Here is a 71,768-nt window from a genome sequence, read left to right on the forward strand (position 1 = left end):
GAAGAGGCATGAGATGAGCCTGCTGATGATCTTGGTCGGGCCATTGCCGATGCAAAGAGAAACTGTGCAACTAAAAAGGAGAGGCTGAAGACGTAGCACATGTTAGAGGATCACAAAAAATTGTTGTACCCAAATTGCGAAGCTGACAAGAAAAAGCAAGGCACCACACTGGAATTGCTGCAATAGAAGGCAAAGAATGGTGTATCTGACAAGGGATTTGAAAAGTTGCTGGTAATGATAAAGAATATGCTTCCAAAGGACAACGAATTGCCCGAGAGTACGTACGAAGCAAAGAAGGTTGTCTGCCCTCTAGGGTTAGAGGTGCAGAAGATACATACATGCCCTAATGACTGCATCCTCTACTGCGATGAGTACGAGGATTTGAACGCGTGCCCGGTATGCGGTACATTGCGGTATAAGATCAGCCGCGATGACCCTGGTGATGTCGAGGGCGAGCGTCCCAGGAAGAAGATTCCTGCCAAGGTGATGTGGTATGCTCCTATAATACCGTGGTTGAAATGTTTGTTCCAAAACAAATAGCATGCCAAGGCAATGCGATGGCATAGAGAAGACCGTAAGAAAGACGTAATGTTGAGAGTACCCGCTGACGGGTCGTTGTGGAGAAAAATCAAGAGAAAGTACAGGGAGGAGTTTGCAGGTGACGCAAGGAACATATGGTTTGGTCTAAGCGCAGATGGCATTAATCCTTTTGGGGAGCAGAGCAGCAACCATAGCACCTGGCATGTGACTCTATGTTTGTATAACCTTCCTCCTTGGTTGTCCATGAAGCGGGAGTTCATAATGATGCAAGTGCTCATCCAAGGCCCTAAGCAACCCGGCAACGACATTGATGTGCACCTAAGGCCATTAGTTGAAGAACTCTTATAGATGTGGAATGAAAAAGGTGTACGTGCAAGGGATGAGTGCTACCTCTTGAGCTTGCGTTGGTTTTTCCCTTGAAGAGGAAAGGGTGATGCAGCAAAGTAGTGTAAGTATTTCTCTCAGTTTGAGAACCAAGGTATCAATCCAGTAGGAGATAACGCACAAGTCACCGAATACCTGCACAAACAATCAACAACTTGCACCCAACGCGATATAAAGGGGTTGTTAATCCCTTCACGGTTACTTGCAAAAGTGAGATCTGATAGAGATAGATAAATGGTAAAGTACATATTTTTGGCATTTTTGGTTTATAGATTGAAAAGTAAAAATTGCAAAATAAGGAACGGCGACAGAAATTGGCAAGTTGATGGGAAACTAATATGATGTAAAATAGACCCTGGGGCCATAGGTATCAGTAGTGGCTTCTCTCAAGATAGAAAATATTAAGATGAGTGAACAAATTACTGCCGAGCAATTGATAGAAAAGCGCAAAGTTATGACGATATCTAAGGCAATGATCATGAATATAGGCATTACATCCGTGTCAAGTAGACCGAAACGATTTTGCATCTACTACTATTACTCCACACATCAACCGACTCCTGCCTGCATCTAAAGCATTAAGTTCATAAAGAACAGAGTAACGCATTAAGTAGGATGACATGATGTAGAGGAATTAACTCAAGCAATATGATGCAAACCACATCTTTTTATCCTCGATGGCAACAATACAATACGTTCATTGCTGCCCGTACTATCACTTGGAGCGTTCGTCATTTGTCGTTTGTAGTTTTTGTTCCATTCAGTTGTTCTGCTCCCTACAATCTTATAGTACTTAAAACATGACAAATTACAAATTAAAAGCTTACGAATTACAGAAGTTGGAAAAAGATCATGAATTTAAAAAAAGGTTCATTAATTTGAAAAAGAAATCATCAAAATTGAAAAAGTTTGCAAAAGTTCAAGAATTTGAAAAAAATCATGAGTTTCAAAAAAATCACGATTTTAATAAAAAAATCGCTAATTAGAAAAATTTCACGTCTTGGAAGAGTTCCCAATTTGGAAAAAGTTCGCAAAAATGGAAAAAGTATCCACAAAAAGATTTGAAAAAAGGTAATTAATTTTAAAAAGTTCATGAACAAATCAAAAAAAAATTCACAGATTTGATAAAAATTCAAGAATTTGAGAAAAGTTCACATATTTGAAACAATATCACGAAAATTTGGGGAAAATAAAAAAGTTGAGAAGGTTCACGCATTTGCAAAAAAAAACTCACACACTTCACAAAAAACTTAACAAAATTGATAAAAATGAAAAGAAAGGAAAAATATAAAAGAAAAATAAAACTTAAAAAGTTAAAAGAAAACAGTAATGCAAACGAAAAATAAAAAACCCAGCAAAAACCCATGCTCCGGGAAACCAGATGAAAAACAAAAGGAAAAAATGACCAGAAAACCCTGAAGAAACTGAATCGGTGTAGAAAAAAACTACTTTGACCGGCCCATATGGGAACTAGGGAAGTGGGGAGTGTGCGTCACTTTGCCGGATAAAAGCCGGCGCATAAGGTGCCAAATATGATCCAGGATTGGTGCTTGGGTAAATTGTCACACTAAAAACTGTCCAGACAACCAATATTGGCACATAATAACCCAAGATGAATCTTTTAGCAAATAATAATAGTCAAAATTCTTTTTGCGAGAATAAAACATGTGGCCAAAGTGAGTCTGATAAACAAGTTCGATAACTCTTTTCGCGTAACACTCACTGCCAAGCCTAACCTTTTATTTTTCGAATTTGCAGTTGTCAAGTAGCTCATTTTCTCTTCAGTCAACAACATATCCTCTCTATTAATCTCCATCAATCAATTAGTTTGCTGCTGGCTCTATCGATCGATCATGTCTTTGGACCTCTGGCCACCTATATGCATGTGGCTGGTTCAGATCGAAGTGACCTTATGGGTGTGTTTGGCAGCTGTTCCCACCCTAGCATAGTTGTTTCTCTTTGAGACATGCTAAGTCTAGACATGCTGGGTACATGCATGTGGAGTTGTTTGGTTGTGATGTATGTGTTGAGACATGCTCTATCAGGACTGTGTTTGGTAGCCTGTATCTGAGGTAGGCTGTATCAATAAAGTTTTGGTGCTAATACAATTTTGAACAACATTTCTACATTTCACTAATAATTCAAGCAATAAAACTTCACCGTTTTGACATAATCTGGACGATGAAAGATTATTTCAGCTATATATAAATATGAAGAAACAATTACTAGATTCATATCTCAGCATATTGGAACAATAAACATAATCTCAGCAATATAACATCACTAGATTCATATTACATAGCTTTATTGGATTCCAGTTAGACAATAACAATTGCATAACACTGCAGAAGTCGATTTCTTCTTGTGCTTCAGTAGTGCTGCAACTACTACTGAACCTACTGAACCTGAACGTGACGAACGCATCATGCAGCAGAACTATTACCAATTCCAATCAAAATCAAGAGGAAGGAACAAGTAAAACAGAGTGAGGAATGGATCAACAGGGAGTGTGTGAGGTGCAGCGGCGGTAGCATCTCCAGATCGGGGAGCACTGTCAGATCGAGGAGCACTGTCAGGCACTCCAGATCGCGATCGACCTCCTCCCGTTGACCAACAGCAGCAGCTCGTTGGCAAACTCCAGCGTCTACTGCGGTCCCGCGTCACGCCCGCGTCGCCGTAAGCGCAGCCCCGCGAGGACTCGCGCGCCGCCAGTCGCCGTCGCCACGGGGGTGGACGAACTGGACGGAGCTCAGGCGTGGCAGCTGGAGGGGAAGGGGGAGGGGGTTAGTGGAAGGAAGTAAGGAAGGGAGGAGGGAGAAGGAGGTGAAAGAAGGGAGGAAGGGTGGAGGCGCTACCTCCCACGGCGGCGGCGACGAGGTTGAAGAGGGGCGGCTAGGTCAAAAATGGAGTCACGAGGGAGAGGTGGGGTTCGGGAGGGGTGGTCGTTCGAGGGGGCCGTGGGTCTAACGCAGCCTAGCTGACCCCGGCTCGCCTGGCTGGGGGTGCTCGAGCGAGCATAGCTGAGGGCCCTTTTTGCATCGGTTGAGCATAGCCCACAAGAGCCCATGCACTCTACCAAACAGCAAAAAGTGGGTTTGATGGAGAACTTTTAGGCTCATGCACCCTCCGTGCAGGCTACCAAACACACCCTATATGCATGCACGCATGCATGCGCCGTCCGCCAGGACAAATCGATCAACATTTTTTCTTCTGTTTCTTTCTTGATTGGTACTTCCATCCTAACTCTTTTTTTTTACCAGACTTGACAGATGAATTTTGTCCACACCCGATTTGATTTACCAATATATCATACTATTAGTTTACGACAATGTATAGTGAACCAACCTGTGTTGTATGATTAGAGGGACAGTGGTATCCCAGCCCACCAGGGTTCAAGTCCTGGTGCTCTCATTATTCCTGAATTTATTTCATAATTTTCGGCGATGCACTTTCAGTGGGAGGAAACGTTTCAATGGTGACTTCGTAAATCTCAAGATGATATTGCGGCTCAGTCTCTCGAAGGTGCTCATAGGGGTAGGGTGTGTAGGTGCGCCTTCATAAGGGTGTGTGCATGCATGCATCTTGTCCATAACCAACACGACTGAATTCTAGGACGTTGGATCGTTTCATGGGTCATACATGCATGACATCTTGATATTATCATTGCGGGAAAATAGGATAGCTTACATGGCCAGATTAATTCCTGAACATATTTGAATATCAAATCTTATTGATTATTTAGCTATGTTTTGGGACAAAAAATCCTTTTATCTCATGGATGGATCTATGAAATGTCATAGTTTTATGGGTTTAAGAAAAATTAGTGAGTGTCTTATGGATGCCCCAACGGTTACACACCATTTTTGTGTGTGCAGAGGATGTACATGTGGACCGGGAAATTATTTGTTTGTGGTGTGCAAATCGGTCCAATTGGATGCTCAAATGGTCAACATCATGCTGAATAATATTGATCAATCACCCATAGTTTTCTTATTATTAATTGAGGTAGGATTTATTGGTGTGTATGTAAGCATGTCACCTTGCTTGTACACATGAGTTAGAGTAGAACTAGCCAAACATCTGGCCTGCCAGGTATGCATAGGATGATACTATTTTGGACAGAAAGTACACTCATGTATAGAATTTTACAAAAACAATTCATAAAAAACTATGAAAGGAAATCACACATTATATTTTTTACAAATCAATATTAATAATAATAACCATAGTTTTTTCAACACGAGTTAAAGTTGTATTTTAGCTTTTTGTATGGTAACCTATATTTTGAGATTTTCATATAGAGCATGACTGGTTAATATGTTTTTTCGTGAAAATTTCAAGAGTAGTAAATTTCTATTTTTCCATGCCTATGTGTGTGATATCACCAAATACACTCTAAGTGTATGTACATCCGGCCCGTGGACAGAGATTCTCTGATTTAAGTCACCTCACATGTGGGTCTACATGCCATCCACTTCAAAGTTAGGTGACTTGGCTGACTCACATGCCAGCCACTACAAAGTTAGGTGACTTAGCTGATCTCAGTCGCCGGCCTGCACACCTATACACCTTGCTTTTTTCGTGAAAACTTCTGGTCTATCCATCTTCAATCATGGCAGTACAACGAACAACAGAAATAATAAAAATTACATTCAAACCTATAGACCACCTAGCGACGACTACAATCATGTGAGACATTGGTAAGCAGGAGGGGAAGTACAACAGTGACCATCACCGACAATCGAAATACCCGTGGGGGAGATCTCACGCTATATATACACCACCATCTGAGGGATGGCAGTTGTTGAAGGATACCGACTGTTGTCGTAGGGGGTCAATGTTGTAGTTCTACTCCTGTGAGCATTGGTAAGCAGGAGGGGAAGTACAACAGTGAACATCACCGAAATTGAAATAACCGTGAGGGAGAGTCCACGATATATATACACCACCATCTTAGGGATGAGATTTGTTGAAGAATTTGGTATTGTTCTATGGTTGTTAATAATCGAATTACTTTAATTGTGTCATGCTAGTACTATAATTAAGGTCCTTTGCCAATTTTCAGGACATCCGTCGTTGACTCCATGCCTCCTCATCATGCCTTGTACCGCACCATCATCACCCACTCCTTCGCGAGAGGAGTTGGGAGTGCCTCCTCAATGGTTCATGGCACCGACAGCAAGGATTTTGGATGCGGTACAGAGATGGTGGAAGTGCATGGAGGAGCTAAAGAAGATGCAGACTCTCACACGCGAGAGCCCAGACCTGGTAGAGGACTTGCAACTTTGCAAAAATGATATGATCAGTGAATTGGGAAATACAGCGGAAGTTGTCAGATAGGAGGCCTGGGATGCAGAGCGTGCTCGGATATTGATTCGGAGTAGGCTAGAATTGGTCCTAAAATGGGCGATGCAGGAGATGAAATCTTTGAATCAGGTTCAGAAAGCCTGATGTGGATGTATGCTAGGGCTAATGCCGCCAAGAACGCCCCACCACCACCGTGGAGGATAGTGAGAATGCCCCCACCTTCACCGGATTTGGAGGACTAGTAGGTGTTTCGAGAGTGCATCTCTTAGAACATTGCTAAGTAGTATGCATGTTAGTTAAGTGCGTTGAACTTATGCTAGTAAATGCTATATTAGATTTTGCTAGCACAAAAAGGTGTCATGAAAGCATATTTAATATTTTGGCTAAAAGTAGTTTTGGATCACCAAAAAGGTTAGTTTTGCATCACTTGGAATTTTTTTTCTCTACGGTAATCCTGTTCTGGAAGTCATGTTACTAAGCCATGATGAACCTACGAACTATGAGGAAGCGATGATGAGCCCAGATTCCACGAAATGGCTTGAGGCCATGAAATCTGAGATGGGATCCATGTATGAGAACAAAGTGTGGACTTTGATGGACTTTTCCGATGATCGGCAAGCCATAGAAAATAAATGGATCTTTAAGAAGAAGACCGACGCAGACGGTAATGTTACTATTTACAGAGCTCGACTTGTTGCGAAAGGTTTTCGACAAGTTCAAGGAGTTGACTACGATGAGACTTTCTCACCCGTAGGCGATGCTTAAGTCTGTCCGAATCATGTTAGCAATTGCTGCATTTTATGATTATGAAATTTGGCAAATGGATGTCAAAACTGCATTCCTGAATGGATTTCTGGAAGAAGAGTTGTATATGATGGAACCGGAAGGTTTTGTCGATCCAAAAGGTGGTAGAAAAGTGTGCAAGCTCTAGCGATACATTTATGTACTGGTGCAAGCCTCTCGGAGTTGGAATAAACGCTTTGATAGTGTGATCAAAGCATATGGTTTTATACATACTTTTGAAGAAGCCTGTATTTACAAGAAAGTGAGTGGAAGCTCTGTAGCATTTCTAATCTTATATGTAGATGACATATTGTTGATTGGAAATGATATAGAATTTTTGGATAGCATAAAGGGATACCTAAATAAGAGTTTTTCTATGAAAGACCTGGAGAAGCTGCTTACATATTGGGCATCAAGATCTATAGAGATAGATAAAGAGGCTTAATTGGACTTTCACAAAGCACATACCTTGATAAAGTTTTGAAGAAGTTCAAAATGGATCAGTCAAAGAAAGGGTTCTTGCCTGTGTTACAAGGTGTGAAGTTGAGTCAGACTCAAAGCCCGACCACCGTAGAAGATAGAGAGAAAATGAAAGTCATTTCATATGCATCAGCCATAGGTTCTATCATGTATGCAATGCTGTGGACCAGACCTGATGTATGTCTTGCTATAAGCATAGCAGGGAGGTACCAAAGTAATCCCGGGGTGGAGCACTGGACAGCGGTCAAGAACATCCTGAAATACCTGAAAAGGACTAAGGATATGTTTCTCGTTTATGAGGTGAAAAAGAGCTCGTCGTAAACGGTTACGTTGATCCAAGCTTTGACACTGATCCGGATGACTCTAAGTCGCAAACCGGATACGTATTTTTATTGAATGGAGGAGCTATCAGTTGGTGCAGTTCCAAGCAAAGCGTCATGGCGGGATCTACGTGTGAAGCGGAGTACATTGCTGCTTCGGAAGCAGCAAATGAAGGAGTTTGGATGAAGGAGTTCATATCCGATCTAGGTGTCATACCTAGTGCATCGGGTCCAATGAAAATCTTTTGTTGACAATACTGGTGCAATTGCCTTGTCAAAGAAATCCAGATTTCACAAGAGAACCAAGCACATCAAGAGACGCTTCAATTCCATCCGTCATCAAGTGTCGGAAGGGGACATAGAGATTTGCAGGATACACACGGATCTGAATGTTGCAGACCCATTGACTAAGCCTCTTCCACGAGCAAAACATGATTAGCACAAAAGCTCCATGGGTGTTAGAATCACTACTATGTAATCTAGATTATTGACTCTAGTGCAAGTGGGAGACCGAAGAAAATATGCCCTAGAGGCAATAATAAAGTTATTATTTATTTCCTTAGTTCATGATAAATGTTTATTATTCATGCTAGAATTGTATTAGCCGGAAACTTAGTACATGTGTGAATACATAGACAAAACATATAATCCCTAGTATGCCTCTACTTGACTAGCTCGTTAATCAAAGATGGTTATGTTTCCTAACCATAGACATGTGTTGTCATTTGATGAACGGGATCACATCATTAGGAGAATGATGTGATGGACATGACCCATCCGTTAGCTTAGCATTATAGGTGTGTTAGTTTCATTGCTACTGCTTTCTTCATGACTTATACAAGTTCCTCAAACTATGAGATTTTGCAACTCCCGAATACTGGAGGAACACTTTATGTGCTACCAAACGTCACAACGTAAAAGGGTGATTATAAAGGTGCTCTACAGGTATCTCCGAAGGTGTTTTATTGGGTTGGCATAGATCAAGATTAGGATTTGTCACTCTGTGTTTCAGAGACGTATCTCTGGGCCCTCTCGGTAATACTCATCACTATAAGCCTTGCAAGCATTGTGACTAATGAGTTAGTTGCAGGATAAAGTATTACGGAATGAGTAAAGAGACTTGCAGGTAACGAGATTGAACTAGGTATTGAGATACCGACGATCGAATCTCGGGCCAGTAACATACGATGACAAAGGGAACAACATATGTTGTTATGCGGTTTGACCGATAAAGATCTTTGTAGAATATGTAGGAACCAATATAAGCATCCAGGTTCCACTAATGGTTAATGTCCGGAGACTTGTCTTGGTCATGTCTACATAGTTCTCGAACCCGTAGGGTCCGCACGCTTAGCGTTCGATGACGATTGGTATTATGAGTTTATGTGATATGTTGTACCAAAGATTGTTTGGAGTGCCGGATGTGATCACCGACATGACTAGGAGTCTCTAAATGATTGAGACATAAAGATTGATATATTGGATGACTATATTCGGACACCGGAAATGTTCCGGAGAAGTTTCGGATAAAACCGGAGTGCTGGAGGGTTACCGGAACCCCCCGGGGAACTAATGGGCCTCGATGGGCCCTAGTGGAGAGAGAGAGGGGCCGGCCAGGGCAGGCCCCGCGCCCCCTCCCCCTGAGCCCGAATAGGACAAGGAAGGGGGGCGGCGCCCCCTTGCCTTCCCTCTCTCTCCCTCTCCTTCCTTCCCCCTCTCTTCCCCTTGTTGGAAACCTACTAGGAATAGGATTCCTAGTAGGAATCCTACTTGGGGCGCGCCCTACAGGGGCCGGCCGGCCTCCCCCCTTGCTCCTTCATATATGGGGGCAAGGGGGCACCCTAAAAGACACAAGTTGACAATTGTTTTAGCCATGTGCGGTGCCCCCCTCCATAGTTACACACCTCGGTCATATTGTTGTAGTGCTTAGGCGAAGCCCTGCGCCGATAACTTCATCATCACCGTCACCACGCCGCCGTGCTGACGAAACTCTCCATCGGCCTCAACTGGATCAAGAGTACGAGGGACGTCATCGAACTAAACATGTGCTGAACGCGGAGGTGCCGTACGTTCGGTGCTTGGATCGGTTGGATCGCAAAGACGTTCAACTACATCAACCGCGTTAACTAAACGCTTCCGCTTTCGGTCTACGAGGGTACATGGACACACTCTCCCTTCTCGTTGCTATGCATCACCTAGATAGATCTTGCGTGATTGTAGGAAAAAATTCCAAATTACCGTGTTCCCAACAATAATAGGGCACAATTTTTCTCCAACAGCATCCCAAGATAGGGCACCAACCACATCATTTCCACAACAATTGCATACATATGGGAACACAAATATGGACTTGCACATAAATTTGAACTTTGCAACACATAAGTGCACATATCAAATTTAAATTCAAATCCACATTAAATTGAACTTCAATCAATGCATCATCAAGGTCAAAGCAATGTCCTCCTTTTCAGTCAAGTCATATTCTTCTTCGGATGAGGAATCATCCAGCGGAGAACCCGAACCACTTAAACTCATCTACAATGCAATAGTTTTAGTTACCATCTACTCATTTGTCCACAAGAAAAATGAAAAAAAAAATTACCTTGCACATAATTCGTTAAACACCTAGAGTGCGAGGAGGAGGAAACTGGCAAGCGGCGCGCCGGATCTCAATAGTTGGCCTACACACCTCTACACCTGCTTCACTGGAAAATAATTCCTACTCACTAAGATGAAGCGCCACCTCGAAATGTAATTCATTGGACAAAAATAAATCAGAAAACGACAAGCACTCTTATCTACGAGTGGAACGAGTGTAGAGTTTTCATTTAGTCACAAATGTTTATATTGTTTTACAAAGGGAAAAATCAATGGTTGCCGTTCTCCGAAAAAGAGGATATTCCCTAGCCTCTATGTGATCAAACAGTGAAAGCAGTCATCTTTATTGCATAAACCATTTTTTGTGTGGTGTCTCTATCTTTAATGCACAGGATTCATTAGGAACACAAAACAGGTGCAAACCGAGTACAATGATGTCCCATCTAGAAAAAAAAATTGATGGTATGGTTTGTTAAACCAGAGAAATACTAGTATGGTTTTTTAAAAGTTGTGCTGCCAAACTAGGCTTAGATTACCTGGGAAAAAAACTAGCCTTAAGTTTTATTATGATTTTTGAAACAATTTATGATCTCTTTTTTGTACTATTCTCAAGGATATGACCCGCCAGAAGGCCAAGTACAACGCCAGGAAGGCTACAACCACACCAATATAGGATGGCGATGCCTAAATAGCTAAACGTACTATTCGTCAGTCCCTACCGGCAATCCACAAGGAAATATCTTGAACAAAGACCATCCTGACGCTCCTTTCACTTTTTTTGTAGCACTAACTGCCAAGCCTACCCTTCTATTTTTCGAATTTGCAGTTGTCAAGTAGCTCATTTTCTCTTCAGTCAACAACATGCACATTCTATTAATCTCCATCAATCAATTAGTTTGCTGTCAGATGGATCGATCGATCATGTCTATGGACCTGTGGCCGCCTATCAGCAGAGTATGTGGCTGGTTCAGATCGAAACGACCTCACATGGATGGATGCATGCACCGTCCGCTAGGCCAATCGATCAACATTTCTTCTTTTGTTTCATTCGTGATTGGTCCATCTATCCTACATGGAAGATGAATTTACCCACACCCGATCTGATTTACTGATATTTCATATTAGTTACCTCCACCATAACGATCCACTAATCGACCGGCCACATCAAATTTACCACCTTGCATGTGTACGTACTCCCTCGTTCTAAAATAGATGACTCAACTTTGTATAGCTTTAGTATAAAGTTGGGTCATCTATTTTGGAACGAAGGGAGTACAATCTTGTCTCATATCAAATTTTGTACTATGTGCATTTAAGACGATGTTATAGCTTAAAATTTGCGGGTCTAAGAAATCTCATGCTCTCCAACGTTTCACACCATTTTTTTTCTTTATGGAGAGGATGTACATGTGGAGAGGGGAAATTATTTGTTTGTGGCGTGGAGATCGGTCCAATTGGATGCTCAAATGGTCAACACCATGTCCAATAATATTGATCAATCACCCATAGTTATCGTATTATTAACTGAGGTAGTAATTATTGGTGTATATCTAATCATGTCATCTTGGATGTACACATGAGCTAGAGTGTAGCTAGCCTGACATCTGGCCTGCCAAGTACACATAGGGTGATAGTATTCTAGACACCAGTACTGCTCATGTGTAGAACGTTTGCAAAAATAATTCATCAAAGAAACTATGAAAGGAAATCATGCATTTATAATTTTGTACAAATCAGTATTAACAATAATCACCACACCTTTTTTTTTTTGCAACTCAAGGATATGACCCGCCAGAAGGCCAACTATAACGCCAGGAAGACTACAACCCAAACCAATATACAAGGATGTCGCCGCCTAAACAGCTAAATGTACTAGTCGTCAGTGTCTACCGGAAAGAGGCCGGTGTCACTATTTATCAACTCCTAGATCTCGAGCCCATAAAAGGGATTAAAGAGGATGAAGTAAAACGAAAATATGCCCGCGGCCAACCTATGGTCAAGCCTGAGGAGGTCAAGAAGCTCTCAACCAGAATGTATGAATTGCATCAATGGTACATGAATGAAACCAAGACTACTGTTCGAGAGTCCCTCGTGGTGAAAGTGAGGTCAGAGTATTACTATCATGAAATGATATGTATGTCGACTTTACATAACTGTTTCAGTTATTCAATCAAGACGCACTTGACAAATCTATCGTCAGTTGCTATTGTCTGTAAGTGATTTCTTTTTGCAATATAATTAAGTCTCTAACTAGCTGTAGTGCTTGTTGATCATTACCTATAATTATCCTTAATATATTCTTATCTGTGGTATTATGCAGAATGAAGATGTATGAAATGAAAAAAGCTGGATGCTATGGCATTGGATTTATTGACCCAAATACCATTAATGAAGAGACATGGTTACAAGAATGGTCGAGAAGAGACACAGAGAAAAGCTTGCTAGAGTTCTTGAAGCGCCTAAATACCTGTCCAGAAATACTACTTCCTTACAACTTCGGATGAGTCACACTGTCTTGTACTACAAAATCTGTTTTTGCTTATTAGCTAGATGTTAATAAGTGTATAGGGTTTTGGGTAGTTGATGACTTATGCACATGCCTGCTTAATTATACATGCAAACATGTGCGTATGCAGTTTCTATTGGATCTTGTTAATCATTGAAGTTGACGAGGGAAAGGTTGAAGTACTGGACTCACTACTTGAAGAAACTAGTGACTACGAAATCATGAAGGGGATGGTCGACAGGTAATTTCAATCATTATCGAACTATATGTCGGCCTCTTTAAGTTCGTCATTTCCTGATATCAACTAATTAATAATTCCTTTATTCATTTTCTTTGCCGGCGGGTGATACGTCTCCAATGTATCTATAATTTTTTATTGTTTCATGCTATTATATTACCCCTTTTGGATGTTTATGGGCTTTATTTTACAAATTTATATCATTTTGGGGACTAACCTACTAACCGGAGGCCCAGCCTGTATTGCTGTTTTTTTGCCTATTTCAGTATTTCGAAGAAAAGGAATATTAAACGGAGTCCAAACGGAATGAAACCTTCGGGGGTGTGATTTTTGGAACGAACGTGATCCGGAGAACTTGGAGTGCAAATCAAGAAGCAAACGAGGCAGACAGGAGATAGGAGGGCGCGCCCACCCCTCCTGGGCGCGCCCCTGTCTCCTAGGCCCCACGAGCGGCCACCGACGTACTTCTTCCTCCTATATATACCTACGTACCCCGAAAACATCCAGGGAGCCAAAAAAACAATTTCCACCGCCGTAACCTTCTGTATCCGTGAGATCCCATCTTGGAGCCTTCGTCGGCGCTCTGCCGGAGGGGGAATCGACCACGGAGGGCTTCTATATCAACACCATAGCCCCTCCGATGAGTTGTGAGTAGTTTATCACAGACCTTCGGGTCCATAGTTATTAGCTAGATGGTTTCTTCTCTCTTTTTGGATCTCAATACCATGTTCTCCCCCTCTCTTGTGGAGATCTATTTGATGTAACTCTTTTTGCGGTGTGTTTGTCGAGATCGGATGAATTGTGGGTTTATGATCAAGTTTATGTATGAGAAATATTTGAATCTTCTCTGAATTCTTTTATGTATGATTGAGCTATCTTTGCAAGTCTCTTCGAATTATCAGTTTGGTTTGGCCTACTAGATTGATCTTTCTTGCCATGGGAGAAGTGCTTAGCTTTGAGTTCAATCTTGCGGTGTCCTTACCCAGTGACAGAAAGGGTTCCAAAGCATGTATTGCATTGTTGCCATCGAGGATAAAATGATGGGGTTTATATCATATTGCTTGAGTTTATCCCTCTACATCATGTCATCTTTCTTAATGCATTACTCTGTTCTTATGAACTTAATACTCTAGATGCATGCTGGATAGCGGTCGATGTGTGGAGTAATAATAGTAGATGCAGGCAGGAGTCGTTCTACTTGTCGCGAACGTGATGCCTATATACATGATCATTCCTAGATAATCTCATAATTATTCGCTTTTCTATCAATTTCTCAACAGTAATTTGTTCATCCACCGTAATACTTATGCTATCTTGAGAGAAGCCACTAGTGAAACCTATGGCCCCCGGGTCTATCCTTTACCATAAAAGCTTTCAATCTACTTTTATTTGCATCTTTACTTTTTGCATCTATATTATAAAATACCAAAAATATATTTATCTTATCATATTATCTCTATCAGATCTCATTTTCGCAAGTGGTCGTGAAGGGATTGACAACCCCGTTGGTTGCGAGTTCTTTGTTTGTTTGTGTAGGTGCGTGGGACTTTTGAGGAGCCTCCTACTGGATTGATACCTTAGTTCTCAAAAACTGAGGAAAATACCTATGCTACTTTGCTGCATCACCCTTTCCTCTTCAAGGAAAACCAATGCAAGCTCAAACGTAGCAGTGAGCAGGGCTTGGGAAAAGTTGATCAAACAGGTTGATGGCGTATGGAAACAAAAGCTGAGATGGAAGCGACCCAAGGTAATTAATAAAGTAGTACTAGCTAGCTAGCTACCATCTCTTTAATTCTAGTTTCAATATATACCATTAACATGCTTGATTAATTATTTTCTGATTTAATTCTATTTAATTAAAGGCCCTGAAGCAGGCAGCGGAGACTGATTTATGTTCGTACTATGTTTGCCAGAACATTCGCATGATGACGTCCGAAAGGAGCAGAGATGATAGAAACCAATGGGTACGTTTGCCAAAATACTATTCACAATTTTTACATCATTATCAAATATATACACACACAACTAATACATGCATATTGGTCTCCTTCTTTAAAGATGAGGGACATGTGGGATAAGCTCCTACCAACGAATCGCGTACGAGCGATTCATATATATATATTCATATATATATAGTACTATTCATCACCCAGGGTGCAGAATAAGTTATTCTTCACCTGAGTAATCTTACGATCATTTCATAATTAAATTACGTTTGGGATTCAAATAGTTACATTCCTATCGATTCACGACGTAAAATTTGACATAAGAAAATAAAAATATAGGTCATAAGACAAGAAAATTTACAGTTTATGTGTATTTTACACTATGTTTTTAAATTTGTAATTTTACATAACATAAAATATTTTTTCCGATGATTATATATTTTCTTACGGTCTCTTTTTACTTCAGAAATAAGGCAAAATTTACGGAACGTAAAATTACGGTCCATTGATAGTAAAATAGAGGGGGGTGAAGAATAACTATTCCTCACCCAGGGTGACGAATAGTCAATCCCTATATATATATATATATATATATTCATATATATATATATATATATATATGCATGTGTGCATGGTCGTGTGAGAAATTCGATGATATATATATGATTGGTTCTACAAAAAATTCTATTTATATATATGTATAACGTGTACAAGATGTAGTAGCATAAAATATGTTTCATATGAAAAACAATTAAATGAAAAACATAAAATTAAAAGGAAAAATAAATCATAAAAGCCAAAACCCCTAAACCTTTTAGTCCCGGTTGGTGTTACCAACCGGGACTAAAGGTCTCCCAACCCCCGGCACGGACTCGTGCCACGTGGTCGGCCCTTAGTGCCGGTTCATGGTGAACCGGGACTGGGGGGGCCTTTAGTCCCCCACCCTTTAGTGCCGGTTCCAGAACCGGCACTAAAGGGCCTTACGAACTGGGACTATAGCCCATTTCTGCACTAGTGTGCCTATGCCGATAAAAAGACATCGCCAACTGACAATAAGCGTGCCCCTCCTCTTTGGGTAACTGGAATTCATGATGATTTGTGCATTCAGGACAATCTTTTCAAAGACTGGCTTCCATAGAGTCCAACCTTAGAGCATATTGACAATCTGTATGGCCAACTCAATCAACATGCATTTGATGTATGTTCTTATACCATGATGAGCTCTAGAGTTGTCAATGTGGCTCCTAAGGGTAAGCTAAAAGGCATTGAGGAGATTGTGTTAAAAGGCACCCCTGTTAGGTCGGCCTGTGATGAACTAATCAAAGTGAGAGTGCTTTTGGAGTTGTCTTTTCTATTCTGCCCTCTTAATTGCATATCTACTGACCAATGGGTTCTTATTTACAGTAAATGTACCATATCATACATTTGAAAGATACCACGGAACTTGGGGGCTTCTTAGATTTTCTCCATGCGAACTCTAATGGTTACATTGGTGCTTCGCGGTGGTTGAAAGATCTTTCTCAGGCCAAGATAGCGGTGTGGTGCTATTTTTGGGATGAGACTAGAATCATTAATATTCTGAACTTTCTAAAATTTGTGCCTACCAATTATACATCTACTTATACCTTTGTGTAAGTGTGTTGTCTTGTCATCCTGTAATGTATCTTTAAAGTAGCTGTATTGTAATCTAACAACTAAACGTGCAAAATGTGTCTTTGTAGGGAAAATGCTAAGTTTGGAATTGATACCTTGGAGTTTGGAATTGATGCCCTTAAACATGTCTATTTAACCCTGACGGTGATAAGAGTAAGGGAGCTGAGCTGTTCTTTCAAATTTATCTCGCCCTTTTGGGCGAGGGCCCCATATCGAATATTTTGAAGAGAATTATCAAAAAGTAGTATCAGGTCTAAGGGGTTATCACAAACTGGGGTTTTTTGTCTAAGACTGCCTGCTTCCTTAGACTGATGATACTAGAGTTGGCGCTAGCAAATATCTAATCAAGGTAATAACATAGTGAAATAAAACCAATATGTTTATACAAAACATTTATACTTTTTAATATTATTTGTTATTATACTACTCCCATAATGAATGTCCTTTTCAATTACATAGTTGGCATAATAAACAAGGTAATAACATTGATGAATAGTATTTACTATTATTTTTAATATAGTTCTGATGTATATATTGATAAATTTGTTTCCGCAAAATTAAAAAAAATTTGTTGTAATAAAAAAGTTGTTTGAATTGAATTTTGACGATTGCCTAAATCATGTAGTGTATATATGAATGTATTCGTGTGTATATACATGTTTCTCAATGTATTTAAATATCAATACAGTTTATAGCTCTAGATCATATCGTCCATCAAATATCTTATTAGTGGTTTCCAGTGTACTACTATTAGGTAATTATTTTTGCATAAAATTTTGGGGTATAAGTTGTGCCATTGGTAAATAGGTCTTGGAATTTGGGTTCAGTGAAATATTATGCATGCTTTTACTGGGAATTAAATACATTGCATATAATAATTCACAATTACCATAAAAATGATCTCAGTTTGACTTTCACATATATTAAATTGAAGACCTCAATAAGTCCCGAACGTTTGGAATTTAAGCAGTCGCCCTGAACGTTTTTTTATGGCAACTTTAGTTGCTGCGAGGTGGCAACTTTAGTTGTTAACACATGGCAACTTCATTCCAGTTCAATTTTTGTTGGAAAGTTGCCATGTTTGTCAACATCGCCCTAACTAAAGTTGCCATGAAAACAGTTTGGATTAGCATGCTTAAAAATCGAACGTTCGGGATTTATCTATTCTGTAAATTGTTATTGATAGGCTCCATATAAAAGCTCCTTTTAGTCTCTCACAACCATACTATCGCAGTCAAATTGTTTGTTTTTCATTAATACATGCTATTGGTCTGTGTGTAGACTTGCGCTTATAAATAGAATTTTTTTAACACCTTCAATATTTTTTCAATGAGAAGTAATTATATAGTGATTACTAGTATATATTTTGTACTTTGTACCCTCCTTTTGATGGGGCCCAAGGCATTTTTCAATTTTCCTAACTTATAGGAGGGCCCTGGTTGCTCAGCCGTGATTTTTTGCCGTGGAATACGCCTTCTGGAAACGTCAATAGGGCAGCAAGATTGATAGTGCACGGCCTTCTGAGATAGAAGTAAATATGCATGTCGCTTGCCTTACTAAACTTAAATTATGTTATATGTTGCTCCGTTTTCTTGCTCAATCTATGCTTGTCTCTAGAAATTTTAGCAGATCACTAACTTCATTTCTCCTCATATAAGTAAGGGAATGGAAGACAAAGGACATGTTTGATATTCATAATTTACTTATATTCTATATCTTAATACCTAGTCCCCTACTAGCCTATTTCTCTCAACAAGCAAGTGCATCACCTCAGCATGCGATGTGCATGGAAAAAGACCACCTCAACATGCAAACATGCATGATGATTTCCCCTCTATTATCACTAGTATAAAAACTACTTTACGTGAGACACATTAGTCCCGGTTTGTAAACGAACCGGCACTAATGTCACAAGGAAAGAGGTCGGTCTTGAACAAACCAGCCCGACGCCATGCCGCAAACTCCTATCACTCGTTTTTTTTTTTTTGCAAGGTGTCTATCATGTAAACTTAATGCTCACGATTCGTTAGGAACAGAAAACAGCCGCAAGCAGAGTCTAAAATGATGTACCATCTAGAATAAAATTGCTAGTATGGTTTGTTAAACCCGAAAAAAGTAGTATGGTTTTTTAAAAGTTGTGCTACCAATTATCAAACTAGGCTTAAATATTAGTATCAACTTTTAAACAATTTATGATCTTTTTTTTGTGTGCTAGTCGGATCTTTCTCAAGGATATGACCCGCAAGAAGGCCAACTATAACGCCAGGAAAACTACAACCCAAACCAATATACAAGGATGTCGCCGTCTAAACAGCTAAACGTACTAGTCGTCAGTCTCTACCGGCAACACAAAAGGAAAGAGGTTGGTCTTGAACAGACCAGCCTGACGCCACTCCGCAAACTCCTTTCACTTTTTTTGTAGCACTTCTATTTTTCGAATTTGCAGTTGTCAAGTAGCTCATTTTCTCTTCAGTCAACAACATGCACATTCTATTAATCTCCATCAATCAAGTAGTTTGCTGTCATATGGATCGATCGATCATGTCTATGGACCTCTGGCCGCCTATCAGCAGAGTGTGTGGCCAATTCAGATCGAAGTGACCTTACATGGACGGATGCATGCACCGTGCTAGGCCAAATCGATCAATATTTGGCCTTTTGTTTCATTCGTGATTGGTACATCCATCCTACATGAAAGATGAATTTTATCCACACCCGACGTGATTTACCGATATTTATTCTAGTTACCACAATATATCGATCCACTAACAATTAATCTCATTGGATCGACCGGCCACATCAAATTTACCACCTTGCATGTGTACGTACAATCTTGTCTCATATCGAATTTTGGACTATGTGTCTCTGCATGCACCTTGTCCATATCTAACCAATAAATTCTAGCTGGATATTCATGGATCATACACGCATGATATCTTGATAAGATAGCATTTTCTCCCGAAAATATCTTCATGGGATATCTTACATTTTTTTTTTGCGGGTTATGGGATATCTTACATGGTCGGCTTGATTCCTCAACTAATTAATGTTCTATCCAATCTTTATCTGGCTATTTTTTCAGACATCAAAATTCATTTTACCTCATGAAGGGGTTTGCAGAATGTAATCGTGAGTGCATTTAAGACATGTTATAGCTTAATCTCCTGGTGCAAGAGCATCACAACCAGACCATGTAAATAATATTGATAATTAATTCCAAATTGTTGACATGCAAGTTCCAACAGGCTGACATGTGGGGCTAGTCCCGTAAGAGCATACCAAATTGTTGCACCTAAACGCCAGCGGGCGCATTCGGGCACGCCCGCTGGCAAAACATAGATCAAAACATAGAGGACAGCCGGAGTCCACCATTCTCTCGCCGGACGCTTCCCCTTGGGGTCTCGGCGGCTCCCTGCGGTGTAAGCATCCATGACCGCCGGCTAGTCGCCGTCCGTCCTTAAGTTGCTCTCATCGTTAGAGGACAAGGTGAGAAAACCTGCGAAGCGCCCGACGGCTTTCTCCGCCACCACCTCCTTCGACCTCGCCACTTGCACTGACTCCTCGAGCGCACAACTGAAAGCCGCCACGTTCTTGCGATGGAGGCGGTGGGCATCCATCTCCCCGTGGTGACGACCGGTGGATTGCAAGGCAAAGCATGGTGTCCTCGTCATCGGTGGGCGGCAGCGGCTTCGGCGCGGATCTGGGCGCCTCGCCGCCCTCCACGCCATGCGCTAGGCGCGACCCACCGTCTCCGGCTAGAGATTACATGCCGGCGGGCTGGGTTGTATGGCACCAGCACCTAGCAGCTCCCCGCAGGTACCAGCGCTCGCGCTGCGGCCTCGCCGCCAATGTTAGAGAGCAGGCAAGGTGGTATCCGGCTGCCGCGTAGGAAAGGCTCACGACCGTCTAGGAGGAGCTCACGCCCCGGTCCATCCGCGAGTGTCGAAGCGCAATGCACGCGAGCTCCTCCTCATCCGGGTCGGATGCGCTGGACGAGTCCCCAGTGACGAGCCCCACCCTGTTGATGTTGTTGGATTTGGATCCAGAGCCATCCACGGTGGAGACTGCGGAGGCGATCAGAATGGGAGGGGACGGAGGGGAGCGGAGAGAGCGAGAGAAGTGAGCATATAGTGGGGTTTGAGACTAGGGTTTTGTTCGGAATTGTGGGACAGTTGTGGGGCCGGCACGAGTCATACCGGGCCGAAGGAACGTGACGGCGAAATCCGGGCGTGTCTGGGAGTCCTCATATCCGCTCTAGATTTGAGCCGGATATGGGGAGTGACGACCAGTCAGGGCGTTTGGGCCGGAAATGAGGCGCCCAGTTGGGCGGCGTTTTTTCATCCGGACACTGACCGGGAAGCCCGTCCGAACATTTGGAGTGGGGTTTGGGGTGGTGGGTGTAGATGCTCTATAGTATCTCAATAGTCGGCCTACACACCTGTACACCTGCTTCACTGAAATAAATAATTCCAACTCACTAAGATTAAATGCCTAAATCTTAAAAAAAAACTAAGATTAAATGCCACATCGAAATGTAATTCATTGGACCAATATAAATCTGAAAGCGACAATCGCTTTTATCCAGGAGTGGAATGAATGTAGATTTTTCATTTAGTCACAAATGTTCATATTGTTTTACAAAGGGAAAACCCAATGCTCATCGTTTCCGCAAAGGATGATATCCCCTAGCCTCTGCGTGATCAAACGGTGAAAGTAGTCATCTTTATTGTATAAACCTTTTATTTCCTAGGTATCTCTATAGTGTAAACTTAATGCACAGCATTGGTTAGGAACACAAAACAGCCGCAACCCGAATCTAAGATGAGTCCCATCTGTAAAAAAATGCTACTGTAGTATGGTTTGTTAACCCAGAAGAAATACTAGTATGGTTTTTAAAAAATTGTACTACCAAACTTGGCCTAAATTTTAGTATGATTTTTTAAACAATTTCTGAACTCTTTCTTGTGCTAGTGGGATCTTTGCCGAGGACCCGCCAGAAGGCCAAGTACTCCTACTACGCCAGCAAGGCTACTACCCACACCAATACACAATGACGCCGCTGGCTAAAGAGCTAACAGCATCTACAATCGGAATTGCCTAATACGGCGCGGTCCGTGCACGGATGCCTCCTTGGACAGTGACCGGGCAGGCCTTAAATTTTTCATTTGCAGCCATAATCTCTATTTTCAAAACATCAAATACATGTAAACATATGCACGTCGATCATCTTGGCAAACATAGTTTAGTGCACACAAATACAAATTGTTCATACATAGAATACATAATCCAAACATAGTTCAAATATAAATATTTTTAATAGTGCATAATTGATAAATTAAATTTGCAGCCATAATCTCTATTTTCAAAACATCAAATACATGTAAACATATGCACGTCGATCATCTTGGCAAACATAGTTTAGTGCACACAAATACAAATTGTTCATACATAGAATACATAATCCAAACATAGTTCAAATATAAATATTTTTAATAGTGCATAATTGATAAATTAAAAAGCAAAGCTTGCCGACTTCTAGTGTGGACCCATACATGCTCCACAAGATTATTTAGAAGTTGCATATGCACTTGTTCGGTCTCGTTGTTATCGATGCCTCTCCAAAAAGTTGGCACCACTACTCTACTCTTTTTCTGAGAGGCAGACATGAGTTTCGGGCTTCTCAAAATCATGCGTGCGTGCTACCTCTTCACTCTCATCCTCGACAATCACGTTATGCAAGATTACACAACATGCCATGAGCTGCAAAGTGTCTCCGCTTCCCACACAATCGCAACTCCACGAACCATACCCCAACAAACTTGGAGCACTCCAAATGCCCTTTCCACATCCTTCATAACTGCCTCTTGAATTGTTGCAAAGCGGCTTTGTTTGTTGCCTTGGAGATCAGATATGGTCTTAGCAAACGCCACCCACTAAGAATAGATACCGTCGGCAAGGTAGGACCCCATGGTGTAGTTCTGTACGTTGACGGTGCAGTTACACGGTGGAGCTTCCCATCCTTAAGTCTCTTGAACAAATAAGATCGTTGGAGCACATTGATGTCATTGCACAAACCGGGCATGCCAAATCTGGAATTCCTTCTATGCCACTGCTTCAAGTATGATGGTGGCTTCTTTGACGTGACCTTGTTATTGCCCGTGCAAACCTTTTGGGATGTTCTTCCATTGCCAGTGCATGAAATCAAATGGACCTAACATACCTGGGCATCCTCTTGTTGCTCAGTTGCCAACAATTTTTCTGTGTCCTCCACAGTTGGCTCCCTTAGGTACTCTGCTCCAAAGTCCTTCACCATAGTGTGTGCAAATTGCACCGTGATCTGAAGGACCGTGCTCTCTTGCATCTGCGGCCTTTCCCTCAGCAAGCATCCAGAGAGCAGTTCTGCATTTCTGCAGAGGAGAGATGGAAAGTTGGCCACAAAAATACTTCCTCAGCTTGAAGTTGTCATTAGCCTTCTCCATGGCCGTCACTACATTCAAGAACAAATTTCCGTTCATTAGGTAGCGACGTAGAAAGGTAGCGACGTAGAAAGAAACTTTCAGGGAATGTTGGGTCTGCCGTGAAGTAGTCCGTGTATAGAAGCCTTGCACCTGCAATCCTATCCCGTGGAATTATTCTCCGGCCCTTTATGAAACCATTGAAGTTCAAGACGTGCTCCTCTGCCTTCTTTAGCTCCTCTTGGATGCTCATCATCATTTCAGCTTCCTCATTGTCCGAATCTAGCGAGGCGATGAATTCGTTGAATATGGATTCATTAAGGTTGGGGTTCCCATAGCCATCATTCCACGACGAATCCATTGGTGGCCTATAAATAGTGACCGAAAGAATAAAAATCTGGCTCTAACACTTCATTGAACACATAGAGCATGAGGTGTATATATGGGGGAGTTGGACGTACCGGGCCGGCCTGGTCGATAGCGGTGTGGGTTGCGGTCTCCGGTGGCGAAGGCTTAGGTTGGGGGTGACGACGGAAGTCCAGTGGTGCATGTGCGGACGAGGGCCAACGGAGATGAGGAGAGGACTGGTTAGACAAGGAGGAGCGGATATGGGCGAATAGGCATGGGCCCTAGTTGTCAGTCCGACGTGGCAGACACGTCCGGATATCTCATATCCACCCTAGATATGGGTCAGATATGAAAAGTGTCGGTCAGTCCAGACATTTGGGCTGGATATGGGACGTGCGGTTGGGTGTTGTTTTTTTTTTTGTCGAGGCAGTCACCGGGCAACCCGCCCACACATTTGGTCGCGTATGGGGTCCAGTTGTAGATTCTCTTGAATAGACTAGCCTGATGCCACGCCGCAAACTCTTTTCACTCCTATCATTTTATCTTGGCTACCCTTTTTTTGAATTTACAGTTGCCAAGTAGCTCATTTTCTCTTCAGTCAACAACATACCCTCTCTACTAATTTTCATCTGTCAATTAGTTCTTCTTTTTGCGGGCATCTGTCAATTAGTTTGCTGCTGGCTCGATCGATCGATCATGTCTATGGACCTGTGGCCACCTACCAGCAGAGGATGTCGCTGGTTCAGATCGAAGTGACCTTACCTGGATGCGCCGTCCGCCAGGCCAAATCGGTCAGCATTTTGCCATTTGTTTCTTTTGTGATTGGTACACCATCCTACCTGTTTTTTTTACCTGAGTTGAAAGATGAATTTTATCCACACCTGATGTGATATACCGACATTTCATATTATAGTTACCACAATATATCGATCCACTGACAGTTAATCCAAATGGATTGGCCGGCCACATCAAATTTACCACCTTGCATGTGTACGTACAATCCTGTCCCATGTCGAATTTGGACTATGCATGGATCTTGTCCATGTCTAACCACCAAATTCTAGCCGGATGTTCATGGATCGTACATGCATGATTCTTTTCAAGGGATCGTCCATGCATGATATCTTGATATGATCGCATTTTTTTTCAAAAAGATTTTGATAGGATAGATTGCATGGTCGGGTTTTTTTACAGCGGATTGCATGGTCGGCTTTTTTTACAGCAGATTGCATGTCCGGCTTGATTTCTCAACTAAATAATTTTCTAGCTTATCTTTATCTGGCTACTTTTTTTTTGCGTGAAAACTTCCGATCTATTAATCAACTGTCAAGGTAGTACAAAGAACACTAGAAGTAAAAACTACATCCAGGTCTGTAGACCACCTAGCGACGACTACAATCTCTGGAGCGAGCCGAAGGCGCGCCGCCGTCATCGCCCCTCCCTCGTCGGAGCCGGGCAAACATTGTTGTAGTAGACAGTCGGGAAGTCGTCGTGCTAAGGCCCCATAGGACCAGCGCACCAGAACAGCAACCGCCGCCGATGAAGAGAAGTATAGACTAGAAGGATCCAACCTGCAGACACACAGACGTAGACGAGCGAAGACCGGATCCAGTCGGATCCACCGAAGACAAACGCCGACCGGATCCCATGAGATCCGCCGGAGACAAACCTCCACACGCCTTCCGACGATGCTTGAAACATCACCGGGACGGGGGCTAGGCGGGGAGGACCTTATTCCATCTTCAAGAAGCCGCCACCGTCTCATCTTCTTGAGCATGACACAAAACCTAACAAAACTCAGAAAAGCATCTAAAAACGGAGCCCTCCCGCCGGCAAGGGCCGGGATCCACCGTGCCTCCATGATCCGAGGACCAAAGGCGGACCGGCGGCGCCGGCAAGAGGCAAGGAAACCCTAGATGGGAGTTGGGCGTGGGCTGGAGGAGCGAAGGGTTCTTCCGGTAACTGGCCCAAGCCAAGGATATTTCGTATCGGACAAAGTCAAATCTGATATGCTAGACACACAAGTGTGTTGTCTTGTTTGGCTGGCTACTTTTTTTAGACACGAAAATTCATTTTATCTCATGGAGGGGTTTGCGAAATGTTATGACGCGCATTTAAGACGATGTTATAGCTTAATTTGCAGGTTTAAGGATGTTTCTCATGTTCACGAACGGGTTCACGCCATTTATTTATGAATGGAGAGGATTAGATGTGGAGAGGGGAAATTATTTGTTTGTGGCGTGGAGATCGGTCCAATTGGATGCTCAAATGGTCAACACCATACCACTCGACATGAGTGGTGAGCTATCTCAGAAACAAAAACAAAAAACAAATGGTCAACACCATGTTCAATAATATTGCTCAATCACCCGTAGTTTTCTTATTATAAATTGAGGTAGGAATTATTGGTGTATCTAATCATGTCACCTTGCTTGCACACATGAGCTAGAGTAGAGCTAGCCAGACATCTGGCCTGCCAAGTACGCATTTATATTTATTTATTACAAATCAATATTAATAATAATAGCCATATTTTTTTGCCCTACGAGTTAAAATTACATTGTAGCTTTCCGTATGGTAACCTATTTTTTGCGATTTTCATATAGAGCATGACTGGCACCACCGGCGGAGCTACGTTGTGGCCGAATAGGCCATCGACCACCCAGACTTTTAGCAAAATTACAAAACTATACATAGGATCAGCCCGTGAATACAAAGCACTACAAGATTGCAGCCTAGACTTAAGGTCAGTTTCAGTCTGGCCCGCCCAACTTTGTATTTGTAGCCCCGCCACTGATGACTGGTTAATATGTTTTTTCATGAAAATTTCAAGAGTAAATTTCTATTTTCCATAATTATGTGTGTGATATCAACAAACGCACTCTCTGTGTGTGTGCATCCACCGGCCTGTGGACAGAGATTCTCTAGCTTACATCACCTGGTTTTTGAAGTGCCTAGCATGTGGACCTACATGTCAGCCACTGCAAATTTAGGTGACTCGATGGACTCGCATGCCAGTCACTACAAATTTAGGTGACTCGGAGGATCTCAGTCTCCAACCTGCACACCTTATTCCATTTTCATGGAGCTGATACTGCCTCGCCTGCTTATAGGAAACCCTAGCCATCGAGGGGAAGGAGAAAAAAAAACCTGAAGGGAAATTTTGAATTTTGTTGTGTAAACTTGATGCACCACATTAAGTTAAGATCACAGAACAACCACAAAACGAGTCTAAAATGGCGTCCCATCTAGAGAGGAAAAAAACAACTACAATAATTGAGTGATTGGACCGAAATGGATCTGAGAGTCACTAGTATCACTTTTAATTTAATACAGACGCTTTGTGGGCTAATTAGTTATTTACCTGGTGTAATCAACCATGCATGTAAATGGAATACTAATTTCGATAGTTGAAAGAATCGTCAACTATGTAAAATGGTTTTTTAACAGAATCTGGGATATTAAGAAGATGATAAGGCATCTCAAACACAATAAAATTTACATCGAGATTTCTAGGCCACTAAAAGAGCATCGTCGCTGCTAGAACAAGAGCAAGAGGTAGCCGTCGCTCCTACATGGGAGCCGTCTGACATTGACGATGACAGGTTGGAATCCTTGTGTGGATGTGTCCCTTAGGACCGATAAATAGGAGCCGTAGTCGTCGCAGATAGACGCTTGATTTGGTCCAAAGATCTGGCACCAAATCTTACCATACGTACGTACGCATAACAAAAGATTGTAATAAATAATTAATATAATCGATTAGTGAATGTGGGAAGAAAACGGCGTCAATAATTGCGCTTGGTGCGGCCTCCTCACAGGATGCGTTGCGGGCACAATCAATAATTTCTGGCCAAGCAGCAGCGGAACAAGTTTGATTTGATTCATCCATGGAGGATGGAATCATGGGATCGTGGCGTGGCTGGCTAAGCGGGACACGTACGCATGTTTACTGTCTGACAAGAGAAGACGATCGGCCATGTGTCAGCGTGCATGTCATGCGACGTACGTCTACTCATACTGGGCCTGGCCACGCGGCGTACCTACACTACACTGGACAGAAACGCAGTAACGTGCTGGAATCATCTCAACGACAAATACGTACGTACTATATAAACTGGTTTATTAGTGTGTGGCTTATCTGTCTACACACCAAAGAAAATCATTTCCCCCGCAAAAAAAAAAAGAAAATCATTTCAAGAAAGAGAGGCACACAAGAAAGAAAGATTGATTTTTGTAGTACAAAATCGATCGATCGATCGATCAATCAATGGTTTGAGTTTCCGGCGCCGGGGTGGTCAAATCCTCATCTCCTATCTCCTCAATCCTTGGCTTTGCTTGGTTTGGGTGGTTGCCTGGTTTGGGTTGGGTGATTGTCAGCTGAGGGGGAGGTGACGAGACACCGACACGATCGAGTAGCTACCGGCCAGCCTCCGCTCGCTCTCTTGGATTGGACGGGTTATTCGTCGTCTTCTTCTTCTCCTGCTCCTATTTCTTCCCTGCTCTGCTCCGTTGCTCCATTGCTGCTGCTTCTGCCGGTTCCATCTCCGTCTTCTTCTCCCTCGCCGGCGACAATCCTAGCAGACCAGATCTGTTGCTCCATCGGCTGCTGCTTGTTCCAACTCCGGCTCCGGCCACAGCCATCGGCGGCGACGACGATCCCATTTCGTTTCGTTTCCCCTTGTGATTTTTGGTCCTCCCAGGCGACCAAGCTGCAAAGGTGAGTAAGTTCATCTCCGCGCCAGCACTTCCATTCTTTCTTCTTTACAATCTACTACTACTACTACTACTTTGTTAATTTGTAGACTGAATCAATTGAATCTCTCGCTGTATCAAGGAAAAATGATGACATCCATTTCCTCCCTCTTAATTTCCATACATACACTCTGAAACTTTTACTCTGAATGAATATGATGAACATTCCTCCAATTCAGATGCAGTAATCCCTCGACCCCATCAACTGCATCAATCACCACTGCTCCTCTAGTCGATTCGTTCATCCGTATCGATAACTACTCTTTTAATATATCTTCCACTTCCTTCCAGTTTACACAAGCAAGCAAGGGGAGCAATCAGTCAGGCAGGCAGGAAATTCTTCAGCCTGCTGACTGACTAACTGACATACATGCACAACAAGGGGGCCATCTGAGCTTAATTTCAGTAATTTCGCCATGAACAACAATACACTCATCATCACCACCAGCACCAGCACCAGCAGTATCACTAGGTATGTGTGTCTGTCATCTCCTTTTCCCTCCTCCTAATCCTGCATCCCATCCCTAGTAGCTACTCTATATATGTTTGGTTCTGAGGTGATAATATACATGTATCTGTATCTGTATCTGCTGTTGCAGGGAGGGCAGCGTCGACGGTAAACACAACCGTGTCCATTTCCTGCTGCCGGCGTACCAAGCAACCGCCAAGCATGCCGACGACTCTGACGGTGCCGCTGAATTCACCGGCGCCGAGGAGGGTGATGCCGTCTGGGTGCCGCCAGAGGCGGCCAGCAACGATGATGATACCAAACATTTGGATGTGCACACAAATGATGATGATGACGACGACGACGATGATGATGAATGGCATGATGGTATCAGTTGGGGGCAGCCGAGCTCCAGTGACTCTGAACCCAGCCCGAGTCCTAGCCCCAGGGAGGAGCGGCACACGGGGATGCTCAAGGCCATGGACAGGCAGCTCAAGATGCTCACCACCCGGTTCCTAGCGTCCGCCGGCATCTCCTTGCCACGGGAAGACGACAGCGGCGAGGGCTGGCTCGACATCGTCACCGCCCTGTCCTGGGAGGCTGCTCTGCTCATCAAGCCTGACGGCAAGGCCGGAAATGAAATGGACCCTGGGTCTTATATCAAGGTCAAGCGCATCGCCTCCGGCACCCGGCGACAGTGGTAACAAACATATACCAGTCTCCTAATTACAAGCCATATATGTATGCTGATCGACACCGGATCATCGTTGCGGCAATAGAGTGCTCTGATGGAGCTGTTTATGTCATGTTTGCAGTGAGGTTATCAACGGGTTGGTCTTCAGGAAGTATGCAGCTCACAAGCACATGCCCACCAAGTGCCACAACCCCAAGCTGCTGCTGCTCGGAGGCACCCTCGGGGACTCCGATGTCGGCCTCTCATCATTTGATTCCATGGGACAGGTTTGAACTACATATATATGATTTTTCTTCAAATACTGAATCCGTATTTTTTTGTATGTCAGAGATGATTTATGCTCTTTCCTGAAACACAACTTGAGAGGGTCTTTTTGTATCTTCTTTACCAGGAAAAGGACCATTTGGAAAAGGCTATCAGCCTAGTGATGGAGAAATGTGCTCCAGATGTCATCCTGGTGGAGAAAACAGTTTCGCGGGACATACAGGAGCTTCTACTGAACCAGGGTGTCACTCTGGTGCTCGATATGAAGCTTGACCGGTTGCAGAGAATTGCACGCTGCTCTGGATCTCCTATAGTCTCTGTTTTAGACATCATGACCACGACGAAGCTGAAGCAGTGCGATTACTTCCACATTGAAAAGGTCACGGAGGAGCATAATGGTGGTGAGGGCGGGAAGCGGCCGTTGAAAACGTTGATGTTCTTGGAAGGCTTTCCCAGGCCGTTGGGATGCACGGTATATACAGGATTCATTCAGTGTCAAAAGATATATATAAGATTCATTCATGTTGAATCTATTTCATGAAGCCATTATAAATTTTGCTTTCTGCAGATATTATTGCGAGGAGCAAATAGCGACGAACTGAAGAAAGTCAAGCAAGTCATACTCCACACAGTGTTTGCCGCGTACCACCTGGTTCTTGAGGCATCCTTCTTTGAAGATCAGAGGGTATTCTTGACTGATACAAATGCTCCAAACTCTGTTGGTATGAACGAAGGGCCATCATTTCCTGTCAGTCATCCAGAGAATGATGTCAGCTGTAACAAATCACTGGAGCGTAGTTCTGATGCAGAGACAAGTACTGCTCATTCTGCAAATTCAGATGCCTTACACTCACCGACGGATGGCTGCTCGAGTGAGCTCATGGAGGGTGCAAGTAGAACCGTCCATTCAAATCATGCACTTCCTTCTGAAAAAATGCTAGTGTCATCGGTCTCGGGGTCACTGAGAGGATTCATCGATAAATTCCGCCGTCAGAATATTTATCTACCTGTCACTTCTCAAGAGACAGCTGATAACCAGAAAGAAGGAACACCTGAGCTCAATCAACAAGTACCAAGTGAAGGTCTTCATGCCGTGGTAACGACAGATGGACCAGTTGATTCCGGTGAGTACACGGACAGTTTAAAAGATTTCCAGAAACAAACAGATCAACAAATGATACATGAGCAATTGTCAGTTGCATTTGAAAATGAGGAGGAACACAGCACCCCTTACTGTGAAGAGAAAACCTTACACAATGACGAGGCTGACGACGTGTTGGATTCTCAGAGCATACTGATTTTGATGTCTAGCCAATGCATCGCAAAACAGGTCATTTGTGAGCAGAGTCATCTGTCCCGGATAAATTATTATGGAAATTTTGATGTCTCCTTAGGACGATATTTGCAAGACATTTTGCAGAATCAGGTAACGCTGTTGTTATACTATCCCTCTTATGTTGAGCAATCTAGATAATATTTTTCATGGATAATTTATTTTCACTGGTAATCTCCTTCTACTTTTGTTTTCTTTTTGTACATGTCTCTTTTAATGAAAAGAATCAGTAGGGATCCTTTCTTACTGTTTGCTCAAAAAAAAAAGATGATTTATTGTTTTACATTATGCTCTCTGGGCTATCCCTGTCAGCTGCACAAATTTGGTACTTACAACTGCTCATGATTCCTGAATATTTATTTGTGGCAGAACCTAAGCTGTTTCTCATGTGGAGAACCTCCAGAGGCTCACATGTATTCTTACACCCACCGTGACGGTAATCTGACCGTTCTTGTGAAGCGTTTGCTGCCTGAGCATCGCTTGTCTGGTGAATCCAAAGGGAAAATTTGGATGTGGACTAGATGCCTAAGATGTGAGCAGGAAAGCGGAATATCCAAATCATCTCGAAGAGTGATGATGTCGGCCGAGGCACGGAATCTCTCATTCGGGAAGTTCCTTGAACTCAGCTTTTCAAGCCACTCTGCTGATAGAAGGCTATCAGTATGTGGACACTCGGTAAACAGGGACTGCTTGCGCTTTTTTGGGTATACACACGCACCCGTTAGCATTTTATTTGAAATGATTCAAGAAGTTGTTTTCTATTTGTCTAAAAATTTTGTTGTCAAACTTTTTTCTTGCAAAAATAATATTGATAAAATTTTCTTCCTTTTGGTATGGGATCTGTCAACTTCAGGCTGGGCTCCAAAGTTGCAATGTTTCAGTATTCATCGGTCGAAATATACAACGCCTGCAAGCCACAACAAACCCTCCAGTTCCATAATCCCAGTACACATGAGTTGTTCGAGCAACAGGGGAGAAATGTATGTACAGTTTTTATTTGCTTCTTTTATTTTATTTCATGGTCACCTTATATACCAACCTTCTGAGTTCACTCTAATGCCTCTGTCGTGTTCCTTTAGGTTCTTGCCAGAGGAGTTACCATTTTCACTGAAGTTGAAAACATAATAGAGCACATGAAGAATCAGTTTCCTGAGGTGGTGATCAACTGCGGCGCCTTCCTTCCCGTTAAAGAGTTTTCTCAACTCGAAGAGATGTTGGTTAAAGAGAAGGCCGAGTTTGTGGTAAGCTGCATGCCCCTTTTATTGTTACTTTTATTTAATGAAGTTACTCATGATTTCTGGTAATCGTTATTTTTCTGATTGTCCATTGATAATTTGATACCATCATGCAGGATTTTCTCATGAAGGCTTTTGATCGGCATGGGATGTCTAGGTCCTCGGTGCATGAGATTCTTGATGTAAATTGGCTCTATCAGGACCTTCTGCTTGGACAGTACGTCTGGGACCGTCGGTTGCATGGACTTCTACTTTGTAAATCTGCTGGAAAAGAAAGAATGAGTAACAGCATGAAGAAGGTGACTATTGAACTTACTCATGACCGAATGGTAACTGGAGCCGAGGCCGATGATATCGCCGAGGGCACCAGCAGCCAACTATCATTGGAGAATGGATCTATTGAGCCAGTTCAGTTTGGTGAACTGGGGGTGAACAGACATTCATCAGCACTGACTGATGAAGCCCATCAGGATAGGCATTACGAAAAGCAAGATAGCGGAAAGATGTCACCTTCCGGAACATCAGATAGATTGGATGCTCAGGGGCAGAGAAATGGTCCAATTTTACAACGTACGATGTCCTTTAAGCAAGGTATTCAACAATTCAGAGTTTCAGAATGGGAGGACAGGGAGAGATGGGTCTGGAGTCCCCTTAGTGAGTTAAGATTGGCTTACAGGAAGGAGCTTCAGGCTGGATGCTTGGACAAATTTGAGCTTGTTAACCGCTATTCGCCATCTCATTTACCACCCTTGCACAAACAATCTGCTGAAGAGGCGCCCTCTCCGCGGTTCGTCGTTGGTCCGGGTGGCAATGTCTTGTCTGTATCAGAGGATGAGATATCCAGCATAGTCTCCCGTGCTCTCGCCATATCCGAGGACCGTCGCCACCTACTGGATTCTATTGTCGAGAGTCATGCATCGGACACTCCTAGCATGTTATCCGAATGTTCCTCTTCCGCCTCTTCATCATCCTGGTCATCTGAATCTTCAGATTCTGAAGCAGGCTTTTTGTCCGACGAACTGTACAACTACGACAGCTCGCTCCTATCATCCTCTCTCCATCCGGAGATATCTGTCAATGGGAAAGCAAATCTCAAAGGAAAATATTCAGTTATATGTGTGCACGCTAATCAGTTTTACACTCTTAGACAGAAATGCTGTCCATCCGAGCTTGCATATGTCGCTTCCATAAGCCGGTGCAAGAAATGGAACGCGCAAGGCGGAAAGAGCAAGGCTTTCTTTGCGAAAACAATGGATGGCAGGTTCATCGTCAAGCAAATACAGAAGACGGAGTTCGAGTCTTTCATAGAATTTGCCCCTGATTACTTTAAGCATGTTTACCACTCTCTCGACACCGGGAGCCAAACCTGCCTTGCCAAAATTCTAGGCATCTATCAGGTATTTTACATCAATATATGGAGCATAATTTCCATTTTTCTTCTTCTGATGTGCATGTGTTTTTACAGTGTGAGTGTCCCTGTTTCAGGTTAAGCAGATAAGGCATGGCAAGGAAGTGAAGATTGATCTGATGGTGATGGAAAATCTCCTCTTTGGACATAATGTATCACGGATATACGATCTTAAAGGTGCGGTTTTCTCTCGATACATAGCCGACTCGAGTGACCCTCACACTGTCTACTTGGATCAAAACTTTGTCGAGGACATGCGTGTTTCTCCAATCTATATTGGCGGGAGAACGAAACATCTCTTGCAGCGGGCAATCTGGAACGATACATCTTTCCTCACGGTATGCATCTACTTCACTTTTTAACCCACAGGTAAATTAGCCATGTTTCTATCAGAATATGGTTTAACAAAACAAAATTATTACGCTCGCTTGCAGTCAGTTAATGTTATGGACTACTCTCTACTTGTGGGAGTCGACGAACAAAACCATGAGTTTGTACTTGGCATCATCGACTACCTGAGGCAGTACACATGGGACAAGCAACTGGAGACATGGGCGAAGACTTCTCTCGTGGTGCCAAAGAATGAGTCGCCGACAGTAATTTCACCCAGGGAGTACAAGAAAAGGTTCAGGAAGTTCATGGCCAAGTATTTCCTGACGGTCCCAGATGATTGGACCACCGCAAAGAAGAGTTCAGGGACCTGTAAATATTGCGCTCGCGGCAACTGTAACTTGACAAAGATTGACAGCCAGAAGCCTCATCATCAAACCGAGACATGCTCAATTCAGTGATGAACTGCCCTCGCCATTATGAGTTCATCTTCCAGCCTATTTTTAGCCATTTTGCAAGCAGTGTACATAGGAGGGGTGTATGTAATTCACTTGTAAAGTTATCCAAAATTTGCACCTTTTAGGCAAACTTTTGGGGGAAGTGAGGTCCAAAATACATGTACCACTAAGTTTTATTGTTGTAAAATTCACAATCAGTAAAGTGAAATCACATAATTTGTAGATAATTCGTTTAATTCTTTACATTCCTGCATAACTAAACATGGGAAGTGGCTTAACCTTTATGTTCCTAGTTCTTTTTTCCAATCAGAGACAATATGCAACAGAAAGACAATGTGCAACAGAATTTCGATGCAAAGATGACTCGTATCATAATGCCATTAATTTTCATACCAGCAGTTTAAGGTCTAAACATATGGCAGCAAAACAAGAAAACAGAAGCACCATCCTAATCGCACGAATTGTCCGGGGGGATTTGATTAAGTAGATAACTAGTAACCCTATGAGAACTAGTAACTGAACAAACCCTCGCAGTTTGCCCGAGTACAACATAATGTAGCTTCACAAAAAAGTGTTGCCCCCCTACCAATTTACTGGCCTCCCTCAACTCAGCATCTGTGTGCCAAACTGTAATGTACCGTCAACCGCTGAAATGAACGGCTCTTGAATATGGGAGTATTGCCTTGCTAGACCTTATCTTCCTTGTCGCCTACAAGGGGGAGCATCTCCACCCGACTTCTCGGCGAGTTCGTTCCTTGGCTCCCTAGGGGCGCAGCAGCCTGCTGTTGGGAGATGAGATGCCTCACATACCCATAGAAAGTACAGCCGACGAGCGTGATTGCGCATCCAATTGCATTCATGGGGGAGATTGGGTTCCGGAAGATCAACCACGAGACCAACACGGCGACAGCAACCTACAGTGGAATGTTCAGTTGTGGAAACAGAGGAGAAGCTTGTGGGAAAAAAGCATAGATAGTCCAGAATGGTCTTACTTTAAGGTTGCCAGCAACATTGAAGGTCACAGCGGTGGTTGAATGGATCACGTAGAAGATGGAGAAGTTGAGGCAAAACGCAAGCACCCCTGAGCCTAGGATGATAATCAGCGAAGAAAAGACAGAGTCGTGCGTGTAGAACCAGTCGATTACGCCACCTCCTTCAAGCAACATTGCTGGTAGAGCCAGTATCATGGTGGCAAAGGGTGCCATGTAGTACACTGTGTTAATGCTGTAGAAACAGAGAATACTTGATAAATCATCTGACCGAGGCAAGAACTTACAGGACTGAACCTGACCGGTAGCACTACAGTAAGAACTAGATCTTTTGATCCTCGAACTCAAAAAACAACTTATCCTTTTAGGAAGAAAGAAGATAAAATGTTTTAAACTTACGGATGCCAGACAACACCAGTTGCTAAAGCATCAGACATTACACAACGAGATGAGCATGTACCTGTCAAATTTGTATCCATGGAGCAGGGACTCTGCCAAGATGGTCTTGGTAGACGTGGCGAGGCAGCCAATCATGGCAGCACAGAAACCAAAAATGTTGAAGCTGAGCTCTGTCATTGAGGTTAGGAGGATCCCCCCGACTATCGGGACCAGCGAAGCCCATATGCGCCACTCGAAGTGCTTGCTCCAAACCAACCACTGCAGAATAACTGCATCACACGGAACCGTCAGAAAAGTTGTTAATAGGCAGCAACACCACAACTCTACTGCTTCTTTGTGAACAGGAATAATGCGGCAGTAAGAGCACAGAATGACTGTGCTGTACCTGTGGTTGCAGGGGTGAACGATTTGATAGTCTGCATGAAGGAGACCGGGATGTAGCGCAGGCTGACGTTCCCGAGCACGATGTTCATGCAGAACACGAAGGACATGGGGAAGATCCTCTTCCAGCGGTCCTCGGGCTCGACCTGAATCAGCGGCTTCGCCTTGAGCACGTGGATCGCGACGTATGCCCCGATGGAAGAGCATATGAAGTGGACGCAGGACACCGTCAGGGGGAACTTGAAATCCAGCTTCTGCAGAAATAAAAAAGGGGGGTTAATGTCATATCACCAAACAAACACATTGCTCTCCGGAAAGGGGGCCATTGTTCTCATGCCATATGGTTTATGCAGCCCAAATGAATCGTATCATTCGGGACTAGTTCATTCCATTTTCGCGGCGAGGATACGACGCTGTGAACCAAGAGCTAATCGGGTTACAGGTGCAAAACATTACTACTACGTACTAAGGATTACATACAGGTGGGTGGGTGGAAGTGGTGAGCAGAACTGGTGAAGGGGACGACATCTCAAAATCAGACTGAACCACTAGGTCCAGTGGATGTGCAGCAGAGGCAGCTCCCAGCCCAACGAATGTGCTCTTCTTGACTTGTTGTACTAGTAGTAGTATGAATCTATGGAAACCGCAGAAAGGGCGGTCCTTTTTTCCCCCATTGGGGGCAAACAGAGCCACGCGTTGCTACCAATTGCTCCTCCTGCTCCTTGTGGGTGTGGCCGCCTCGCATTAGCACCAAATCAGGTCGGAGAGCGGGGTCCCGACTCACAGATCCGAGGAATGGAGACGGCGGCCGGCGGCGAGATGAGATGCGAGAGGGGGAGAAGGGGGGTGGGTACGGGGTACCTGGAAGATCCATTTGTTGATGATGATGACGGTGACGTTGAAGCCCCACCACTGGAGGATGGCGAGCACCGCGCGCATGCTGCCCAGCCCGCCGCCGGCCGCCGACTCCATCCCAATCCGGCTCCCGCGTGGGCTGGGGGCGAGCCGAAAGGTGGCCGGGAAAGACGCGGCCTTTCTCCTTCCCCCGGCCGCAGTTAGTAGCTGAACCAGCCCCGGCGGAGGAAGGCGGCGGCGGGAGGGGGGAGGGGGGAGAGGAAGGCAAGAAGAAGGCCGAGTCCCGTCCGTCAGTGGAGTAGGAAGGGGAAGGAGTAGGAGAGAGTAGGGAGTAGGGAGGAAGCTGCCGCTCTCGTCTGTCTTTGTCTTCGCTCTGAATCCAAATGGATCTCTCCTCTCCTCTCCTCCGTATACCTAAAATCCATTGATTGGTGGGTTGATTGAAAGATACAGTACCAAGGAATACTTTTCTCCTTGTACCTTTTTATTAATTTATTTATTTTCCCGTTATTAAGATATCTTTTTTTATAAATAAAAAATGAAATAATGTTTTTGTTAACTTAAAATGTAGCATCAAGTGGATACACCTCAGCGCCATAAATAATTAGGATGCACAAGGCCGGCAACAACTCACGCGCTTGAGAACAACATAAAACGCTGGTCCATCCACAACAAAGTCGTGTTGAGAGGTAAAATGAATTGCTGGTATTTTTCTGTGCAATCTGTTTGTCAGAGAGAATAAGGGGGGAAAACATGTGTTTGATGATCTTCGGTTGGCCAAAACCTTTGGCGTTTCGGAGACGACATTGGAACCGAGCCAGAGATGCGATGTCATGGTTGGCCGCGCAGTAACCGTAGAAGAGGAGCGGGACCAGCAAGTGTCATAAGTGAGGGGTTGCCGGTGTCAAAAAGAGGAGGGAGAGGGTAGAGGGATGGTTGAAGATGTGTCGGCTCGTGCAATACGGAAGTGCAAGGTAGCAACACCGGCCACGGGTGGTGGCCAACGTGTCTGCAGAGGCAGGCGACGGAGAGAGGTGGGAGGTCGATGGTGACGGGTGGCTAAGCTGATTTTCTTTTCTCGGTTAACTAGCTGAATAATAGGCAGTACAAAAATATGCATACTCCCTCTGTTCATAAATATAAGATGTTTTATTTATTTTTATAAATCAAATGTATATAGCCATGTTTTAGTGTGTTTATCCACTCATTTCGATATGTATGTATTTTATACTGAAATTACTAGGTACACTCCTCCCGTGATACCATTTTCTCTTCGTCTCTCATTTGAAAAGGAAAGATGCCAATGTGGAGTTGGTATATTCGTCGGCACCGACGAGTGAGTCAGTCTCACCACGGACAGTGGCAAGCAGAAAAAAGGCCCACTAGCATGGAAGCTTGCTTGTGCATGCAACAGGAAGAAAGAAGCAGACAAACAAACAAAACGTGAGGATAGAAAAACAATGGTACCCTACTCTACTACTACTACTACTACTTAGGTTGCATTCGTTGCACTTAAAAGTGGCCAGGTCAAACTTGGAGAACCATCAAAAGTTGCTTCGAGATCTAGACTTGGAAAAAGGTTGTGTGACCACCACTAGCAAATGTTGCTGGTCAAGCAAAGGTTGCTGCTTTAGCTCTCCTCCCGGCACCCTTTTGCTGACCAATTTTTGACATGATGCAAAATTACATGTTTTTTCTTCAGATAGATAGAGAAGGGAGAGGGAGTCACGACCGACGCGGCGACCGAGAAGCCTACTTCAGCTTTATAGCTGTCCAACCTCCTTCATGCAAAGCTTATCTCACACTCATCATCCTCTACTACACCTTCACCAGACGCCGCACACACCCTAGTTGGCGATGAGCAAGAAGACGGGCGCTAAGAACACCTAGACGTGGTGGCTGCTTGGCAGTAGCCGCCAGGACAGCAGATCCAGCTCTGGATCGAGTTCTCGATGGCAAATCCAACTTTGGATCGAGTTCTCGCCGACGCCATGCTCGTCGGGCCCCTCCTCGTCCATGGCTTCGTCCACCGCTAAAGTGGAGCCGCTCTCCTTAGATGAGGAGGAGCAGAAGCCATCCCTCCTCCCCACGGCGACGGGCGATGAGTTTGCAACATAAATGCACGAGGCATTGCTTTGGTCCCTAACCGGCTGACGTTTGATGCCGCCTCTCCGTGCCACACCGCAGCATCCAAATCAAACGCTTCCACGTGAAGGAGGAGGCACGGTCCCCATGAGCATCTAGATGAGACACCACGTGAAGGAGAAGCCATCGATGCAGCCATTGGTAGTTCTCTATTCTCCCCACCATCAAGAAGGAGGAGACAGCCTGTCTAAGTTGTCCCCCATGCTTCCACTAGTACCTCAAAAGGCGCAATGGCTACTCCTCGTCCAAGTGCAAACCAGGGAACGAAGCAATACGACGCGCAGGGCGGCGGTCACGAAGAGCCAGGCTACGCTGCCCTAGGTGCTCGCGAAGACTTGGGCCAATCGGATGCCTGCCATTGGCGCCAACTCAATGGTCAGCTCCTCAATGTGGGGCTGGTAGAGTCTAAGCACACCCGCTTCACCCTAGCCGCCGAAGATAAGTAGCTCAAGGCGCTAGAAGATGCGGCGGAGTGTCTGCGCCGCAATCGCACCACATCAGCCATACATAGATGCAGCGACGCCTGGCAGGCCTTCCTTCCCTAGCACGACGGCGATGGCGATGGTGTGGGCTACGGACCAAACGACGACATGGACACCGACCGATGTGTCGATGGCCTCATAGGCCATGCCTACGAGGTCACCTATCGGTACATCGTCCGGTTTTATTTAATTTAGTTTTAAGTTTATATTGAACTTGTTTAAATGTTGTCCATTCGGCGATTGTATGTTTTCGGAACTTGCTTAGGGCATGTACAATGGTTCTATCTTAAGAGTGCCACGTAGGATAAATGATGAGGTGCAGGAGAGAGAAATCCTAAGATAAGGCTTGTCTTCTCTTATTTAAGAGAAGACAAGAGATGATCTCTTAGCACAATTTGTCTCACCATGTTTCTAGGAACAACTAATTATTGAGGATAAGGCTAAGAAATGATCCATTGTAGACATGTTTTTTTGTCATCTCTAATTTACATGCAAGACTTAAGATAAGACTATCTTATCAACCATTGTACATGCCCTTAAAACTCATGTTGGGTTGCATGTTTTCGGAGATTGTCCAAACTGTTCGGCGGAGAAATGGAAAAAGGGTTAGATTAAATTCAATAGGAAAAGTGTGCCCGACTATTCATACCCGAATCTTGCAAACATAGTCGGATCGTCTAAAATTTGAATGTTGACATATAGTCAACTAGTTGTAGCAAAAATGTTATTCTAATAGTGCCAACAGAAGGTAAAAATGTTGTATTGCAAATATTAGACAAATGATTGATCAAAAAATTTGAACAACCGATACAATCAAAGTGCTGGATTCACTATGATATTTTAATAAATGTAAAACATTTATTTGTCTCCGGTTATTTGACTTTTTCAAAAAAATAGAAAAATGCATGGTCGGACTATATATTTTTGAAACGTGTACATGTTTCTAACAATTTATACTTAACATTTTTACTTCATGATAACTCGTGCTGTTGTAAAATATATTTGATTTTATTAATATACACTATTTGATATACTATCCCAAATACTATATTTGGTATGTTAAGTGGAATGAGCGATGTAGCACAATCATTCATATTAGGTAAATATTTGTCATCTTATTTAAACAATTATTATTATAAATACATTTTTAACAGTAAATTGTAAAATTATTTATCAAATATCATTTTTCATCTAATTTGGGGTGTTCAGGAAACTATGTTGTTAGGATGTATTTCAATACAAATCAAAATAAACAAATATAATCACAATATGTGCTTGTATGTCTCCTTGTAAATAAGACGTTAAGCTTAGTGGTGGATCAATAGATACAAGATTGCACGAAATGCAAACTAGTGTTCTATCTCCGATCTTCCACACTTTTTTTTGTATCAAAATCATGCAGTTTGTAGTATGCATGATTATTCAGAATTCAATGAATATCAGTGGTGTTCACTAGTCTTTTATATTGACTATTTCTTAAAAAAGGCAACTTGCCAGAAATGTCTATCTATTCTGGAGCACAAGCAATTTGGTATCTCCTCAACTCATTCGATACCAATGTTGGATGCTGCCAAAAACAACCTCTAACCAACTGAGATTAGTGACTTCACTAACTAATTTAAAAAATCACATTGTGCACAAAATATTATAGTTATTTGAGAAAAAGATCCAACTTTATTAACTAAGGAAGCAGAATACATTAGATTAAAGGAAACTGGCACACAATGAACAATAATGGGTTAGGATAAAACTAAAAGTTAAATAGAGGCTATTTGGAATAGCATCTTATGCTTTAATTATTTGCAGCTCGACGTCTCACCATGACTCCGGTGAAGACACTGCAGGAGACCAAACATACACAAGCTTGACTAACCTCAATGGTTTTGAATGCCGCATGAGTCTCCTATCCCCAATAGGCGAGAGCCTAGTATCATTGAATGTGTTGTACAGGCCGGGGGAGGGGGGGGGGCAATTGCCCCCTTCCAGACCATGTTTCTTGGTAACCACTCATCATGAGCCGCCTCCTCACCAGTGCCGCACGCATGGCCAAGGAGACTCTCCTCGACTGGCGCATTAGGTGGTCCTCCTTGCTGTCATCGAGGCCTAGCTCGTCCTTGCTAATGGATTGGAGCAGGGTGTTTGATGAATTTTTATACGCAATAAACTCAGTTTATTTGTGTGAGCTGTGGTAGACTGGCATGGAAATAAATACGAGATATATGCGGAAAAAAATAACTTCTATTTAGCAAAGTGTTACCATACGACGGACGTGTGGGTCCCACGCATAGCTAAAAGTTATGAAAGAAATACTGTAGTCAACATTGGACTCTATTTGTAGAGTTCATCGTGAAGAATAGAGTGGTGCAAAAAGGATTTAAGTTTAACACTTTTTTGAGAGAAATAATTAATAAAAGAGAGAAATGCGTGCATGCATAAGCTTGTTTAGGTTACGTAATTGTACATGCATTCGTCAACTAAGGCATGCATGTAAGCTATATAGATAGATAGTAGATAGATAGATAGATAGGTTTAGGTTTTATTTTTCTTCTTCTTTCTTATTTTATTTCTATTCCCACTAAACCTCATGTACTCTCTCAACATATTGTAATTGTAATGTTATAATTAATAAAGTTTCTTTTATTCACTTTGTAATATCACTTGGTATTATCAAATTATTCATAATAAAGCTTGGATTCGTATTTATCTTATCTCAGTTACTTGAAGGAATTTCCAATTCATAATGAACTGTACTTTTTCACTTAAGTCCTTGACTGTAATTCTTATTTTTATTTGAATGGTGATCCAAAAGTCCAAAAACGAGCAAAGGTCGTGCCCAAATTTTGAATTGCTTCATGCCCTTGACCCTGCAACGTCCAACAAATCACAGAAATTTTTTCAAAGTCTGAAATCATGTTGCATCTTGAAATGTAAAATCTGGCCCAGGAATAAATCGACATATGTAAAAGCAGAGGTGACTGAGACTGAGAAGGCTGGGGCTCTAACATCAATAGATTAGCTGGTAATATTCCATTTCATTCCATAGTGTGTACAGAGCGTCCTCCTGTAGCAGCGGCGTGAGCAGTATGTTTTCCGTGGAGGCCGAAGGGGTATGAAAGAGATTAGGTCAACGTGAGACATTAGGGGTGGCAGCGCGAGTAATTTCGTGTGGTTAGACGACTGTGATATTTTGTGTCTGCCCCCAGTGGTGCTATTATAGGGGTTTACGGGTAGTAGAAGTTGGGGTTTGTAGTTTTTGACGCACTACAAAATAACAAAAATAATAATTCTTCATGATCAAAAAGAGAGAAAGGGAAACCCATCAGAGGACAACAGTTAACAGATACAACTATAACAGACACAACTATTGTAATAAAAGCATATTTCAACCATCTCACACCACCCTCAACATCAATGAATTTTACAGTGTTCCTTTTGCAATGCAGCACACCACCAGCGTCACAATTACAAGTTAATAAGGCACACCAAAGCATGAGCACTTCTGCAGCCTTGCCTGCATATATCTCGTCGTCGTCTTCGTCGAAGGGGTCTCTCTCTGGGAAGTCACCGACCAACAGACAGAGAAGCTTCTACTGAGTGACATTCCCAGGTTTTAGCTACATGTGCAAGAAAGAACCTATTGAAAAATAGACTTGACAAATGCTAGGCATATTGTAATGTACGCCAAAGCGAGGAAAACCAAATGCTCTGGCTTAACAATTGCTTTCATGACATATGTTTTTATCATTCCAAAAATCAACTTAGCAGGCTAAACTATGATAAAATCTTGCCCAGGAACTAAAATCTTACCTATGGAAGGAAGGCAACTGAGATGGCTGGGGCTCTAACACCAGGGACGAGACTTGCCTGCTCCCTCCCCGTGCTCCCATCTGTGCTCCCGCGTACGTGGCTTGATTTGATTGGAAGAAAATAAGGTCCGGCCCCACCCCCTGAAAATCAGGGGGGGAGATGATTAGATTAGAAAAGAAAAAGAGAAAATAACAGCCGTAGGATGAAGTGGGAGCACGGATGGGAGCATGGGAAGGGAGCAGGCAAGCCGGATCCTAACACCAGCAGATTAGCTGTCCATATTCCGTTCCATTCCATAATGTGTGCACAAACTTGACACAACATTCCATCTTTTCTTGAATTGCTTGCGAGGTAAGCTGATTGATAGGACTAAATGTTTGAGTTCCAACCAATATCCGATTTTAGAACCCTCCCACACCCAAGACACAACAAAAAAACCTCTTCCCGTCCTCACCTCACGCAATGAGGACAAAGGTGCGCACGCAGAGTGAACCCCGAGTGGCTTCCATCTGGTCCTCTCTTCTTCACGCACGTATGTTTTTTTTGGTACGCATGGTGATTCTTTGGCATCTGGCCCGTTGCGACGGATAGCCTTTCTAGCTTTACTGTGAAATCAGTTAAATCTATCCAAGGAGGGGAAGCCTGCGCTGGACAGATATGCATCCAGTTGTGTGCTTTCTTGAGTCCCTTCTGTAACCATCATGATTCCTGAGATACCTATGATTTCATTGGCTTTTCTGACTAAGAGGGTTTTCAATCTTGGCCCATATCAAATTTTTGTAGAGCTGATTGCGCCACATGAACATAAAGTCCATACGAACCTTGATTTTCTCTACATCCAATTTATTGCCGTTCCCTGTAACATCATTGGAATTTTTCAAGGTTTGAAATAACATGCCAGATCTTTAACTAGCATGGCATCAGGATATCGCACTAGTCAATGTCACAAGTCATTTTCTCCAACCCTGACAAGAGATATTTATCACTACAAAGAAAACTAAAAGTTTATTTTACTTAGCACGTGCCCTTTTAGAAGTTACAAGAGAGAATTTATGTATGAACATCTCTCGTAAAAATTATTAGGTCCATGTTCAATATGAAATCATGATCAGCCTTTTGAAAGGTAAATACCTCCGGCCATCTATTAATAGTAGAAACTGGGTGCACCCAATGGAAAAATACAGCTTGCGCCCAATTCTGCAACAACCTTTTGTGGTGGAACTGGAGCCGTATCAGTTTTCAGTATCTGGTGACCTTTCATCCATCTGATCACTCCATATGAACATAAACATCCATGGGACCCCGTTTTTCTCCAAAATAATTATTGCCATTGCGATGTAACATCATCGGGACACTTCAGTTTGTGGAATTGTATGTGGTGTCTTTAACCACATGTCGCGCAAGACGAAACACTGGTCATTGTCACGCTTGTTTTCTTGAAGGTGACATAATTAATCACCAAAACTTGAAATCCATAGGATCACCTCCAGCTTATTTAACGACTTGTACATACACAAACAGATGGGCAAGAACCAAGAAAACAATAATCACCTCCACCTAGCTCCTTGCTCAACCATGAGCACCAAAAGGACATGGAAGCAGCTCCTGATGCTCCATCTTCTCACTCATATCCTATTCCTTTTCGTCCCATCCAGCTCTCAACCTACCAACAATGAAACTGCCAGCAGCGGCGATCTTTCGGTCCTGCTGTCGATCAAATCCTTCATCACCAGTGACCCTACGGGGGCACTATCCTCTTGGTCATGGGACCGTGCCGGTGCTGGCGCTGGCAATGGTACCAGCAGCAGGAAGACGAAGGTGCCTGGTTTCTGCAAATGGATGGGCGTGTCCTGCCGCGACCACCAGCACCCCGACCGTGTCACTGCCATACGCCTGCATGGCTTCGGCCTGGTCGGCACCATCTGCCCGCAGCTCGGTAACCTGACCCGCCTCCGCGTCCTCAACCTCTCAGCCAATAGCCTGGGAGGTGAGATCCCAGGCAGCATCGGCCGCTGTGCAGCACTCGGCGCCATGGACCTGGGGGAGAACTCCCTCTCTGGTTCCATGCCTGCTTCTCTGGGTCTCATTTCAAAGCTCACATTTCTCAACCTTACCCATAACAATCTGACTGGTGATATTCCCATGTCGTTCTCTAACCTCACGTCCCTCACAAGCCTTAGCATGAGGAACAACCACTTCCTTGGCCAAATTCCAAGCTGGCTGGGCAACCTGACATCATTGACACATTTGGAACTAGCCCAGAACGGCTTCACTGGCCATATCCCTTCAGATCTGGGTAAGATGTCTAATCTTGATACATTTGATGTCATGGATAACAAACTCGAAGGCCCTTTTCCTCCATCCATGTTCAATATTTCTTCCATCACAAACTTCAACATCGGCTTCAACCAGCTGACAGGATCTCTGCCGCTTGACATTGGCTTTAAGCTTCCCAAGCTAAGTGTTTTGGCCACACATTTGAACCAATTCCAAGGACCAATACCAGCCTCCTTGTCAAATGCATCTGCACTTAAATATGTGCTTCTTGGTGGAAATCGGTATCATGGTCCGATTCCACGGGACATTGGCACCAATGGCCGTCTGATAGTATTTTTGGTAGGGAACAACTTGCTTCAAACCACAGAGCCTAAGGATTGGGATTTCCTAACTTCCTTAACCAACTGTAGTAACTTGGGGTTGCTAAACCTTGAGAAAAACAACCTTGAAGGGGTCATGCCAGTTACTATTGCCAACCTATCTGCAGAGCTCAAATGGATTGAACTAGGTAAGAACAACATAACTGGGACCATACCTGCAGGTTTAAGCAAGTTTCAAAACCTTGCAATCCTCTCCCTGCAGCAGACCCTCTTCACAGGCACCTTGCCTCTGGACATTGGCCAAATTCCTAGCCTCCAGTATCTTGACCTATCCTATAGCAGATTCCATGGGCAGATTCCACAATCGTTAGGCAATATCACAAAGTTGAGCAACCTCTTTCTATCTAATAACTTTCTGGATGGCAGCATCCCAGCAAGCCTCGGTAATCTCACAGGGCTTACATCTCTGGATCTTTCTGGTAACTCCTTAAGGGGGGGAATTCCACCGGAGGTACTTAGCATCCCCTCCCTGACCAAAATTCTCAACCTCTCTAACAATTCTCTGAGTGGCTCCATTCCAACACGGATAGGGCAACTGAACAGCCTAGGCACAATTGACCTATCCATGAACGATCTATCTGGTGAAATCCCAGAAGCTCTTGGCAGTTGCGTCCAACTGGAATTTCTATACTTGCAAGGAAATCTTTTGCAAGGGCAAATCCCGAAAGGTTTGTCTTCTTTGAGAGGCCTTGAAAGGTTGGATCTTTCTAGAAACATGTTAGCAGGGGCCATACCTGAGTTCCTCGAGAACTTCAACCTTCTAACGTATCTTAACCTCTCTTTCAACAACCTATCTGGCCCCGTACCAAATGCAGGGATTTTCCGCAACGCCACTGTATTGTTGCTCCGTGGCAATAGCATGCTATGCGGAGGTCCCTCGTCCTTGCAACTCCCTCCATGCCCAGATAGTGGTTCTAACCATGCTTCACAGAAGCATCGTCTTCGGGTCATACTCTTTTGCATGGTTGGAACTTTGATCTTCATGTGCTCCCTAACTGCATGCTACTTGATGAAGAGGAGAATCAAACCAAATAGTGTCGATCAAGAAACCGGATTTCACAATGAGAAGCATGAGAGGATATCCTATGCCGACATAGATGAAGCAACGCAGTCCTTCTCACCGGCAAATTTGATTGGTTCTGGCAGCTTTGGCGATGTGTACATTGGAACTCTGAATCATGATGACAGTTTATATACTGTAGCAATCAAAGTTCTCAATCTTGCTAAACGAGGAGCTAACAGAAGCTTCTTGAGGGAGTGTGAGGCCCTGAGGAAGATCCGACACCGGAAACTTGTCAAGGTGATCACTGTGTGTAGCAGTTTGGACCGTAATGGCGATGAGTTCAAGGCACTTGTCCTTGAATTTATCTGCAATGGGAACTTAGATGAGTGGCTGCATCCAAACACAGAGAACAGCAGGACCTTCAGAAGGCTAAGTCTGATGGAAAGGCTGTGCATCGCTCTTGATGTTGCAGAGGCACTGGAGTATCTTCACCACCAAATTGAGCCACCCATAGTTCATTGCGATATCAAACCATCCAACATCCTTCTAGATGATGACATTGTTGCGCATGTTGCTGATTTTGGTCTAGCAAAGATAATGCATACTGAAGCCTGCAAGCAAAGTGGCGGTGGAACTGAAAGCAGCTCACTTGTGATTAAAGGAACAATTGGATACATTGCACCAGGTCAGCAAAGATTCTTTTAATTAAAATTATTACATTGTGCAGTAAATTTTCCATCGGTAATTAACATTCACTCGCCAATTTGAACTAAACGGTGAAATCCGTCAAATTTATGTCTACTCATCACCTAGTCAATAAACCTTTGATTTATATTTCTTTTTCAGAGTATGGCTCAGGATCCGAAGCCTCCATGGCTGGTGACGTATATAGCTACGGGGTGTTGCTATTGGAAATGTTTACTGGAAGACGGCCAACTGACAGTTTCAGAGATGGCGCGACAAGTCTTGTCAACTATGTCAAGATGGCCTATCCTGATACTCTGCTGGAAGTATTAGATGCTAGTTCAACCTACAGCGGAAACCCGCAACATATCATAGATATATTCCTATATCCTATGTTTAAGCTTGGTCTAGCTTGCTGCGACGATTCCCCAAGGCACAGAATGAAGATGAACGATGTAGTCAAGGAGCTGAACGCCATAAAGAAGGCGTGCACCGCTCATATGCCCGTTCATGGATTTCGAGCAACCGCCTGATCTGGATGAGCAATGAAGTGGCGATGTGGTTACAAGTACGTCCCGGCATGTTTTGTGACAATTCCTGTTTTCTGTTTTAAGAATATGTCATTGTCCTAGAAGCATAAGTAGTTTATTTTGCAATCCTCGTAGAAATAAATTTGGCTGCAATTTTCCATGGCATCAAGACTGTACCGAGTGGCTCCTACTCCTAGCGGATTTTCAGTTCTCCTTGCCGTTGTATCATCTTTAGAATTTCCTAAATTGCTACACTGGTTCAGATAGCTAAAGTTCAAGATAATGCTTGTCGTAATCAGGTTACTGCTTTGATTCCAGTGGCTAATGAAAAACAGTGCTGCGAGTTTTCAGGTACTTCTGGATACAAATCCAATGGCATCAAGTTTATATACCGATTGCGCCCGCAATCTTGGTCATTGGTTCTTGGGGTATGAGCTTTTTAGTCATCCCGAATACTTGAACCCAAACTAATCTCCATAAAAATATGGATTCTAGATCCCCTTCCTTTGCTGATATAAAGTGCATAACAAATACACTAGCCAGTACATGCATGTTCAATCATCTCACTAGGTACAGATGAGCAGACTCCATAACAAATGAATTTGGCACAAGTTGAAGAGACACCAAAATGATCCACACCAAAGTACATAAACTTGCCTATATCTCATCTTCTTCATCATCAAATGGGTCCCTCTCCGGAAAGTCGCCAACCTGCAAATGAAACTGCTCAATAACACTTCCACTCTCGAATTTTTAACCGGATGCATGAAAGCTGAATGTTATAAGAAGCAATGAAAAATACTCCCTCCGTCCCAAAATAAGTGTCTTAACCTTAGTACAACTTTGCACTAGAGTCAGTACAAAGTTGAGACACTTATTTTGGGATGGAGGGAGTATACTGCTAGGTAAGGTATGTATGTATCTACCTTCACTTTCTCTGGCCTAACAATCGCCCCATGCCCTTGAGGGCACTCGAAGAAGCGGACGCCTTTCACCCTGCAGCAAGCACCCAAAATGTCAAATGAACTGTTTCTCCAAGGGTATGTCAATACTAGTCGCAAGAAACCATAATAACTTGGGCACTGGGTATAAATTTATCACTGCAATAGTTTGAGAATGAACATACATGCCATCGTGCTTTCCAAGTGGCTCATCGTATTGCACTCCAACCCAAAATCCACGCCCAAGGGCTTCAGCTTTGGCAACGAATTTCACTGTGCCCCTCTTGGCACCTGGCTCAACTTCACATCTATCTCCCACCTATGACATAAATGTTCATCTTGGATCATGAAATATTACAAGACAAAACAGGTGTAATTTCCATTCCACGCCACAGAAGAAGAAAGCTTGTACCCAATGTTCCAGACTGTTCTTTTCAATAGCAAAGAATAACCACACCAAGAACCAATATTTACTACATACGCATGTCTCTGAAAGCAGAGTACGCTGTTTATAAGTGACCAGTTATATTGGCACAATTCTGTATTCCTCGCCAACTTAGTCAACTACAGATGGTTGGATGGTCTTTTGTTTGGAACATCACCGCGGGGGTGAGTTTCCCCACCTGAATTTTCATTGAATTGAATGGTCATATTTCATGAGTGGGGATTCCTAGTGTGCTTTACTGAAACTGCTAGTCAAACCAGGAAGCTACTAGAAGGAAATATACACTGCAATTCTCCCAATAGCTGCTCCAGTTAGCAAAAAACAGAAGGGGAAGATGAAGACGCATATTCCTACAAAGTTAGAATAATGCACTGTATGACTGTAGACGGAAGAACAAAATATTCAGCCAATGGTAGCTCCACAAGTGATGGGGTGCTAAACCGTTACTATGCAGCAAGGTAGACAACAAAAATTAGAAAACTTTGCCTTGGAAAAAAAACAGTGTATGCAAGGTAGGCAACTGAGATGACCGGGGCTTTAACATCAGCAGATTAGATGGCAATATTCCATTCCATAGCATGTGCAAAAACTTAATCTAGTATACATGTGTAAAGCAAATGAACTGACCTTGATATTGGCACACAATTCCTCCATCTGATTGTCTGACTGCCAAAGAGGACAAGAAACAGAGTAAACAGGTCTGTTGAAGCCTTGAAAGGAACAAAGAAGTCCAGATCATGGGCAGCTTACTTGCTTATCATCCGATACAGGGGTTTTCGACACCATCTTCTCTTTGAACTTCCGGAAGTTTGCTGTACAATTGCACACAAGTTTAGATGTTATGATCGAGTGAGTCGATTGCAAATGGCAAACTGAACTATCTTTCACTAGAGGTATGCAATTTTTAAGGAATAAGCTGAACTATGTTTCAGACTCTGAGAATTCTACAAGGGGTCCAAGTCCATCTTATAAACTGAAAACAGAATGTGTGCTGAGCTTACTGCCGAGTTTGTTGTACGCTTCGTCCGATATGGTGTACTTCTCGACGAGCGAGGTGTCCTCCAGCCACCCGCCGGAGGTCACCGAGGAGGGGTCGAGGTCGATGATGTGCAGCCGGTACCTTCAGAGCAGACCACCATCAATCTAACATCAGTAGAAGAAAGATAGCAGTAGGTGGTGCAAGAGGAGATGCAGGTGGGGGACGGACCCGTCGTAGGGGGAGTAGGCGGCGAGGGGCGCGGCGTCGCGGTCGAGGTCGGCGACCCTGGCGCCGGCCTCGTCGCGGAGCTCCAGCCGCATGGAGCCCACGGCCGTGCCCGTCTTCTTCCACAGCTTGTCCTTGAGCGCCTCCACCGTGGTCTGCGAGCAGAGCGGAGCAAACCCACCCACGCCGCCATTAGAGATGAGATCCGAGCGAGATCAGGTGGGTTGGTGGCGCGTACCTGCTGGGAGACGCGGATGTCGGAGGCGAAGGAGGCGAGGTTGGAGTGCGTGACGCGCAGCGTCACGCTGTCGTCCGCCGGCAGCTGCAACTTCGACATGTCTCCGGCGGTGACCACGACGACTCTCTGGCCTGCTAGCGTGGCGGCGGTCGTCGGCGGCCGACGCCGATCTGCGGGAGTAGTAGGGGCTCTAGGTGGGCTCGCCTGCGGGCCGGCCCGGGCTCAGATGAGATGAGGCCCGCGAGCGTCCACTGGAGCAAATATCTGTCTCCCACTCTGTTATCTCCTCGTCTTCTTCCTCCCGACCCGCTAACGGATAGTGAAAGTGAAAGATGGCGGCTTTGGCAATGGCGATGGGGATGGGGATGGCGGCTGCCCCCCGGGTGGCCCAGCCGCCGGGTGGCGCGCGGTGCGTCTCCGTCCGCGCGGCTGCGCCGCCAAGGCAGCAGCGGTCGTCCCGGCCGCCGCCCAGGAACCGCGGCCCTCCTCCGCAGAACCGCCGGCGCGGGCCGCCGCCCAGGCTCCGCGACGACGACGGCGAAGACCAGGGTCCACCCGGGAGGAGGGGCCCTCATGGCGCGCCCAGCCGCCACCACCAGGGCCGCGGGCCGCCGAGGGGCTCAGCCGGCCGGCCCCCGCCCAGGGGGCAATCCGACCGCGCGCCGCCGGCAGACATGGCCCGCTCGCCCGTCGCCGCTCTGCGGCGGGAGGAGCAGTTCGAGGACGAGGCGGGGCACGGGGACTACGACGAGGAGGAGGAGGAGGAGGGGAGGTTCGCCGGGGGCACCCGGTCGGGCGGCGCCATGCCCAAGCCGCCCGCCGGCTTCGTGCTGGACGACCAGGGCCGGTGCATCGCCGCCGCCTCCAAGCGCATAGTCACCATCGTCAGTTGATTCACATTCAGCTTTGTCATATAGCTAATTCATTCGTACTTGAAATGCATTATCCTAAGCTCAGCTTGCAAATTTGTGCAGATTGATGGCGCAAACAATCGCCCGTTGGAGTGCATAATCAGGAGGGTGTTCAGCAGCACGCAGGATCACGAGTGCTTGCTTCTCTGCCCGGTCGACATGTAATTAACCACACTGTGTATATATATATTGATTGCAATGTCCATAGATGACTCCCCTCTTCTTCTGCTTAGTAACAGTTTTGATTACTTCTTTCAGGCCTGTGCAGGTGCTCAAGAGCACGAACTTCAGTGGCTGGATTGCCGTATGTCTCTAGTTCCCTACATTTTCATCGATTGAGCGCTCGATTCGTTTCTAGTTCAAGCATGATTTCAGTTGATACCAGAAATATCCATTTCTCTCCATGTGGTGTTTAATGAAGTACACAATGTATTTTTTCCATTTGATTGTAGGTTGACGATGACCAGATTAAGCAGATCATTCCATCGGTTGCGTACGCCCTTGCTAGGGTACATATGCACTTTGTCGAAAGCGGGTAAGGATCACACAGAAATACCATAGAAATGCAAACTTCTAACCTTTTTAACTGAACTGAGACAAGGGCATTACAAATGCTTATGTGGACATTTAACCGTGTTCATTGCTTATGTAACACACTGACACTGTGATATTTCACCCTCTGGGCTGTGTGCAGAGGCTGGGGAGAGATCTCCATTGTCGAAAAATGATACTGTAATAGTCTCTTGCCCTCTGTTTCAGATTCTGCTACACAGCACGAGGTGGCTTCTGCTTTCCTGAAGATGCTATCCAAGAATTCCACGGTAACCAGAAGTACTAACCTGTCTAGTATTATTGTGTCAGTAATCACCCCAAAAAACAGGTTCCTGCTTGTGAGAAAAGGTTTCAATGATATCTTTTTTCTATGAATTTAAAAGTTGGTGTGTCTTTTGTGTGATGTGCTTCTAGTTGTATAGCTCCCTCTTTGATTTGTCATATTAAATTTGCAGATTCTAGTGGCGGTAGCGGGGAGGCACCTTTTGAAGGTGTAGAGATTTGCAACTTCAATTTGGTGAGCCACGTAGATTCTTTTACTTGTCTTCCTGTTTTGTGGTTGTAGCCAAAGAATCATATTCCGACCAAGTAGAGAGATGCGGTGAACTGTAATTTATTTGCCTTCTCAGAATAGTTAACATATTCATGTCTTGCTGCTATTGTAAATATCTCACGGTGTTTTTTCGGCATGCTTGTGAATATGTTATTGCTGGCACTTAGCGTGGATACTCTGTTTGCAGGACGGTGCACACTATATGATCTATACACCAGTCGATCCGCTTCTATTCGTCGCAGTCAAGGTATGTCAGTTGCCCTTTCAGCCTGCTTAGCAACTCTCGGTAGCTAAATGCTTTTATAAACCCCACATTGAAAAAGTTATGCACAATTAATGATTGGCATGTCATTGTGCAGGACAAGGACGGTGTGCTACGCATTGCTGAAGATGTTAGTCCAGTTACCACTACTCTTATACGCTGAACAACGTTTTTGATGATTGGCAGTGCAACTTAGAAGCACTTTGTGTAAAAACAGCAATTGTGCTTACTTATGGTGATCTGTGAACATGCAGGATCTGATGGACGACCCCAACATCGTGAGCGCCATAGACGAAGAGACAGAATTCACGGCATTGGTGGTACGTCAGCCGGCGATTGCATCCTTTCTTTCTTTCTAGTTGGCTCCTAGCTATTTTTGCTATTGATGATCATATTTTTGTACTGACTGGTGTTTGATGTTTTGGGCGTGCGGCTGTTGCTTTGTGTATGCAGGAGGAGGAGGAGGCCCTTCTCGAATCGATACTGCACGGCGACGATGATGTTAGCTGATGCTTACTTGCATGTTGAGAATGTGAGGATACGTAGAGTATATGTTTGTGAGAAGGATTCTGTTTGGAGAATGTGTTGTTAGATCTCGCGTAGAGAGTACGTATTTTGCAGGTAGGGATGATACACATACGTTGGTGCTGCTGTATGTGTTTGTAAAGCGAGTGTAGGTTAAGAAGAAGCTGCGGGTCTTGAATTTGGAGGATGTAATGGTAGATAGTTTTGTTTGCTTGTTATGGCAGTGGCCCATGGTGAAACAAAACAGACATTATTTGTCTACGAGTTGGAGAGATTGATGAATGAGTGGATTTAGTAGTATTGTCGACTTTTATTACAATCAAAATTGAAGTTTAGAGGGATACACAAGTTTTTGGAGTTATTCCAAAATAACTGCATCGTGCAAGGAAAGAGACAACAAATGCATTTTAATAATTTGCAAAATAATTCCAGTGTGTTATTGAACTCAAACTTACTTATTTTTTTACATGTTTGATGTTTCGTACCCATATAAATCTTGGGTATATGAACATCACTTGAAAATATCTTGCTTACTCTAATAAAAAAAGTTCAATAACCACCAACAATATTGTATTTTAACTTATATATTCATCACTATGTTCATTGCAAAAAGCACTTGTGATAGTTGATGCCAAAATTAAGAAATCATTATTATTTTTAGACAAGAGTATATCAACTTGTAAAGATAGAGCAACTTTTTCAACAAACTTAATTGAAAGCACAATGTGATCTTTTTAGAGTCATGAAACTATCACATTTTTTAATGTCAGGAATAACATTATCAAGCTGAAAATAGTGTCTATTTAAATACATGTTTTGAGAAAAGACCATTATGTTAAGATAATAAAGAATGTGGTATTTGTTAATGGATAGGCAAAACTAAATAGAACATATAGATTTATGTAAACTATTAAATTACAAATTATTTATATCAACCATAACATGAAATTTATGTTTTAAAAATTATTAAAGAAATACAAAAATGATGATAAATTGTAAATTGTATATTGAACAGCCTCAGGTGCACCTGATGAAGCTGAGGATTTGTTTAAAGGCCCATTATGTTGCTTCAGTTGTAAATCACAAGTTCATTCTTCTACAGAATGTTTGTCTTGTTTTTTCTGCTCTTATTTCCTTTGCTTGGGCCATACTTTTTCCCACTGCCTGGATGATGATGCAGCCCATTTACATTCAAGGCCTAAGGACCAGAAAGTTGATCATATTCTGGTACTGATGTGTGTGTTTGTTGCTTTAGTGGTAGAGTACAAGTTTGTGAGAGGGAGGTATCTCTTGGGAGTATATGTTGTTAGATGCGTAGAGCGCACGTGTTTTTGAGGTAGGTATAAATACGCTGGTGTTGTGTGTGTGCACGCGTATGTGTAGAGAGGGTGTAGGTGAAGAAGAAGAAGAAGAAGAAGAAGAAGAAGCTACAAGCCTCGGATTGGAGAATGGAATGGTAGATAGTTAATGGTGTTTGGGTATACACTTGGTGGCCAAATTCATTGTTCTGACCCTTATGCGAAAGTTTAGCATGATTTGACCTTATTTGTAAAAAAAGTTCGAATGATCGAATCTGATCCTTTTTTACGTTAGTAGTAGGATAGAACAGGCTACCGCCATGGTCAATGGCGGTAGGCTTCTGGTCAACATGATGACATGGCAACAATGTGGCAAGTGGATACCACCACACCTGTTGGCGGTAGGACCTGGGCCTAAGTAAATGATAAATAAAATGTGTTGCCATGTAGTACTAAGCTGCTTCAGTGGCCTGCTGGCTTGAGCATGCAGTTAGCAACAATACGTCTTGGGTTCGATTATTGCAAAGGACAAGTTTCTTTTGGTTTATTTTTTTGCCCAATAACAATTTAAAAATAGCCTAATTGATGTTACATACGGATTACTATGGAAAACCTTTTTTTGACCATGTAAATAGCATTTATAAGGATTTTTTTAAGGAATGACGGGAGAAGATCTTTTCTATTTTCTAAATATAATCACATGATGTATGTTTCCTATGTGCAAGATATGGTGGCATCTTCATTCAACATCTCCACGGTCCATCGGTTACAATGCCACAATTGTGTCCTACGCTTAGTAAAAATGAAAAAAAAAACTAGTCTAATTAATGTTAGATTTGGATTATTGTCAAAAAACTGCTTATCATTTATAAGGAAAGTGTGTTTTAAGGAATGATAGGAAAATATCTTCTCTCTTTCATAAATACAATCACACGATGTCAAGGGCAAAAAAATAAACTAGTCTAATTAATGTTAGATATGGAATATTGTCAAAAAAATTGCTTATCATTTAGAAGGAAAGTGTGTTTTTAAGGAGGAAAATATCTTCTCTCCTTCCTAAAAGATAATCACACGATGCGTGTTTCCTTATGTACAGAATATGGTAAGACATCAAAAAAGTTTTTCTTTTTCTTTATTTTCTTTACCATACTAAAACTACGTCTGGAGCACTTGTGTTAAAAAAAGTTTTGTGTGGCACTCTCATATGAGTGAACCATATATAATATATAATGATATGTGTGTGTGAAGGAAATATGCCCTAGAGGCAATAATAAAGTTATTATTTATTTCCTCATATCATGATAAATGTTTATTATTCATGCTAGAATTGTATTAACCGGAAACATGATACATGTGTGAATACATAGACAAACATATAGTCACTAGTATGCCTCTACTTGACTAGCTCATTAATCAAAGATGGTTATGTTTCCTAACCATAGACATGTGTTGTCATTTGATTAATGGGATCACATCATTAGGAGAATGATGTGATTGACATGACCCATCCCGTTAGCTTAGCACTTGATCGTTTAGTATTCTGCTATTGCTTTCTTCATGACTTATACATGTTCCTGTAACTATGAGAATTATGCAACTCCCGTTTACCGGAGGAACACTTTGGGTACTACCAAACGTCACAACGTAACTGGGTGATTATAAAGGAGTACTACAGGTGTCTCCAAAGGTACATGTTGAGTTGGCGTATTTCGAGATTAGGTTTTGTCACTCCGATTGTCGGAGAGGTATCTCTGGGCCCTCTCAGTAATACTCATCACTTAAGCCTTGCAAGCATTATAAATAATGAGTTAGTTATGAGATGACGTATTACAGAACGAGTAAAGAGACTTGCCGGTAACGAGATTGAACTAGGTATTGGATACCGACGATCAAATCTCGGGCAAGTAACATACCGATGACAAAGGGAACAACGTATGTTGTTATGCGGTTTGACCGATAAAAGATCTTCATAGAATATGTAGGAACCAATATGGGCATCCAGGTCCCGCTATTGGTTATTGACCGAGAATGGTTTTAGGTCATGTCTACATAGTTCTCAAACCCGTAGGGTCCGCAAGCTTAACGTTTCGATGACAGTTTTATTATGAGTTTATAAGTTTTGATGTACCGAAGTTTGTTCGGAGTCCCGGATGAGATCACGGACATGACGAGGAGTCTCGGAATGGTCGAGACATAAAGATTGATATATTGGAAGCCTATGTTTGGACATCGAAATGGTTCCGGGTGAAATCGGCATTTTACCGGAGTACCGGGAGGTTACCGGAACCCCCCGGGGGGTTAATGGGCCTACATGGGCCAAGAGGGAGAAGAGGAAGGAGCCAGGAGGGGGCCGCGCGCCCCTCCCCCTCCTAGTCCGAATAGGACAAGGGAAGGGGGGCGGCGCCCCCCCTTTCCTTCCCCTCTTCCTCCTCTTTCCCCTTTCTCTCCTACTCCTACTTGGAAAAGGGGAGTCCTACTCCCGGTGGGAGTAGGACTCCCCCCCTTGGTGCGCCCCCTAGGCCGGCGGCCTCCTCCCCCCTGGCTCATTTATATACGGGGGCGGGGGGCACCCCATAGACACACAAGTTGATCTACGGATCGTTCCTTAGCCGTGTGCGGTGCCCCCTTCCACCATATTCCACCCCGGTCATATCGTCACGGAGTTTAGGCGAAGCCCTGCGTCGGTAGAACATCATCATCGTCACTACGCCGTCGTGCTGACGGAACTCATCTCCGGAGCCTTTGCTGGATCGGAGGGCCGGAGATCGTCATCGAGCTGAACGTGTGCTGAACTCGGAGGCTCCGTACGTTCGGTGCTTGGATCGGTCGGATCGTGAAGACGTACGACTACATCAACCGCGTTGTGCTAACGCTTCCGCTTACGGTCTACGAGGGTACGTGGACGAACACTCTCCTCTCTCGTTGCTATATCATCACCATGATCTTGCGTGTGCGTAGGAATTTTTTTGAAATTACTACGTTCCCCAACAGTGGTATCAGAGCCTAGGTTTTATGCGTTGATGTTATATGCACGAGTAGAACACAAGTGAGTTGTGGACGATATAAGTCATACTGCCTACCAGCATGTCATACTTTGGTTCAGCGGTATTGTTGGATGAAGCGGCCCGGACCGACATTACGCATACGCTTACGCGAGACTGGTTCTACCGACGTGCTTTGCACACAGGTGGCTGGCGGGTGTCAGTTTCTCCAACTTTAGTTGAACCGAGTGTGGCTACGCCCGGTCCTTGCGAAGGTTAAAACGGAGTCTATTTGACAAACTATCATTGTGGTTTTGATGCGTAGGTGAGAACGGTTCTTGCTAAGCCCATAGCAGCCACGTAAAATTTGTAACAACAAAGTAGAGGACGTCTAACTTGTTTTTGCAGGGCATGTTGTGATGTGATATGGTCAAGACGTGATGCTATATTTTATTGTATGAGATGATCATGTTTTGTAAACGAAGTTATCGGCAACTGGCAGGAGCCATATGGTTGTCGCTTTATTGTATGAAATGCAAACGCCCTGTAATTGCTTTGCTTTATCACTAAGCGGTAGCGATAGTCGTAGAAGCAATAGACGGGGTAAACGACAAAGATGCTATGATGGAGATCAAGGTGTCGCGCCGGTGACGATGGTGATCACGACGGTGCTTCGGAGATGGAGATCACAAGCACAAGATGATGATGGCCATATCATATCACTTATATTGATTGCATGTGATGTTTATCCTTTATGCATCTTATCTTGCGTTGATGGTAGCATTTTAAGATGATCTCTCACTAATTATCCAGAAGTGTTCTCCCTGAGTATGCACCGTTGCGAAAGTTCTTCGTGCTGAGACACCACGTGATGATCAGGTGTGATAGGCTCTACGTTCAAATACAACGGGTGCAAAACAGTTGCACACGCGGAATACTCAGGTTATACTTGACGAGCCTAGCATATACAGATATGGCCTCGGAACACGGAGACCGAAAGGTCGAGCGTGAATCATATAGTAGATATGATCAACATAGAGATGTTCACCATTGAAACTACTCCATCTCACGTGATGATCGGACATGGTTTAGTTGATTTGGATCACGTGATCACTTAGATGACTAGAGAGATGTCTGTCTAAGTGGGAGTTCTTAAGTAATATGATTAATTGAACTTAAATTTATCATGAACTTAGTACCTGATAGTATTTTGCTTGTCTATGTTTGTTTGTAGATAGATGGCTCGTGCTATTGTTCCGTTGAATTTTAATGCGTTCCTTGAGAAAGCAAAGTTGAAAGATGATGGTAGCAATTATACGGACTGGGTCCGTAACCTGAGGATTATCCTCATTGCTGCACAGAAAAGTTACGTCCTGGAAGCACCGCTGGGTGCCAGGCCTGCTGCTGATGCAACTAACGACGTTAAGAACGTCTGGCAGAGCAAAGCTGATGACTACTCTATAGTTCAGTGTGCCATGCTTTACGGCTTAGAACCGGGCCTTCAACGACGTTTTGAACGTCATGGAGCATATGAGATGTTCCAGGAGTTGAAGTTAATATTTCAAGCAAATGCCCGGATTGAGAGATATGAAGTCTCCAATAAGTTCTATAGCTGCAAGATGGAGGAGAATAGTTCTGTCAGTGAACACATACTCAAAATGTCTGGGTATAATAATCACTTGATTCAACTGGGAGTTAATCTTCCTGATGATAGTGTCATTGACAGAATTCTCCAATCACTGCTACCAAGCTACAAAAGCTTCGTGATGAACTATAATATGCAAGGGATGAACAAGACTATTCCCGAGCTCTTCGCGATGCTGAAAGCCGCGGAGGTAGAAATCAAGAAGGAGCATCAAGTGTTGATGGTCACAAGACCACTAGTTTCAAGAAGAAGGGCAAAGGGAAGAAGAAGGGGAACTTCAAAAAGAACGGCAAGCAAGTTGCTGCTCAAGAGAAGAAACCCAAGTCTGGACCTAAGCCTGAAACTGAGTGCTTCTACTGCAAGCAGACTGGACACTGGAAGCGGAACTGCCCCAAGTATTTGGCGGATAAGAAGGATGGCAAAGTGAACAAAGGGACTACGGATTAAGCGAAGATTAGCTAAGGACGAGGTGATGATGCGCGTGGGAAATGGTTCCAAAGTCGATATGATCGCGGTCGGCACGCTACCTCTACATCTACCATCGGGATTAGTTTTAGACCTAAATAATTGTTATTTGGTGCCTGCGTTGAGCATGAACATTATATCTGGATCTTGTTTGATGCGAGACGGTTATTCATTTAAATCAGAGAATAATGGTTGTTCTATTTATATGAGTAATATCTTTTATGGTCATGCACCCTTGAAGAGTGGTCTATTTTTATTGAATCTCGATAGTAGTGATACACATATTCATAGTGTTGAAGCCAAAAGATGCAGAGTTGATAATGATAGTGCAACTTATTTGTGGCACTGCCGTTTAGGTCATATCAGTGTAAAGTGCATGAAGAAACTCCATACTGATGGGCTTTTGGAATCACTTGATTATGAATCACTTGGTACTTGCGAACCGTGCCTTATGGGCAAGATGACTAAAACGCCGTTCTCCGGTACTATGGAGAGAGCAACAGATTTATTGGAAATCATACATACAGATGTATGTGGTCCAATGAATGTTGAGGCTCGTGGCGGATATCGTTATTTTCTCACCTTCACAGATGATTTGAGCAGATATGGGTATATCTACTTAATGAAACACAAGTCTGGAACATTTGAAAAGTTCAAAGAATTTCAGAGTGAAGTAGAAAATCATCGTAACAAGAAAATAAAGTTTCTACGATCTGATCGTGGAGGAGAATATTTGAGTTACGAGTTTGTTCTACACTTGAAACAATGCGGGATAGTCTCGCAACTCACGCCACCTGGAACACCACAACGGAATGGTGTGTCCGAACGTCGTAATCGTACTTTACTTGATATGGTGCGATCTATGATGTCTCTTACCGATCTACCGCTATCATTTTGGGGTTATGCTTTAGAGACGGCCGCATTCACGTTAAATAGGGCACCATCAAAATCCGTTGAGACGACGCCTTATGAACTGTGGTTTGGCAAGAAACCAAAGTTGTCATTTCTTAAAGTTTGGGGCTGCGATGCTTATGTGAAGAAACTTCAACCAGATAAGCTCGAGCCCAAATCGGAGAAATGTGTCTTCATAGGATACCCAAAGGAGACTATTGGGTACACCTTCTATCACAGATCTGAGGGCAAGATTTTCGTTGCTAAATTCGGATCCTTTCTAGAGGAGTTTCTTTCGAAAGAAGTGAGTGGGAGGAAAGTAGAACTTGATGAGATAACTGTACCTACTCCCTTATTGGAAAGTAGTTCATCACAAGAACCGGTTCCTGTGACAACTACACCAATTAGTGAGGAAGCTAATGATATTGATCATGAAACTTCAGATCAAATTTCTACAGAACCTTGTAGGTCTACCAGAGTAAGGTCCGCACCAGAGTGGTACGGTAATCCTATTCTGGAAGTCATGTTACTTGACCATGATGAACCTACAAACTATGAGGAAGCGATGATGAGCACAGATTCCGCAAAATGGCTAGAGGCCATGAAATCTGAGATGGGATCCATGTATGAAAACAAAGTATGAACTTTGGTTGACTTGCCCGATGATCGGCAAACCATTGAGAATAAATGGATTTTTAAGAAGACTGACGCTGATGGTAATGTAACTGTCTATAAAGCTCGACTTGTTGCGAAAGGTTTTCGACAAGTTCAAGGGGTTGACTACGATGAGACTTTCTCACCCGTAGCGATGCTTAAGTCTGCCCGAATCATGTTAGCTATTGCTGCATTTCATGATTATGAAATTTGGCAAATGGATGTCAAGACTGCATTCTTGAATGGATTTCTAGAAGAAGAGTTGTATATGATGCAGCCGGAAGGTTTTGTTGATCCAAAAGGTGCTAACAAAGTGTGCAAGCTCCAGCGTTCCATTTATGGACTGGTGCAAGCATCTCGGAGTTGGAATAAACGCTTTGATAGTGTGATCAAAGCATATGGTTTTATACAGACTTTTGGAGAAGCCTGTATTTACAAGAAAGTGAGTGGGAACTCTGTAGCATTTCTAGTTTTATATGTAGATGACATATTGTTAATTGGAAATGATATAGAATTTCTGGATAGCATAAAGGGATACTTGAATAAAAGTTTTTCAATGAAAGACCTTGGTGAAGCTGCTTATATATTGGGCATCATGATCTATAGAGATAGATCAAGACGCTTAATAGGACTTTCACAAAGCACATACCTTGACAAAATTTTGAAAAATTTCAAAATGGATCAGGCAAAGAAAGGGTTCTTGCCTGTGCTACAAGGTGTGAAGTTGATTCAAACTCAATGCCCGACCACAGCAGAAGATAGAGAGAAAATGAAAGATGTTCCCTATGCTTCAGCCATAGGCTCTATCATGTATGCAATGCTGTGTACCAGACCTGACGTATGCTTAGCAATAAGCTTAGCAGGAAGGTACCAAAGTAATCCAGGAGTGGATCACTGGACAGCGGTCAAGAACATCCTGAAATACCTGAAAAGGACTAAGGATATGTTTCTCGTATATGGAGGTGACAAAGAGCTAGTCGTAAGAGGTTACGTCGATGCAAGCTTTGACACTGATCCGGACGATTCTAAATCGCAAACCGGATATTAAACGGTGGAGCTGTAAGTTGGTGCAGTTCTAAACAAAGCGTCGTGGCAGGATCTACATGTGAAGCGGAGTACATAGCTGCTTCTGAAGCAGCGAATGAAGGAGTCTGGATGAAGGAGTTCATTTCCGATCTAGGCGTCATACCTAGTGCATCGGGACCAATGAAGATCTTCTGTGACAATACTGGTGCAATTGCCTTGGCAAAGGAATCCAGATTTCACAAGAGGACCAAGCACATCAAGAGACGCTTCAATTCCATTCGGGACCAAGTCCAAGTGGGAGACATAGAGATTTGCAAGATACATACGGATCTGAATGTTGCAGACACGTTGACTAAGCCTCTCTCACGAGCAAAACATGATCAGCACCAAGACTCCATGGGTGTTAGAATCATTACTATGTAATCTAGATTATTGACTCTAGTGCAAGTGGGAGACTGAAGGAAATATGCCCTAGAGGCAATAATAAAGTTATTATTTATTTCCTCATATCATGATAAATGTTTATTATTCATGCTAGAATTGTATTAACCGGAAACATGATACATGTGTGAATACATAGACAAACATATAGTCACTAGTATGCCTCTACTTGACTAGCTCATTAATCAAAGATGGTTATGTTTCCTAACCATAGACATGTGTTGTCATTTGATTAATGGGATCACATCATTAGGAGAATGATGTGATTGACATGACCCATCCCATTAGCTTAGCACTTGATCGTTTAGTATTCTGCTATTGCTTTCTTCATGACTTATACATGTTCCTGTAACTATGAGAATTATGCAACTCCCGTTTACCGGAGGAACACTTTGGGTACTACCAAACGTCACAACGTAACTGGGTGATTATAAAGGAGTACTACAGGTGTCTCCGAAGGTACATGTTGAGTTGGCGTATTTCGAGATTAGGTTTTGTCACTCCGATTGTCGGAGAGGTATCTCTGGGCCCTCTCGGTAATACTCATCACTTAAGCCTTGCAAGCATTATAACTAATGAGTTAGTTATGAGATGACGTATTACAGAACGAGTAAAGAGACTTGACGGTAACGAGATTGAACTAGGTATTGGATACCGACGATCAAATCTCGGGCAAGTAACATACCGATGACAAAGGGAACAACGTATGTTGTTATGCGGTTTGACCGATAAAAGATCTTTGTAGAATATGTAGGAACCAATATGGGCATCCAGGTCCCGCTATTGGTTATTGACCGAGAATGGTTTTAGGTCATGTCTACATAGTTCTCGAACCCGTAGGGTCCGCACGCTTAACGTTTCGATGACAGTTTTATTATGAGTTTATAAGTTTTGATGTACCGAAGTTTGTTCGGAGTCCCGGATGAGATCACGGACATGACGAGGAGTCTCGGAATGGTCGAGACATAAAGATTGATATATTGGAAGCCTATGTTTGGACATCGGAATGGTTCCGGGTGAAATCGGCATTTTACCGGAGTACCGGGAGGTTACCGGAACCCCCCGGGGGGTTAATGGGCCTACATGGGCCAAGAGGGAGAAGAGGAAGGAGCCACGAGGGGGCCGCGCGCCCCTCCCCCTCCTAGTCCGAATAGGACAAGGGAAGGGGGGCGGCGCCCCCCCCCCTTCCTTCCCCTCTTCCTCCTCTTTCCCCTTTCTCTCCTACTCCTACTTGGAAAAGGGGAGTCCTACTCCCGGTGGGAGTAGGATTCCCCCCCTTGGCGCGCCCCTTAGGCCGGCGGCCTCCTCCCCCCTGGCTCCTTTATATACGGGGGCGGGGGGCACCCCATAGACACACAAGTTGATCTACGGATCGTTCCTTAGCCGTGTGCGGTGCCCCCTTCCACCATATTCCACCTCGGTCATATCGTCGCGGAGTTTAGGCGAAGCCCTGCGTCGGTAGAACATCATCATCGTCACCACGCCGTCGTGCTGACGGAACTCATCTCCGGAGCCTTTGCTGGATCGGAGGGCCGGAGATCGTCATCGAGCTGAACGTGTGCTGAACTCGGAGGCTCCGTACGTTCGGTGCTTGGATCGGTCGGATCGTGAAGACATACGACTACATCAACCGCGTTGTGCTAACGCTTCCGCTTACGATCTACGAGGGTACGTGGACGAACACTCTTCCCTCTCGTTGCTATATCATCATCATGATCTTGCGTGTGTGTAGGAATTTTTTTGAAATTACTACGTTCCCCAACAGTGTGCACTTACCATTTCAACATGTGTGCAATCAAATTAATATTCATGTATGTGCTTTATAATTTATGTGAAGAATTCAATCAAATTCTATATATATTTTTGTTCATGACACAAACATGTGTCATGTCATATGTTTCACACTTTAAATGACATTGTAACATTCACTCAATTAGTAGCATATTAGTTAAGTAATTATCTTAGACTGGTTCAATAGTGAAAATAAATTGAAACTACTAAGCGTATGACACAATTGTGGCACGGTAACCGATGGACCTTGAAGATTTTGAATGAAGATGCGCCCATATCTTGCACATAAGGAAACATGCATCCTGTGATTGTATTTAGAAAAAAGATCTTCTCCTGTCATTCCTTAAAAAAATTCCTTATAAATGATATTTACATGGTAAAAAAATGTTTTTGATAGTAATCCGTGTGTAACATCAGTTAGGCTCTTTTTTGTTGGTATTGGGCAAAAAATAAACAGTAAATATTTGCCCTTGGCAAATATCGAACCCAAGACCTACTGTTGCTAACATACACGCTCTAGCTAGCAGGCCATCGAAGCAGTTTAGTACTACTGGGCAACGCACATTATTTATTTATAGCATTCAGTTCGGCCCAGGTCCTACCACCCACGACTGTGGTGGTAGCCACTTCACATTGTTGCAATGTCATCGTGTTGACCAGAAGCCTACAGCCATTGACCATGGCGGTAGCCCCTTATATCATACCGCTAGCATCTGCGGCAGTAGAAAAATGGTCAGATCCGAACCTTTTCTTACAAATTGGTCAAATCATGCTAATTTTTTGCATAAGGTTCAGAACAGTGAATTCAGCCACGCTTGGTATGGCCATGCCCATGGTAAAACAAACATTATTTGCATGTCTGATGAAATTCAAAGATGGATGAATGAATGATTTTTGTACTATCTGCTTTTATGACAACCAAATATCATCAAGCCGTTCTCATATATTGTTATATAGATGTCATGGACAAAAAAAAAATACAACAAGAGTGCTTGCTGATAAAATACATTCCATGGAGCATCAACCAGAATACGTGGTGTGACGTTGGTTCTTATCAATGGGTGCATCCATTGTTCTTACCAAATGATAAGTGCCATACGTGTGGCACGAAGCAACATGGTCCATACGCTCTTATTACCATCCATTTATGACGAGGGAAGGGACGCGGCGTTTATATATTGAATCTCACTGATATTGTATCTTACCAACGTAGGCAAGAATAGAAACTACATCTGCAAAATTTTAATCACAATGAGACAATGAGTTGTACGGAGTAATGTGCAAACAAAGTTAAAGATGATGCACTGGTGATGCTTTTGTCCCCTAGCGAGAATATGACTTCAAACTATGGGAAGCACGATGTGCAAATTGTCGATGTTATCTGCTGTGCCGACATCCTAACCTCGGTCCTAGCACTTAGTGTGATCACAAAGTTCGTGGCTAGATACCAGAAATGTCCATCTACTATTTCCGTGGGGTTGAACCCGTCGCAGTTGAAATCATAGGTCACACCGGTCTGTAGCATGCTGTTGAAGCGAATAGCTTGGTTGTTGTATGCAATCGCTTCTATCTTTGTTCCCTAATATTTTTTTATGAATCATAACAATAATGAGGAAACAAAATTGTTTATCAAACTTGTATTTAAAAAATGCGGGCTACCAAGTAGTGATGATTAATGACTTACATGTTGATCGAGTAGTATGCATTGAAGGTACAAGTTTCCCATGTCATTCTCCTTGATTTGAGCCTTCCACGGGACCCTAGCATGAATGATCTAGCAATTTTGATATATATGCTCCATTTGGACACGATGAAAAGTCAAGCTCCTATGCATAGAATAGAAAGAACGGATGAGGTAAATTACTGAGCGGTGATAGTAAACAGCTGTACAATGTGATTATTATATCTTGCCTGTTCATCGACGGGGTGATGGGTTGACTGACGATAGGAACCAGCGGCGATGCCATCACCCTCTTAGAGGTGATCGATCCGTATGAGTTTACCATGGTCATGGAGGAGATGGCTTTTCCTCTGTAGAAAGATGGAGACAAATATGGTGCTGCAGAAAGATGGTGTTGTGGGGCTTTTTTATAAGCATAGTGGGCGGCGGGAAAATTAAAAATGGTTAAGAATTTTTTTTGGCGGGCTAGGTCCCCGTGGGTGACATATCAATATTCGGATATTTAATATTTGGCAACCTATTAAAAATTGTTTATTTATCAAGGAAACAGACACTTCAAAATCGGTTCGTGATCAACCCAGTCGATTCACAATATATTTAATCAATACAAATGTATGATTTATGATCACTTGCCTTATCAAAGTGTAACTGATTTATCACATGCGTATACAATCTCAAATTCTTGTCGTAATATATTAAATAGGGGAAATTGACTTTCTTCTTTCAGGATATTTCTTAACCTTACTGATATTCACATTAAGTTATTTCCTTTTTCCCTTTTATATTATGTGCGAGTCTCGAACGACCAATTATTTAACGAGGCTAGCTTGGTTCGAGACGTGCAGAAAGTAATCTATCCATAACGATTTCTGTTGGTTCAATTTAAAAAAAATCAATAATGTGGCCGTTAGCAGATGCTAATTAGAAATTAATCAATACTGTGGTAAAGCAGCAACAACCAAACACATGTAAATCTGAGAAAAAAGTTTAAATTGTCATTGAGCATATTTAGCAGTCACGTAGCATGGATAAATCAACTGAAAATCACACTTCATTATTTTCATATCCGGACGGTTACATGCGATGAAACATCCAAACAACCTAACATCTCAACAATAACTGACACCGATTCTCAAAAATAATAATTAAGAAAACAATACTGGGCACCTCCTCATGCTTAGTCCTTTGAAGGTGGTGGTGGCTTGTTATCGCAGGCTTGGATATGTTTCACAACCATCTCCGTCAACATATTTATCTGGTTAATCAAAGACTGCTGCAACATGCTGTTATGTTGGACCGTCTGCAAAATCTGATAGTTGGTGGTACCCCAACCATCTTTCCTCTCTGGATTTGACCCCGTGCCACGCTGGATATCCCAGCCTGAGGGGACATGTGCACGAGGGACGTTTTGCACCTCATGATAACGTCTTAAGTTATTAAAGTGGTTCGTGGAAAGCATGGATGGGAAGTTAATCGATAGATTGTGTGTACACATCTCAAGAGTCTTAAGTTTTTTAGACCTCGGTGCGGTTCCCTCGCCAACACGAGGATTTGCGCCAACACGAGGATTTGTTGGTAAGGTGATGATGCAAACCTCTGGTGAGTCATCTTCCAGTTGAGTCAGCACATCAGGGTGCAGTTGCGTCGTTTCTTCCTGATCTTCATGCTGATCCTCAGCCCCTCGTTGTTGAAGCGAGAGTTAGAGTCAGAGGACGACATGAGCGGTCTATTTTGGGTGAAGGCGTGATATTGAAGGAGTTGTTCACGAGCGGTCTGGTTTGGGTGATGCAACGCACATGTATTATATAGCTATTTATAAGGAAACAAACATAAAGAAATTCGTCTGTGAATCAACTTAGTTGATTCATAATATATTTAATTAAAGCAAATTTGTGATACATATGATAACCCGCCTTATGAAAACCCATTGGATTTATGTCATTTCAATACAACTTCAGTTTCTAGCCGTATTTTATTAAATAGGGAATCTGACTTTCTTCTTTCTGGATATGGATATTTCTTAACCTTACTAATATTCACAGTAAGTTATTTCCATTTCCCTTCTTTGTTTTGTTAATATCGTACGTTTGCTTTTTGTTAATAAGTGTTGAACGGTTTACTACTAAATATTGAACCGTCAAGCCTAAGGTAGTGAAGACACCACCCTTATATAATGTAAAAATATATTCAGTTCTTTGACCACTCAAGGCCATGAATGGTGGTGCAGCCCTTATTTATATGTGTATATATCCGAAACAACGGCTCAACTTCTGAATATAACAACAAAGGTCTGAAATATTTACACATAGAAATCAGGGCTGCACCACCCTTCATGGACTTGAGTGTCGAAGAACTGAATATATCTTTTCATTATATAAGGGCGGTGTCTTCACTGCCTTAGGCTTGACGGTTCAGTATTTAGTAGGACGTTCAACACTTATAAAAAAAGAGCAAACGTACGATATTAACATAACAAAGAAGGGAAATGGAAATAACTTACTTTGAATATCAGTAAGGTGAAGAAATATCTAGAAAGAAGAAAGTCAGATTCCCTATTTAATATATTACGACAAGAAACTGAGGTTGTATTGAAATGAGATAAATCTGATGGGTTTTCATAAGGCAGGTTATCATATGAATCACAAATTTGCTTTAATTAAATATATTACGAATCAACTGGGTTGATTCACAGACGGATTTCGTTATGTTTGTTTCCTTATAAACATCTATATAATGCATGTGCGTTGCATCACCCAAACCAGACCGCTCGTGAACAACTCCTTCGGTCTCACGCCTTCACCCAAACCAGACCACTCATGTCGTCCTCTGACTTTAACTCTCTCTTCAACAACGAGGGGGCCGAGGATCAGCATTAAGATCAGGAAGAAACAACGCAACTGCACCCTTATGTTCTGGCGCAACCGGAAGATGAGTCACAAGAGGTTTGCATCGTCACCTTACCAACAAAACATCGTGTTGGCGCAAATCCTCGTGTTGGCGAGGGAACCGCACCGAGGTCTAAAAAACTTAAGACCCTTTAGATGCGTACGCACAACCTGCCTATTAACTTCCCATCCATGTTTTCCACGAACCACTTTAATAAGTTAAGACGTTATTGTAGGTGCAAAACGTCCCTCATGCACATGTCCCTTCAGTCTAGGATATCTAGCATGACACGGGGCCAAATGCAGAGAGGAAAGACGGTTGGGGTACCACCAATTATCAGATTCTGCAGGCAGTCCAGCATAACAGCATGTTGCACCAATCGTTGATTAACCAGATAAATCAGATGACGGAGATGGTCGTGAAGCATATCCAAATCTGCGACAACAAGCCACCACCACCTTCAAAGGACCAACATGAGGAGGTGTCCAGTATTTTCTTTTTTGAGAATCAGTGTGAGTTATTGTTAAGACGTTAGGTTGTTTGGATGTTCTGTCACATGTAAGCGTCCGGATATGAAAAATAATGAAGTGTGATTTTCAGTTGATTTATCCATGCTATGTGATTGCTAAATATGCTCCATGACAATTTGAAGTCTTTTCTCATATTTATATATGTATTTGGTTGTTGCTGCTTCACCACAGTATTGATTAATTTCTAATTAGCGTCTGCTAACGGCCGTCGGCTACATGCAGCCTCCATGCACGAGGTGGCACGTATGCACAGTAAATATAAGCAGAAGGTATGCATGATTTATCAAGGTGCACCGGTCAATTAGATCGAAAATAACACAGTACAATCGTTTGTGCATGCATGAGCTTACATCCGGGCCAAAAGCTCGTGTTTGTATGTGCGCCACAGGATCAATCAGATAGCGGTCTAATCTACCCGAATGTGTTTTCCATACCTTTCTTTCCTGGTACACAATCTAATATATCCTTTTTTCGTCACAATCTAATCTACCCGAAACTTCTAATAATTAGGGGATGTATTGCAACTCGTTTACCATATAACATAATTTTTTTTCATACATCGAAGGTAGCAAGCAGCTCTCTCCACGACGTTCTCTCGCGTTCTCTTTAGAAAAAAGAGGTTGGGACCTCTTTTTTAGATACAACGAAAATGCCACAGTTTTGGAAATAGTACGGTTTATAGAACTTCAATCTTTTTGGACACCAAACACGTCAAAGTATTTAAACCGTGGGTCTCTAAAAAACCAGAGTATTCTCCGAAAACTTCAAAAATACTTTGCTGCCAAGCGTAGCCTTACTACTGCATACTTTCAAATGTTTGGCTTAAAAAATACTGTTGTTTAAGTTACTGTGGTATATATACTGAAGTTTTGCTGCAGTACTTACAAAAACGGACGCGGTCAGTTTTTTTTTAAAACTGAACCAACAGAAATCGTTATGGATAGATTACTTTCTTGCATGTCTCGAACCAAGCTAGCCTCATTAAATAATTGGTCGTTCGAGACGTGCACATAATATAAAAGTGAAAAAGGAAATAACTTAATGTGAATATCAGTAAGGTTAAGAAATATCCTGAAAAAAGAAAGTCAATTTTCCCTATTTAATATATCAGTAAGGGCAAGTGATGATAAATCACAAATTTGCATTAATTTAATATATTGTGAATCAACCGGGTTGATCACGAACAGATTTTGAAGTGTTTGTTTTTTTGATAAATAAATAGTTTTTAATAGGTTACCAAATATTAAAGACCCGATTTGATATGTCACCCACGGGGACCTATCCCACCGAAAACAAATTTTCTTAACCATTTTTCATTTTCCGGCCGCCCACTATGCTTATAAAAAAGCCCCACAGCACCATCTTTGTCTCCATCTTTCTGCAACACCATATTTGTCTCCATCTTTTTACAGAGGAAAAGCCATCTCCTCCAC

At 43.0% G+C, this 71,768-nt stretch overlaps 4 protein-coding genes, 1 long non-coding RNA gene and 1 pseudogene across 5 annotated transcripts; 3 read left to right on the plus strand and 3 right to left on the minus strand.

Moving 5' to 3' along the window:
- Nucleotides 1-3,099: 3,099 nt before the first annotated feature.
- LOC123042993 (uncharacterized) lies at nt 3,100-4,035 on the minus strand. Its single transcript, XR_006418976.1, has 2 exons — nt 3,780-4,035; nt 3,100-3,686 (listed from the first exon to the last, which is right to left on the minus strand). It is a non-coding gene; the product is annotated as an uncharacterized lncRNA (long non-coding RNA).
- A 23,876-nt stretch (nt 4,036-27,911) lies between these two features.
- On the plus strand, nt 27,912-34,710 carry LOC123047612 (putative 1-phosphatidylinositol-3-phosphate 5-kinase FAB1D). The gene is made up of 12 exons (XM_044471197.1): nt 27,912-28,278; nt 28,605-28,785; nt 28,913-29,461; nt 29,577-29,721; nt 29,847-30,191; nt 30,288-31,145; nt 31,422-31,756; nt 31,906-32,032; nt 32,132-32,293; nt 32,404-33,684; nt 33,773-34,033; nt 34,130-34,710. The coding sequence occupies exons 2-12, from the start codon at nt 28,730-28,732 to the stop codon at nt 34,484-34,486; spliced, it is 4,476 nt and encodes a 1,491-aa protein (XP_044327132.1). The 5' UTR covers nt 27,912-28,278; nt 28,605-28,729; the 3' UTR covers nt 34,487-34,710.
- Nucleotides 34,711-34,829: 119 nt separating this feature from the next.
- Nucleotides 34,830-37,423, minus strand: LOC123047613 (UDP-galactose transporter 1). The gene is made up of 5 exons (XM_044471198.1): nt 37,114-37,423; nt 36,257-36,506; nt 35,933-36,140; nt 35,476-35,707; nt 34,830-35,397 (listed from the first exon to the last, which is right to left on the minus strand). The coding sequence occupies exons 1-5, from the start codon at nt 37,222-37,224 to the stop codon at nt 35,170-35,172; spliced, it is 1,029 nt and encodes a 342-aa protein (XP_044327133.1). The 5' UTR covers nt 37,225-37,423; the 3' UTR covers nt 34,830-35,169.
- A 7,670-nt stretch (nt 37,424-45,093) lies between these two features.
- LOC123047616 (probable LRR receptor-like serine/threonine-protein kinase At3g47570) lies at nt 45,094-48,875 on the plus strand (annotated as a pseudogene).
- Nucleotides 48,876-48,892: 17 nt separating this feature from the next.
- On the minus strand, nt 48,893-51,509 carry LOC123047615 (tubulin-folding cofactor B). The gene is made up of 8 exons (XM_044471200.1): nt 51,244-51,509; nt 51,009-51,160; nt 50,803-50,921; nt 50,552-50,613; nt 50,429-50,467; nt 49,542-49,675; nt 49,342-49,411; nt 48,893-49,126 (listed from the first exon to the last, which is right to left on the minus strand). The coding sequence occupies exons 1-8, from the start codon at nt 51,340-51,342 to the stop codon at nt 49,073-49,075; spliced, it is 729 nt and encodes a 242-aa protein (XP_044327135.1). The 5' UTR covers nt 51,343-51,509; the 3' UTR covers nt 48,893-49,072.
- Nucleotides 51,510-51,526: 17 nt separating this feature from the next.
- Nucleotides 51,527-54,328, plus strand: LOC123047614 (uncharacterized). The gene is made up of 10 exons (XM_044471199.1): nt 51,527-52,127; nt 52,218-52,315; nt 52,413-52,458; nt 52,607-52,689; nt 52,914-52,975; nt 53,162-53,223; nt 53,447-53,506; nt 53,619-53,651; nt 53,776-53,841; nt 53,975-54,328. Exons 1-10 carry the CDS (start codon nt 51,576-51,578, stop codon nt 54,029-54,031), a joined length of 1,119 nt encoding a protein of 372 aa, XP_044327134.1. The 5' UTR covers nt 51,527-51,575; the 3' UTR covers nt 54,032-54,328.
- The last annotated feature ends 17,440 nt before the right edge of the window (nt 54,329-71,768 follow it).

Source organism: Triticum aestivum, chromosome 2B, assembly GCF_018294505.1.
Source record: "Triticum aestivum cultivar Chinese Spring chromosome 2B, IWGSC CS RefSeq v2.1, whole genome shotgun sequence".
Classification (NCBI taxonomy): domain Eukaryota; kingdom Viridiplantae; phylum Streptophyta; class Magnoliopsida; order Poales; family Poaceae; genus Triticum; species Triticum aestivum.

Coding starts and splice junctions, on each gene's coding strand:
- LOC123047612 (XM_044471197.1), top strand. CDS start 28,730: ATGAACAACAATACACTCATCATCACCACCAGCACCAGCACCAGCAGT. Junction 31,146..31,421: donor AAGACATTTTGCAGAATCAG/GTAACGCTGTTG, acceptor TATTTGTGGCAG/AACCTAAGCTGTTTCTCATG. Junction 34,034..34,129: donor ACGATACATCTTTCCTCACG/GTATGCATCTAC, acceptor GCTCGCTTGCAG/TCAGTTAATGTTATGGACTA.
- LOC123047615 (XM_044471200.1), bottom strand. CDS start 51,342: ATGTCGAAGTTGCAGCTGCCGGCGGACGACAGCGTGACGCTGCGCGTC. Junction 50,922..51,008: donor GCCTACTCCCCCTACGACGG/GTCCGTCCCCCA, acceptor TCTGCTCTGAAG/GTACCGGCTGCACATCATCG. Junction 49,127..49,341: donor TTAGGCCAGAGAAAGTGAAG/GTAGATACATAC, acceptor TTTCATTTGCAG/GTTGGCGACTTTCCGGAGAG.
- LOC123047614 (XM_044471199.1), top strand. CDS start 51,576: ATGGCGGCTTTGGCAATGGCGATGGGGATGGGGATGGCGGCTGCCCCC. Junction 52,459..52,606: donor ACTTCAGTGGCTGGATTGCC/GTATGTCTCTAG, acceptor ATTTGATTGTAG/GTTGACGATGACCAGATTAA. Junction 52,976..53,161: donor TGCTATCCAAGAATTCCACG/GTAACCAGAAGT, acceptor TTAAATTTGCAG/ATTCTAGTGGCGGTAGCGGG.
- LOC123047613 (XM_044471198.1), bottom strand. CDS start 37,224: ATGGAGTCGGCGGCCGGCGGCGGGCTGGGCAGCATGCGCGCGGTGCTC. Junction 36,141..36,256: donor GTTCACCCCTGCAACCACAG/GTACAGCACAGT, acceptor CGTGTGATGCAG/TTATTCTGCAGTGGTTGGTT. Junction 35,398..35,475: donor ATGTTGCTGGCAACCTTAAA/GTAAGACCATTC, acceptor ATTCCACTGTAG/GTTGCTGTCGCCGTGTTGGT.